The 72,089-nt window shown below is 40.0% G+C and overlaps 4 protein-coding genes across 8 annotated transcripts; all 4 read left to right on the top strand.

Moving 5' to 3' along the window:
• The first annotated feature begins 27,717 nt into the window (after positions 1-27,717).
• Positions 27,718-32,342, top strand: LOC115682062 (transcription factor bHLH106-like). Of its 2 annotated transcripts, XM_056319541.1 has the most exons (3): positions 27,719-28,548; positions 31,643-31,787; positions 31,852-31,978. In XM_056319541.1, exons 1-3 carry the CDS (start codon positions 28,246-28,248, stop codon positions 31,875-31,877), a joined length of 474 nt encoding a protein of 157 aa, XP_056175516.1. In that variant the 5' UTR covers positions 27,719-28,245; the 3' UTR covers positions 31,878-31,978. The 2 variants fall into 2 exon arrangements, with proteins under 2 accessions (XP_030462058.1, XP_056175516.1); XM_030606198.2 differs by having other exon boundaries at positions 27,718-28,548; positions 31,643-32,342.
• A 12,342-nt stretch (positions 32,343-44,684) lies between these two features.
• Positions 44,685-48,244, top strand: LOC115682039 (U-box domain-containing protein 7). The gene is made up of 2 exons (XM_030606168.2): positions 44,685-45,278; positions 47,211-48,244. The coding sequence occupies exons 1-2, from the start codon at positions 44,791-44,793 to the stop codon at positions 48,067-48,069; spliced, it is 1,347 nt and encodes a 448-aa protein (XP_030462028.1). The 5' UTR covers positions 44,685-44,790; the 3' UTR covers positions 48,070-48,244.
• A 6,139-nt stretch (positions 48,245-54,383) lies between these two features.
• On the top strand, positions 54,384-63,226 carry LOC115682120 (uncharacterized protein YNL011C). 4 transcript variants are annotated; one of them, XM_056319698.1, is made up of 14 exons: positions 54,384-54,863; positions 54,962-55,078; positions 55,626-55,758; positions 56,209-56,305; positions 56,690-56,733; positions 57,529-57,685; positions 58,958-59,029; positions 59,138-59,221; positions 59,951-60,052; positions 60,472-60,519; positions 60,957-61,082; positions 62,059-62,151; positions 62,357-62,562; positions 62,701-62,747. In XM_056319698.1, the coding sequence occupies exons 1-13, from the start codon at positions 54,668-54,670 to the stop codon at positions 62,357-62,359; spliced, it is 1,272 nt and encodes a 423-aa protein (XP_056175673.1). In that variant the 5' UTR covers positions 54,384-54,667; the 3' UTR covers positions 62,360-62,562; positions 62,701-62,747. The 4 variants fall into 4 exon arrangements, with proteins under 4 accessions (XP_056175673.1, XP_056175674.1, XP_056175672.1 ...); XM_056319697.1 differs by lacking the exon at positions 62,357-62,562 and adding an exon at positions 63,013-63,226 and having other exon boundaries at positions 54,389-54,863; positions 62,701-62,889; XM_056319696.1 differs by lacking the exon at positions 62,357-62,562 and adding an exon at positions 62,978-63,226 and having other exon boundaries at positions 54,389-54,863; positions 62,701-62,889.
• Positions 63,227-68,891: 5,665 nt separating this feature from the next.
• LOC115682136 (zingipain-2-like) lies at positions 68,892-70,198 on the top strand. The gene is made up of 2 exons (XM_030606279.2): positions 68,892-69,363; positions 69,595-70,198. Exons 1-2 carry the CDS (start codon positions 68,931-68,933, stop codon positions 70,179-70,181), a joined length of 1,020 nt encoding a protein of 339 aa, XP_030462139.1. The 5' UTR covers positions 68,892-68,930; the 3' UTR covers positions 70,182-70,198.
• The last annotated feature ends 1,891 nt before the right edge of the window (positions 70,199-72,089 follow it).

Below are 72,089 nucleotides of genomic sequence, written 5' to 3'. Positions count from 1 at the left end.
TTTTTGACTGTTAGTGTGGATCTTGAAAACTATATAAGAAGATCGACATACATTGAAGATATATGAATAACGAGAATTTACATTATTGAGAAAGCGCTTTATTCTCTCTTTTTATTGAGTGAGCAGTTTATTATTACTGAGAGTGACTCACTGATTGTAATCTTTATTTAGAAGTGTATAAGTGTTGTAGTAATGCGTGAAAATTAGTAGTGTGATTTACTAGCTTTGGGTAAAAGTAGCATGAGCTACACTATAACCGCTCAAAGGATTACTAGTGGAATACAACCTATTAGTGGTTGTTAGTCTGGAAGAGTGGAAATAAGCTTAATCTAAGTCGAACTATTATAAAGATCTAAGTGTGACTCTTGTATCTCTCTTTATTTGTTTCCATATTTTTTGGATAGAAGCATACTACACACGAAATCATCAGCTTACTCTTGTATATATAAAATTATTCTTGCATAAATACTTGATTATAAAAATTTTGCAACATCTATCAAGTTTTGCTTTGTAACCTATTTATCCCACATCTAAGTTCTATCATTAGCGATAACAATTGGTATCAAAGCTAGGTTGCTCATTTACTTTGAAGTGTTCTATTTCAATAGCATAAAGATCAACCATGGCTAGTCATATTAGTGCAGCAGTCTATGAAGGACAATCAATTTCGAATTGCAGTTTCTAGAAATGCAAGATGAAAGCATTTATCAGGTCAGCAGATCCAGCAACATGGAATGTCGTCGAAAATGACATTCGTATCACTCCAACAGCCAGAACTCGATCTTCCTTAGCATGCTCTGGCACTGGTGAAATAAAAGGAGAAACAAGAGCAATGTAAGCGACATTATCAACCGAGGAATTGACCAGAAGAGAACCTTACAACGCTAAAACTCTTTACTCTCTTTATTGTGCTTTATCACCTTCAAAATTTAATTGTATCTCTATATGTACTTCAGCCAAATAAATTTGGGACAAACTAAAAGTGATTTTCGAAGGGATTGACAAAGTCAGAAAAACAAATATTAATATACTTCTGGGAAAATATGAAACTTTCAAAATGAAGTATGATGAGACTATCACAGAAATAAACACGAGGTATACCGAGATAGTAAATGGTCTTGCCTATCAAGGAAAGACATTTACCAATGCTGAGGATGTAAACAAGATTCTTATAGCACTTCCTATGGAGTGGAATTATATGAAGACTTTCATTTGAGAAACACTAAGGATTATACCTTTCTCTGTGGATGAACTCAGGGGAACTTTAATGGCCATGAAGCTGACCGATTGATGAAGGGGAGCAGAAAGGTAAGAAATCAATTGCATTTAAAGCTAACACTTATGATGAAGATAATAACATCAGAGGAGAATGGTGACAATGAAGAGATGGCAATGCTATAAAAGAGATTCCAAAATATCGTTAAGAAGAGAAGAAATCTTAAGGGAAGGAAGCAAACAAATTAATCAAATGAAAGGAACTTCTCCAAGAACATAGAAGACTTCAACAGTAAGGATATAATATGTTTAGAGTGCTGGAACATGGACACATTAAACCAGAACGTCCTTTACTCGAGAAATTAAAGAAGAAATTTGAGAAAAAGAAGAAAGCACTCAAGGCAGAAACTTGGAGTGATTCAGAAAGTGAGTCCAGTGACGAGGAGATTAATTATACAAGCAAATATCTATTTAATGGCAAATATTCAAACCGAGAATGATGAGGTATTTTACTCGGATCCTAATCTTGATGATGAAGATGCATATTATGAATTGGGTGAGGAACATGAAAATGCTTTAAAGAAGATCTCTAAATTGATAAAGGATGTCTCTAGATTTAAACAGCAAAATATCATTCAAGATGAAAGGATCATTGAGTTGGAAAAGAAAATTTCCTTTGACAAGGAAGAAAAAGATACTCTGCAAAAGGAAATTGACTCGTATAAGGAAGATATTTCAAAAATTTACAAGAAATTCTCTCTTCAGTCGAAAACATTGGAGCATGTTCTTTCCATACAAATCCCATATTACAGCAAAACTGGTCTTGGATTAAAAAAGGCAAGTGACATCATGATTTTCCAAAGGTTAAGGAAAGATTAAGGCGTAGACCTTCGAATCAGATTTATAAAAATCATTTTGGTAAGCAATTTGTTAGACTGGTTGGTTGTCAATATTTTAATTGCTCAAACTGTGGTGATCCTAATCATTATAAGCAGGAATGTCCAATTGATTTGAAGAAATTAAAACAATCAACTGGAGATTAGATGCCTCCTCTAATAGGAAAGGACTCAAGCTTGTCTTGATACCAAATCTTGACACCTGAATTTCACCGAAGAGTGCATCATGCATCTTCCAAAGAAAATTATTTCGAGAATCAAGTTTGCCGGTAATGATGAGAATTTGACCACTATAAGCATGATAGTTCATTAAGAGCTAGGTTTTGATCCGTGTAAACTATCCATGCATCTTGTGAAGATTAGCGAATGACTTCGCCAGCAATGGTGCAATTCGACCCCTAATCGACAACATCGACATTACATCATCCTGCGTCTATTTTTTCCTCTGTATTTCCTCTACACTTTTAATCTAGGGACATTATAGTATTAGAATCTCGGGCCTGACGGCTAAAATTTTGGTCAACAGCAACTCTAGAGAGTCTCAACCGTCCCAGTTCACCCTTGGTCTCAACCTCCTCTCTAGCAATTTTGACATGTCTTTCCTTGATCGATTGAAGGCTCAAACGAGCTCACAAAATTGCAAACCAGATGTCACGACGAGTGTATTCGAGTTTACTTTTCAATGATATATGGCCTGTGCATTAGTTCTAAGCGTAACTTCCAAGTTTTCCCTTTTTCCAAGCCGATGTCGGTTGATCCTACACCGGGCCCCCAGACAAAAACCGGTAATGTATAAGCCTTCAAAAGTGGACTTCCCAAAGTCCGTTAAATTTTTGTGCAATCTATGAAGGTGTGTCGAATTTCAGCCATCAAAATTTCAGCCCGATTGAACGAACAAGGAGCGCATAGTCGCCATTTCCACACAACTGCGCAATCTGCCTCTACTCTCCCCGAGATGAGCAAATCTTCCCGCCACTCCTCATCTCATAGGCGCCCACTTATCCACTCTTTTTCCCACATAATTACCCTCCTTAGACCTCTAACTATCAAGTCCCAAATGAACTATAAAGATTAACCTAAGCATTGAATGGCAATTAGAGAGGAACTGAACTGACTAGAAGACCAAACTTAGTGGAGTGGTTAGGCTTGATTGAGCTGGAAAATCTGCTCTTGGGGGGAAGTGGAGATCAACAAAGACCGGGAAGTGAGGCATTAGACTTGGGTGATGGAGGCTTGGTTGAGGACAATTGAAGTGACAAAAGGGAGAGGGAAAGCAGCTCTCACAAGCGGGAAAATCTTGAGCCAAACTCGCTCATAAGAACGCTGGTGGACGGGAGTTTTAGGTCTTCTTGGCCATTCTCTCCTCTACAAAATCCTCTAGAGCTTCAAGGTGAAGATTAGAGAGGAAAAGTGAGAGAAAATTAGGCACAAAAATTAGGTAAGTCTAGCTGAGCTAGAGAGGGGACTGTGGGCATGAGTTTGAACACCTCTCTTGGCCATTCTTATCTCTCTCCCTTGAGAACAAGAGGCCATATCAGTTCCCTTGCCATCTCCTTACGACCTCACTCAAGGTAGGAACCACTTGTCTATTTTCTTCGACTTGCCAAGGACACCATGCTAGTCCACCTTGCCCTAGCGAGTGGCGCGAGCCCGATGCCTCGATCTCTAGGTTTGCCAAGTCGGTTATGGCATTCTTGCACCCCATTATTTTTGTGTTTCGATTACGTGTGTCCATATATGTCTAGTATGTCTAGCATGTTAATGGGTCGACTTAGAGCCTATCTTAGTAATAGTAGTGTATATTTTGCCGTATCACACCATGGGAGCCATTCTAGTTATTTTTGTTGCCGTTCGGGTTCTTTTGAGCCAAAGACAAGCACCGAGAACCTGCTGTCCAGCGCCTTTAAAGCATTGTACAGAGGACTCTGGGTCCCATCATGGCCCATTTGAAGATCCTGGATGGCTCTGGACATTCCTTTTGCTTGTAAGGTTACCCGGATCAATTCTGGGCTCTTTCAGGCCTATTTAGAGGCCCAATGAGCGCTCAAAGCCTGCTGTACAACAGCGTGAGCATGCTGGATGGCGGGTCTCGGGCTCTCATTTGACTCTAATAATGGTCCCGGGTGGTCCCACGACGCCTGTTTTACCTTACCGCAAGTATCGATGTTGGAATCGCAAGTTTAGGTGTCATTATACTTTGATTAGTGTAATCGTGGTCTATTTGTGGTTAATCATGCTATTTATTATGATCTTAGTGTTAAGTTTAGTCAGCATTAGTATAGGAGAAAAAGTTGCATGGAAAGCATGTAAATAGAAAAGTACAAAAGATAGCATTTTAGGAGATGTCGAGCAAGTTTAGTGTTCAGTTATAATTTTAAGTAGGGAAAATGACACAAGCAGTTCCTAAACTTTGATCCAATATGCAATGTGGTCCCAAAACTTTTAATTTGTTCAATGTAATCCCTGAACTTTAAACCAATATGCAATGTGGTTCTTGAACTTTTAATTTGTTCAATGCGATTCCTGAACTTTTGGTAAATGTTCAATTTAGTCTCTAAACTGTATGAAAATGTTCAATGTAGTCATTTCATTAATTCAAGTTCAAGGACTATGTGAACATTTTCATACAGTTCAGGGACTATATTGAATATGTACCAAAAGTCCAAAAATCATATTAAACAAATTAAAAGTTCAAGGATCAAATTGAACATTAGGCTAAAGTTCTTAGACTACATTGAACAAATTAAAAGCTCGGAGACCAAATATTGGGTCAAAGTTCTGGGACTGTTTGTGTTATTATCCCTTTTAAGTAATGTTTTGAGTTTATGTTTAATTTCGTATAGTTCTAGTCTAATGTATGGTGTAGATGTTAGATCATGTCATCTTGAGCAATTAAAAGAGAGAAAAGTTGGTAAAGAGAAATGATAGAAAAGAGTAGTTAGCGTGGCGTTTAGTTTAGAATTGCAACTAGAGATAGGGATAATTCGTTGATTAAAATTTCATTGATATTACTTAGCCGGTCGTTCATTTTGTCCGGTTCATGGTCGTGCATGTTATCTGATTTTGAAATATAGACACGCTTAGTTCTGGATACCACTTAGAAGGGTCTTGTCCCAAGGCGTAATAACAAGGCAATGTTTATTCTTTGCCTGACACCGTATCGAGATTTACTTTTCTCACACTTTACGTTTTGTCTTCCTTATTTACATGCTTATCTTCATTTGGTGTGTTGTTTATGCTATACGCTTGATATATACCCATTTTTGCAAGCAACCGTGGATGATCACTTAGTGGAATGTACCTAGGAGCTTAAAATTTGACAAGACCACTTGAATCACGTTTTCAATAAACAAAGCGAGTTTAAGTACCGAAAAGGTGTTAATTAGACAATCAGCAGAACCAAGTCCCCGTTCCTAGTATATCCAGTTCATTGAAAGTGAAACTCGTGGCCCCTAACTGGCCTAGAATAGGTTAGTAGAGGCTCCAAAATGGAAAAAACATGTTAATCATAATGAACCGAGTCAACATAATGTCACGCATTGGTAGGGTCTGGGAAAATTCATGCCGAATGTAGCACAACCTAAGAGACTTTGGCCACTCTCACTTGGCAAGCCATCCCCTTGTCGAGCGCTCAATCCCTACATCTCGCTTGGGGAGGGTCGTGAAACCAAAGAAAAAAATAAGTTCCTTGTTGCAGGAAAAAATGAGAAAGAATAAGTAGTATCTGGATAGTGGACGTTCGAAACATAGAACCTGGAGATTCAACCAAGTCCATTAATCTCACAAGATTCAATGAAGAAAATTTCACGTTTAGAGGAAATGGAAAAGAAAAGATCATTGGCAAAGGAACTATTAAATTGAAAAATCTTGCTACTAATGATGTTTCGTTAATTAAAGGACTAAATTACAACATGATTAGCATAAGTAAATTATGTGACAAAGTATTAAGTTTTGAAGAAGACAAATCCAATGTTAGTAAGCAATGACAAGTCGCAATTTTCACTAGAAGAAGACATGGTAGTATCTATTACCTAGAAGTTGAATCAGACTATCAAATGTCTTGTTTCTATCAAAGATGATAGCATATTATGACATAGAAAATTGGATCATATGAATATGAAACAAATATCTAAGCTGTCTTCAAAAGATCTCGTCCGAGGTGAGGACTACCCAAACAGAAATATGAATAGAGCAATATATGCAATGCATGTTCTCTGGAAACAGATAAGAAGTTCATTCAAATTCATAAATTTTGTTTCCATTAACCGAGTCTTGCAGCTCTCACACAAGGACCTATTCAGATCTACTAAAAACCTAAGTCTAGGGAGAAAATATTGGGTACCTCTTGTGATTCCACCGTGCAAAAATCCCAGCTCTGAGGACGCGACACGTGTCCTAGGGGACCCACCATATTAGATACTAGTCCCACTCCCGTTGTCTCTCTCCTCTTTCCTCTGTTTCTCATCTTCTTCACCGTTTCTTGCCCCTTTTGTTCTCTCTTTCTGCAACTCTCGGTCAACCTCCGTCTACCTCTCATCTTCTCCGACGACCTCCTGGCTTCCCACAACGGCGCTCCCAACGATAGCTGCTGCAACGGCGACTTCATGGACGCCGCCTCATTCGCCACCTCCTGGGTCCAAGAACATGCCCAAGCCCCCGTTGTCATCACCCGCGACCTCGAGCCCTCCCACGTCCCCTGCATCCTCGAGGTCCCTTGCGGCTCCGATGTCGTCGCCTCCCTCCAAAGCTTCCAAATCGAGCGAACCCTCGCCCAGACAACGAGGGTCTGGCCCTCGTCAAATGCCGCAAGGGTAACCCTCACCCTAGCGATGAGAGTCGAGCCCTAGTCGAATCGGGGAAAGAGAGGGCCGCGACACCCTTGCTTGTGGCCAGTCGCCGACCATGGCCGTGTACCGGCCACAGGCCAAAGGCCGCGAGGGCGACCCTCGCCGAATCGGGGAAAGCGACCCTCGCCTGAGGCCGGCGAGGGCTGGGACACCCTCGCTTGTGGCCGGTCGCCGGTCATGGCCGTTCACCAGCCATGGCCGTGTACCGGCCACAGGCCAAAGCGAAAGAAACGAAAAACAAATGTGCAGAAAGCGAGCGGCGTCGGGAAGCAGGGGAGAGAGGAGAGAGAGGGAGGGAGGGAGGTAGAGATTTGACGGGTGGGCCTACAAGCGACACGTGTCGCGCGATAAATGGACTAGTATTTTACTGACATAGAATCACAAGAGGTACCCAATATTTTCTCCTAGTCTAGGTGGCAAGAAATGTCGTTTATTAATTGGGATTACTATTCCAGATTTACTTAGGTTTATTTTCTAGCTCACAAGAGCGAAGCATTTGAAACATTTTGTAAAATTTACAAAAAGGATTCAATATGAAAAAGGTTCTGCAATTTTTTCTGAGAAAACTGATCGGGGGAGTTTGAAAATCAAGATTTTTCAGAATTTTACAATGAAAATGGATTGGGACATAATTTTTGGCTCTGTATACTCCACAGAAAAATAGTATGGTTGAAAGGAAAAATAGATCTCTATAGAATATCTCAAGAACGCTGCTACATATTGCTGGACAGAGGCTGTTGCAACATTGTGTTATATTATTAACCGAGTTTTCCTAAGACTTTTGTTGGAGAAGACTCCCTATAAGTTTTTTAAAAATTTGAAATCCAAATATTTCCTATTTCCGTGTTTTTTGTAGCAAGTGCTTTATTCTCAAAAATCTAAATGACAATGCTAGTAAGTTTTGTATAACGTCAGTTGAAGGTATCTTTCTTGAATGTTCTACTTTTAGTAAAGCATATAGAGTATTTAACATGAATTCACAAGAAGTAGAGGAATCTATATATGTCAGGTTTGAAGAAAGTTCACATCCTACACAAGTTGTTGATGAGGATGAGAATAATCCATAAGTAAGAGCACATGCTTTTACCAGCCGGAACGTATCAACTAAAGAATAAGGATGGAACCATCACGAGTTACCAAGATATTGGAGATACAAGTCAAGTCACCCTCAAGAACAATTTATTGGAAATGTAAATGAATGGATTGAGACGAGATCATCATTGAAAGCACTTATTAATACGTTAGCATTGATCTCTGAGATAAAACCAAAAGGATGAAAATTGGATGGAAGATACGCAAGAAGAACTGCCTCGGTTCAAGGTAAATGAAGTCTGGAAGCTTGTTCGAAGACCGGAAGATCATCCAATCGTTAGAACGAAGTGGATATTTCGAAACAAACTCGACAACAAAGGTAAAATCATTTGTAACTAAGGCAAGTTAGTAGTAAAAGGTTAGTCTCAAGAGGAAGGTATAGACTATGATGAAACTTATGCTCCCGTGCCTTGATTAAAAAAAAGCAATCAAATTACTACTTGCTTATGCTTGTTACTATAATTTCAAACTATATCAAATGGATGTAAAAAGTGCATTTTTGAATGGGTATATCAAAGAAAGATTGTATGTAGAGTAGCCTCAAAGTTTTGAAGACCTTGAAAGAAGCGACCATGTATATCAATTGAGAGGCTCAACACCTTTCTAATCGAGAAGGGATTCAAAAAAGGTAAAGTCGACACAACATAATTTCTTTGAAAGGAAGGTAATGATATTTTGTTTATTCAAATTTATGTGAATGATATTATTTTTGAATTGTCTAACGAACATATGTGCAAGGAATTTGCTAAAGCCATGGAAAGTGAATTTGAAATGAGCATGATGGGTGAATTAAATTTCTTTTTGGGATAACAAGCGAAACAAACTGCAAGTGGCACATTTATATTTCAAGAGAAGTATGCCAAAGAATTGGTCAAGAAATTTGATATGGAAAATTGCAATTAAACCGTAACTCCTACATCCCCATCCACCAAATTTGATTCCATAAATGCAGATGTTCTCTTATCTCGGAATTGAACAGATACAAGGAAAACTCTATCGCTACTAATAGGATCAGAAGTATGAAGTAAAAGACTAAAGATGACTGGAAGACCTTGATAAAGGTGAACATATCAAGGAACGGGAAGTTCATGAGGAATTGGAAGTATTGTGACAAGGTGAACACTTCATATGGTTGTATTCGTACATCGGAAGATAAAGTGCATGGCAGCGTGCAAGCCGACTAATGGCGGGAAGCCTTGACAGAATCACGAACCTGAGAATAATGTGCGTATGATAATTGCCCCGTGTCCTGAAGAACTAGAAGAAAAAGTCTAAATCTTAAGGAATGTTAACAGTCCACCTCCGGCCTAGAATTCTGGAGACATATACCGAAACAAATTTAATCCAATTGTTAAGAAGGATTATTTCCTAATATGAGCAGGACTATTCATGGAAACCACCACTATCACTAGGAAGATTTGATTGTACGGGCAATCAGATCTTCATGTGACTCTGGAACTTATTCAACGGCTAAATTGATTATCTAAAGATTTTCTAACCGTTGGTGTGGATCTTGAAGAATATATAAGAAAATCAACCTACGCTGAAGAAATATAAATCACGAGAAAATTTTGCAATATTTAGAAAGCTTTTTTCTCTATTGTTATTGAGCGAACAGTTCACTATTACTGAGAGTGGCTCACTAATTGTAATATCTGTTTAGAAGTGTACAAGTATTGTAGTTGTGCAAGAAAATTGGTAGCATGATCTAATAGGTTAGGGTAGAAGTAGCACGAGCTACATTGTAACATCTAAAAGGATTACTAGTGGAATTCAGCTTGTTAGTGGCTATTATTTTGGTTTGATCTAAGCCAAACCACTATAGAGATTTGTGTGCAGCTCTTCTCTCTTTCTTTGTTTCCATATTGCACTAAACATCATCAGCTTACTTTCTCAAATATTAAATTGTTCCTAAAAACTATATTTGATTTTGATAATTCTGCAAAATCGTTTAGGAATGAGCACGAGAACCAGATTGAACCAACCGGTTCTAGGAGGTTCTTACAGGAATCAGTCCGGTTTGTTCCTAAAATTTGGAACATATGATAATCAGTCCAGTTCCCGATTACAAGTGTGGAATTCAAAAACAAACTTGAAAGTGGACCAAGTAGACTATGAAGTCTTGATTTTGTCTTGCTTAGTCAAAGAAAAATCTGAGCATTCGAATACCTTGAAGATGGACAAGAAGCAAGCGACGCACACAAGGGAACATCAACGGACATGCTTGACCGCTCTTTCCAATTACGTATACGAAGGGCTCTCAAATTCGGCAAAACACTCGGGTCACTTTTCAGTTTATGGTACATATTTTAAGGCCAAGTTGTTGGGTGTCCACTGAAGTTTCCCTTCACCAGTGAGGGCTTGTAGGCCCTTGCCCAGATCTAGTAAAGGGCTGCAGCCCTTGCCAGCAGACCTGGAGAGGTTTGCCGATCATTGCCAAGGCCACGGCACCCGCCGCTCTTTCAAAGAAGATGAACGGTGAGGAAAAGGACAAGAAAGAAAAATAAAATAAAATAAAAGATGAAAATAATTATAAAATTTGGCAAAACAATGTTGCTTTGAACGAGGTGTGACATTCCGAAATTTCGCTCATTTGGGATTTATGAAATGAATTATTTTATTAATGTACTTGTGGCTAGTTCTCTCCCGGAACTGATCATTCCTGGGATACTAACCATTAGGGAAAGGCTAACTGGGGATTTAAATTCGTACGACTGAAGAAAATTCGATCGTGGATTGACTTTCGACCATGAAATCATCGAGGTGATATTTTGAGCCACTGTTGGCCGATCTAAGGATAGCTAGGGGTCAGTTCACCACTATCATAGTAATGGATCGCGGGTGATTCCGCCGGACCACGAAATGACTTGATGAATTATCCTGAACCTGTACCGAACGATCGTACCCCTCGGATCTAGTAATTGATTCTCGCGATTTTATTAACAACCGAAGTCGTTACGGTCTGAATAAATTGCACGTGACTCTATTTAGTATCAGTCACGGGTCGTACAGGCGAATTTCCCAAAAGCCACCCGTTAGTCTGAGAAACGCTCGAGTTACGTTATGAATATATAATTGGAATATTGAGTAGAGACCAAACCGAACGTCAGAAAATTCGGAAAGTCACGGCAGGACCTTTGGACGACGTTGTAATTGGAACGTGCAACTCTAGATTTCTTCGGATTTTTTAGAAAAGTTCGATTTCGACGAGAAACGGAGAAAGTGACCATTTTACCCTTGGAATTTATTAAAGGGTTAGTTTTAAAGGGCAAGGGCATTTTGGTAATTTTGCCCTAAAAGTTGGAAAAGACAATTTTGCCCTTGGACTTTTTGAGAAATTACAAGATTGTCCTTGGATATTTTTGGTAAGATTCGATCTGGGTCGTCGGATTCAAGATAAGATCGAATCTGGACCGTCGGATGAAAAGATTAGACGAGGGCGTTTTGGTAATTTGCCAAATGGGTCAAAATTTCACTATTTAGGTCCAATGACCCTTTCTCTCTCCTCTCTCTCTCTCTCTCTCTCTCTCTCTCGGTTCTTTTTCCCCCACCGTGAGCCCCCTCCGATCTCCCCCTCTCTCTCCCGCCCGGACCACCGATCGCCGGTCACGCTCGCCGTCCACCGCCGCGCCGCCGCCGTACGCCGGCCGCCGTACCATCGCCACCATCCCCACCGTTCCTCTCCTTCTCTCCCTCTTGCTTGCATGACCGTGGGTCACGGCCAAAGGAGGCCGCCACCACACGCCGTCGCCGTCGCTGCCGCTCACCGCCAATCCGAGCCGCACTGTCGCCGCCGTTCCCGATCAAGTGCCGCCGCTTTCCGTTCTAGCCCCGTGAGTCTAGAACTAGGTAAGTCGCGCTCTAAAACCCATTTAGGACGTTGGGTATCGACGGATGATTGTTTGGGCGGAATCGGGTTTATATAGGCGCGGGTTTATGCGATTGTAGATGCGGAAATGTTAGGCGGGCCTTGAGATTGAATTATTGGGAATTTTGGTGGAAAGATTTAAGACTGAAGTGGGCTGTGATGGGCCGATCGGGACGCGAATTGGATTTTTAGAACCGGTAATTAATGGCGAGAAAGTGTCGTGAAGGACCGGAATTGATTTGACGCCATTTGGTTGGAGAAAAATGGCAAATGGTGTGTTTAATGCGTGTTTGAACTATGACTGGGTTGTGGTAATAAAATTGAGTGCATGGCTGTGTTATGAAATGATTGAAATATGTCTATTGGGTGCACGCTTGGGCCAGATTAATTTAATTATTAAAATTGGCCATGTCAAATGCTGAGTGAGCATGTATTATGTGTGAATTGATGCGTGCACGGGTCACGTGTGATTGGCCAGTTGAGTGTGGTAAATGCTTGTTGAGCATGTGCATAAATGAAAAGTGGATGTGATGTGACACGAGTTCGTGGAAATTGTGCCGTCCTGAGGCGTGTACATTTACGCGGGACGATGCCCAGTATTACCGGAAGACTGCCAGCCTGAGGCGTGTACTTCAACGCTGGTTGCGCAGTAGGTGATAGGTGTTGAGCCTGAGGCGTGTACGTTTACGCGGACAAGAAACATGGCCTGAGGCGTGTACGTTTACGCGGGCCCGGAAGTGTTGTAAAAAGTTAGTCGCAGTGTACCTGAGGCGTGTACTTCAACGCGAGTCACTGGCGAGTGGTATGGAAAGGAATGTGATGAGGCAAGCGGGAATGCGTGAAACATGAATTAAGCATGCATGTGTTTGCATATGATGTGGTGTGACTAACGTGCAGGTAGCACGCGTGATAGGCCCAAGTAAGATCGATTGATGTGCCTGCTATGTGATGATAGTATGTGCGTGATTGTGTTTTGTGTGATTGTCTGGAGGTACGTGATAACCTAAGTGGGGTTTAGGGGTGAACTTGCTGAGAAGTGTTCTCATGGTTGTCTCAACCAATATTTTCAGAACCCCGACCTGAGCCATGAACCCACCGCCACCGCCACCAGAACGTTTTGGGCTACCAGTGCACACCGAAAATGAAGTTACAGAGTTTCCGACGGGTGATGGAATGACCTGGATTAAGTATACCACGACCGTTTTCGTAGAAGTATGATTACCTCTTTGGGAGACCCACGTTTATACTGCCTGGTTCTTCCGGGATGCAGACGGGGCTGAGTTCGGGCCCGTTAGAGGTTTTGATGTTTCGTTTGATCTAGTTGGGGATTGGGACCCGACTGCCGTACCCCCGATTGATAGAGAGCTGACCAGTACAGAGGTTAGCTTAGCGCAATCTGGGATGCATTCAACACCCGCCGCACAAGGATCTTCAGAGGCTGAGCATGAACCTGAGCCTGAAGCATCGCAAGCTGAGGATGACCCGATGGACATAGACTTAGAACCAATCCCCGAAGAGGAACCAGAGGAAGAGGAACCAGAGGAGGAGGAACCAGAAGAGGTGGAGCCCGAGGTAGAGCCTGATGACGAGTCTGAGGAGTCGGAAGAACCTGTAGGAGACCCGGAGTATATACTCCCGTTTGAGGAATACATGAATCCCAATTACGTGCCTGAGATTAATTTCTTTGATTTTCTAGCTGAGGAGTACCAGAATGCTATTCCAGCTGAGTCGGGTGACATTGATCATCCGATTGTGATTGAGGCGGAGCCGGAGTCTTCGGAGGAGCAAACGGATCAGGGGAGTTCAGACTCCGGTGATGATGAGTCAGATTCTGAATGGACGCCGAGTAAGGGGCGTAGAGACTAGTGTTGGGGGTTCAGAATCGTAGATTTTAGGAAAGTACCATTTTTGAGGTCTGGATGCCAGGTTACCGATCTTTTTGTATATCGGTAGTTTGTAATACGGTGTGCAAGGGTTTATGGTGGCTGTAAATTACGGTGGTTGTAAGTGCTGTGAATGTTGTATAAGGTTGTTAATGAAAATGTCAATGTATATTCTCCCTGGCGTTTCCCCAGTTTATATTGTCCGGGTTAATTGTGTTTTCCGTAGTGCGTTATATCTCTGACAATTGTATTTGAGATCGGCGATAATTCCTGGGATGTCACATAAATCGACCAGTGACGGATGTCGCGAGCTCGATAAGGTTCGGGGCGTGACACAAGGTCAGATGCATCAAATCGTCAATGTGCCATGTAGGATAGCTAGTTCTAACCAGACAATCACTTTTGTGATTTACGGTCTAAATTGGCCTAATGGACTATATTGGAAAATCATTAAAAGGTTTAGTATTAAATTGACCAAATTAAAAAATTTAGGACTGAATTGGCAACCGCACTATAATTTAGGATTTTTTAGTCAATTTTCTTTGCACTATTGCCATTTTGATGTACGATATGTTCCATCATATTTTGTGTGTTCGTAATCTCTCCATTTAATAACTTTGAATTGGCAATATTTGTTTTGGTGTTAGTGATAAGCTGGTGTCAAAGTCAATTTTTGCGTATCACTACTAACCCACCTCCTTGGTGATCTTAGGGCGCACTCCCCTTAGACTATTCCCAACAAGATTTGAATCTAGAACAACAATGAAAGGAACAACTTTTTTTGCTATCTAAATCAATACCTTATTGGCGAAAATGGGTGTGAGAAATCAAATTTAAGACATTTTGCTCACATGCCAAGTCACGAAACATGAGTGAAATATGAATATGCATGGTACTCACTTAAGAAGTAGTAAATGGATAAACTAATGTATATAGATGTATGAGATAAACCTAGACTAGCGAAAGACTAAGGATATAATCACTACAAAATAAGGGAAAAGATTGCAAACGAGGCAAAGATTCCGTGCAATTCTAACTAATTACTTTAATAGGCTCTTCAAGAAGCATGAAGTGTTAAGTTGATTCTTACTCGATGCAACCAATTTGTGCCGGATAGCAAGAAAGTTAATTCCTTACGCATTCCCTGATCTCGATACGAATGGTCTGCCTTTAACCAAATGGAAAAGATTGATTTTGTGAACCTATAAAAGCTTTACGAAGTAGCTTCCAAATTGCCACCTCAAAATGGTTTTCAGAAGGTTGAAAGTCCAAAGCGCAATAATTTATAATAAATTCGTGCCTTTGACACATTGGGGGATAGTAATAGATAAAATCATCTTAGGCAAATGTTTTCTACGATTTAAAAGATGTACCTTGAATAAGATTGAATATATATCTAGAAGTAAGAAAATAATAGATATGAATAAGTTTGTATTGTTATCGGTTCTGTCAAATATGTTCGGTATTTTATAGCAACTTATCATTGAAACATAATATACGCTATTAGCAAGATGACCGGATAAACTTTAACATAATTTTTTTCTTTGATCTTTTCAACGGAACTTTTCAAAGATGTGAGACATCGTCCAAAAAGTTCGAGACGCTAATTATTTATATTGATAATCTATTTATTAGATGTAGTTGGCTAATAACCTACTTTCACGAGTACTTGATGAGCTTGAAAATAGATAGACGACTAGAAAGACATCAAATTAATATAAGATCAACATATGTAACTTCGATATCAATACAGATACGATGATATACGCTGTGTTAATTTCTTATGAAGAGTGAACTATTCGTGTACATCATATAAATACTGAATTAAGTGCACTGTGATGTAAATCCAAACATATTTTTTTTTTGTCGAGAACAAGTTGCATTCTTACATGAAGCACCGTAATATTTCGTCATGGGAAAACATGTGTCCATTTTATTAACAATTTAATAAGCACTTCCTTGACATTTGGATGCATACCAAAAGGTTATAATGGGTTCTGTCTGATGTGGAACAACGTCCTCCTCTTCTTGCCCCATCACTTTTCGTCTTTATTATCATTTTTGAATTGTACCATGCATCAAGATTGGTATGTCAAATTTTAACAATTTCCATTTCTGATTTACTCTTTCGCTTTCACTATCCTTTTATACTATTTTCAGTTAACCCTTCTCTAAGCAAGATTTTTAGGTAGCCTAGCTAATTTTTTTTTTTTTCAGGTGCATGGAATAATAATGCAAAATCTAAGTAAAAATCATCCTAAAACTGAACATTGGAATTATAATTTACAACTTTAGTATTTGAATTCACACACAAATATATATAACAACATAACTATTCCAGTAATTTCATACATATATGCTCATTAATCAAACTTTAAAAGGAAGATATCGGTGTTACTAGAGTTTACTTCTATTGGAATTTTTTTTTTTTGGTCTGTACTTCTATTGGAATTTAAAGGCTGCATTTTAATCATTTAAACAGTACTTTTTTTTAATATTTTAGTTTCATCCAATATGCATGACCGAAAAATATGCACTTCTTCACCCTCGACTCAAGCTTACCACCATTCACACGAGCATACGTAGGACATCCGAATACTCGTAAACAGAAATAATCAATAGATTTTCCTGAACATACTTCCTAGGGAGTCTTCCACTCGATAGCAAATGATAGGGATCAATTAACCAGATTATAAGTCATGTTTACTCTTTCGGACCAAAATTACTTGTCTAGTCCTACATGTGAAAGCATGCACTGAGCTTTCTCAAATAATGTTTTGTTCTTATTTTTGCGACACCATTTTGCTGCGGTGTCATGGGCAATATACAGTGTCTCACAATCCCTTTCTTCTAGCAAAACTCAATAATATCGTTTCCACATAACTCCAGCCCGTTAGCGATTTTAAGGCACTTGATATGTTTACATGATTACTTCTTAATTAGTACTTCTTAAACCTATCAAACACCTCCATTTTGTGCCTCGGAAAGTATATCCATAATTTGCTTAGATAATCGTCGATGAATGTCAGCATATGTCAAGCATCTCCTTTCGAAGGAATAGCAAACAGGCCCATTTAAATATATGTAATCAACAGGTTGCTAGATCAAATGAATAGCTGTATAGAATTTAAGTAGGCGTTGCTTCCAAAGATGCAGTGCTCACACAAGTCCAACTTCCCTATCTTCTAACCCTTCAACAATCCCCTCTCACTCGGCATCATTATACCTTCTCCAACTCATGTGCCTGAACCATAATTGAGTCAAGTTTAAGACATCATGGGATGAAACTACAACAGCTCTTGTCACGGTCACTCCATTAGATGAGAGTTCAGATTATTCTCCTTCATTTTATTATCATGGTACCTCGAGAGATCTTCCACACTTTACCTTCAACTATGTATTTCGACCCAATATGATTGAGTGCCCCCGGAAAATAAGGTTCTTCTTGAGCTTTGGGACATGCCTCATGTGTGTCAATGTGCGCCCTACCCCGTCGTGCATTCGAATCAGAATTGTCCATAATCCCACAACCTATAGGTTGCATTATTCCATGTCAGAAATCTACCACCATCTTCAATCTGATAAATACTAAACCAATTACTATGAAGCATCATATGATAAAAACACCCTGAATCTAGCACCCGTTTGTATCTTGACGAACCAATAGTTACACAAAAGACGGTCTCTAAATCACCGATGCTTTCCTTGGCAACGTTTGCGCATTCACTTGTGACATTCTGCCTATCACCTCTATTTATCAGTTTCGGATAATCTCTCCTCACATGCCCCTCCTCGTTACACTCAAACCAATTCACATGACCCTTACACTTTCTATGTCGTGACTCAACCTACTTTTACCTCTACTATGAGATCGCCATTGTTCATCTCTTCCTCGAATTATTGGGAAAAGTGTCAAAAAAGTCCTAAACATTTTGCATTGGTGCCAATTTAGTCCTAAACCTTTTGCATTTGTGCAAATTCAGTCATAAACCTTTTGCATTGATGCCAATTTAGTCCTAAACCCTTTTTTTGTGCCAATTCAATCCTAAACCTTTTGCATTGTTGCCAATTGAGTCCTAAATCTTTTGCATTGGTGCCAATTCAGTCCTTCGACATGTGAATAGCTCTTAGCCGAAAGGTCTGAATTGGCACCAATGCAAAAGGTTTAGAATTGAATTGACACAAATGCAAAAGGTTTAGGCCAATTCTTTAGGACTGAATTGGCACAAATGCAAAAGGTTTAGAACTGATTTGGCACCAAAAAAAGGTTTAGGACTAAATTGGCACAAATGCAAAAGGTTTAGGACTGAATTAGCACCAAAAAAAGGTTTCGGACTAAAATGGCACCAATGCAAAAGGTTTTGGACTTTTTTGACACTTTTCTCTCGAATTATTAGACCCCGCATTACATCCTACACCAGACCATTATCTTACAACTTCCTCTGCCACTTTCTAGAGAACAAAGCATATCTTACTTCTTCTAAGGTAATCATAGCTTGCCCCTATAACTGTTAATCAGCAAAGTGATTCCATGAATTTGTAGAAAGCCAACACATCTTGCCATGTTTTCCATCATTTAGGGCTCCTTCGGCTTTCTCCAAATCCATCATAAGTTTGTTAAACTCATCTAATTGAGTTTGAATAGAAGTACCTTTAGCAAGTTGGAATTGAAACATCATCCTCAAAATGCATAGGCAGTTATTTGAACCTTATTTAACAGGTTTTATAGGATTATACTCTTTATCTCTCCATTAACTCATCCTTATTGGCCTATTTCATTGTTTCCAGAAACTTCGCCTTGCCATCCAAAGCCGAATCTTGGATTGTTAATAGCAACACACATCTTAATACTTCATAACCCAAATTGTTCCTCCCATTAATCTTATCAATTTTTACTTTTGCTATAGATATAATTACAACAATAGAATTTCAAGATAATGATTAGACAAGCAAAGCCCTAAATTAAATCCAATAAGTTCTAAACTTAGCTCTAATACCAATTTTCGTAAATGCGGAAGCTAAAGGAATTTGTAATTAAATCAACACAAGACAATAAAATCACTAGAGAAATCAACGAGAAACAATAAAGAACATAATAAATTTGTGTGGTTAGTCTAAGCGTCAGTTCCTTTTCCGTGAGGAGAGCTAATAGCAAAGAACCTACTAAACAATCGAATAATTAAAGAGTTATAATTGCTCATATGCTTAAGTATTTCCTAATCCCAATCCTAAATTATACCGAAAACCACGGTATCTAGCCTCACGTGGAACATCACAGCCACTTTTCCTGAAGTCACGACACACGTACAAGACAAACAGCACTCAATTCACATCAACTAACCCCAGACAAACGAGTTTTCTAAATATTTGGTTTGACTGGCTGCAATAGGAAGGTCATGACCCACAATAATAAGGAAACACACAAACTCAATATAAAGAAAGTGAGCCCAAATCAGCGAGCTTGGCCTAACGTGAAGGAAACTTCCTCTTCCATACTTCTCTAAATATTTGGTTTGACTTCCTGCAATAGGAAGCTTATTACTGGTTTTATATTTATCATGGACCGAGAATAACAACAACCATCTGAATCTCCTAATTAACATCGAATCAAGTGTTCATTCAGCTGCTCAAATTCAAAACATAATTTAACGATATTGAACATATACCTAAGTTTTACCTTTGGAAACTACTTTACAATTTCACACCAATTATTCATGTGTACTTATTCACGATATTTCATTTTGATTACAAAAAAGTCCATATCCAAACCCTAAATTCTCGTGCCCACCCAAAAAAGGGCCCAATTCCAAAAAAAACCCTCAACTTTACACTTTGTCCCAAATATACCCTGAACTTTTTTTTATCTCAAGAAAAATCACAAACTTTTATCTAAGTCCCAAATCTGCCCTCCCGTTAAAAATCCGTCCAAATCCATCAGGAAAAAAAAAAAAAAAAAAAACAGAACCAAGACGGCAGGCGCGGTGGCCAAGCCTCCGCCGGTGGCCGCCGCCACGCCTTCGGGAAGGAGCGGCGGCCCACGCCCGGGCCTTCCCGAGGCCGGCGACCCTCGCCGGCCTCGGGCGAGCCGCCGGCGAGGCGCGTAGCCCCCGATCTCGGGCGAGGTCGCGCCTCCCCGATCCGAGGCTACGCGCCGCTCGCCGGCGGCTCGCCCGGGCGGCGAGGGTCGCCGCCTTCGAGAAGGCCCAGCGAGGCCGGCGAGGGTCGCCCGGCCCCGGGCGAGCCGCCGGCGAGGCGCATGACCCTCGATCTCGAGGCGAGGTTGCGCCTCCCCGGACGGGGCTGCGCGCCTACGGCGGCTCTCCCGGGGCCGGCGACGCCGCCTCGCCCGGGCCTTTTCGAAGGCGCGAGGGAGGGTCGCCGACCCGGGCGAGCCGCCGGCGCAGGGCGCGCGGCTGGCCCCGATCCTGGGAGCGCGACCTCGCCCTGAGATCGGGGCTGCGCGCCTCGCCCGGGCCGGCGAGGGTCGCCGGCCTTCGGATGGCCCAGCGTGGGCCGCCGCTCCTTCCCGAAGGCTGTGGCGGCGGCCACCGGCGGAGGCTTGGCCACCGCCGCAGCTGCCGGTGCCGGTTCTCTGTTTTTTTTTTTTTTTTTTTTTTTTTTTTTCTGACGGATTTGGACGGATTTTTAACGGGAGGGCAGATTTGGGACTTAGATAAAAGTTTGTGGTTTTTCTTGAGACAAAAAAAAGTTCAGGGTATATTTGGGACAAAGTATAAAGTTGAGGGTTTTTTTTGGAATTGGGCCCCCAAAAAAGTCCGTATCCAAGACCTAACCAATCACCCTAGTAAGATGTTAAAATAAGTTTGCAAGGGGACTGTTTGGTCTTTTCAATGTGGGGTTTTGATTAGAGTACATAAATGGTATTTGCAAGAGTAGAGATATTTAAATTGTTCATTGGATGAAAACTAAGGTATATCTTTTATTTTTCATTTTCTTGATTTGTTTAGTTTTGTCTTGCTCCGTTTCTTCTTCTTTAAGTTGTTCATTTAACTTCTTGTTACTTGTACCAGTCCAAATCTGGGTACTATGAGATAGGATATAGAAATGTATGATTTTGTCCGATACTCTTCCAAACGAAAGATTCAATATAAGGAATCCGAGAAGATTTATTATGCTATTCTTTCCTATCCATTTTACTATTCTTGTGACCAAACTCTGCCTTGGAGTTTGTAAGAGAACAATAGCTGAACAAAACACAACAAAACAAAATTAGTTCGCCATTTCTTAATTTTCTTCCGACATAACTTCTAAAGAAATCAATTGTGTCTCTCTCTGCGTACATTATTGACTTGGAAGCCCACATTTCTGGACCACATGACTCAAACTTCATTGGCATTTGGCCAGCTATCTTCCATCTAACCAAGGCTCCATTACGAAAAGGTTAAGTCCTTCGCCATTAACCCAAGTTCCTCTAGCACGTTTATCTCACTCCACTTTAACTAAATGATTCACACTACTAGAAAAATATGGACTTTTTACACGTGCTATTGGCGGGAAAATCTCGTCAAGATTATGTAAATTCAGCATCATGTTGACAATTTAAACTTTTAGATTAACTGGTCTCGATTTTATCATACAGTAGAATATTTTTGTAGGAAGATGAATAGTTATTTTGACTAAACGATGCATACGTGTCACTGGGTTTTGATTTTTTCCGAATATTAAATACATCAAAACTAAATTTTTTTAGTATGACACATCTTTAATAATATTTACATACTTTTCGGTCTGCTGGTCTTCTCTTTAAGATAAGCACAATCTCCAATCTCTTGCTAAATAATGTCGGCTGAGAACTTATCAATAATAATATTAATTAGCTAAAAAAATCACATGATGATGGCGTGGGACAGGTTCATTAGTAGGAAATTTCCATGACTCTACTATCTATAAGCCACCCTTACACATAAAGAATTTTTTTTATAGATAACTCTTTTATTGAGAAAATGCCACGTGGGAGTAATTTTTCCTAGGGAATTGATAATTCTCTATTTTTTTTAATCTTTTTCCGGGTTAAATGAAAATGAAAAAAGAACACTAATTAACAAAGGAAAAAAATTACTTGGAAAGTTGCAAGTTTCATTATCAAATAATTGTTTCGATCGAGCGGCAATCGCAATCGGATGAGTGTACCTACTGTAAAGACGGTTCAATGAATTCTAACCATAAACCACTAAGACTAAAGGCAATTACTAATCCTATAGGTGACATCATTACCTATATCATCGTTTAATTAAGGTCTAATACTATATTCCAGTCGATAATCACTTAACCAATAAATAATACACTATGATATTGGATCCCAGCGACTACGAAGCTTCCAGGAAGCTTCTCACCTTACATTTTTTATTAGGTCAATTTTTAGAGAGATTATTTAGATTCTTTGATTGTACGGTATCATTTCGTCACCCGAATTGATTATTATTTTGTCAAAAAAAAAAACTTATAAAACTTAATACGTAGTGATCGGCTTTAGTAGACGGGAATGTCATGTTTAAAATGTGTTTATGACTTTCTCATGATTTGCTGAGTGATTGGCAAGGTCATACTAGGACGGTACTTATAGACCTTGCAAGATAATGACTTAACAACAAGGACGGATCTAACGCGAACTTCATATGTGAAAAACTTAACCCTTTTTGAAAAATCATAGGCAAAATTTCTCATGTTGGCCTCCCAAAGGATATGATATCGCTTTCCTCCTTATTTGAGAAAATAGTATTTTAGCATGGTGGAAGTATACATCATGTATTCTAATGGTACGAGTTTAACCGGTTCATCTTGTGGGGTGTTTTAAATATCTCTAGATAGTCGGATTTCCCCTTTTATGTCCCTGGATTATAGAAAGAAAAAAGTTACAATTTGATAGATTTTGATATGTAGGTGATTACAAGAAGTTCTCTTGATAAGTAAAGTGAAGATAAGAGAGGACAATGTGTAATTAGATTTATTGGCAGTATTTGCAAGAATGCATTGCTACCAACATGATATCGTCCCCTCTAGCCGCAGCTCGTCTGCTTGCACACAGCTTTACAATGCATTGTGCTAGTTCCAATTTGCGCAAGAGTCATCTATTGGAATAGCATGTCACATGTACATGAGCAATGTGGTACTAGAAATTTATTTGACTATCAATAACCAACATCCCTTTCGCAGACTGACATATCTAAACCAACGTAAGCAACTCACAGGAGAACGGAAGCGACTCACGTGAGCCCATCATGCCAACATGTGAAACTCTAGCTTGATCGCAGCTCACTCGTGCCGGCATGACTTCAAAGCCCGCCGTCTAGTTGAGATTTCGCAAGACTTATCTACCAATACAACAACTCATACATGGCGATATGAGTTCAAAGAGATCTGACACCTAACGCACCTAAATGAAAATTCATTACCTAATTAGGTCATCACTTAATAGTATATAATATTTGAGTCTTCAACCGTATATTCATGGTATACATTCAGGGGCACATACATCTACGCCTACATACGTATATCCATGGCTGGAATTTGACAAGTGGAGGAGTGGTAATTGGACTAGCGTTTGACAAAACATGCATTTTTTAAATGAAGTTTATTATCCTCATTTTCCATTAATAGTTGAATATGGATATTGATAATCCCATTTAAAAGAACCCTCAATTGTCCACATCCCAACGTTGCTTTATGCAGAAAGATACGACCACTTCAAAAATAAAGAAGATGACAGTGCAAGACTTTCTATCGGCACCTCAAAGTAATTCTTATCTATTCTTTATTGGGCGTCCGTTTGTCCAACTAAACTTTTCTGTTTTTTGTTTGGTTATAAAGCAGATATATGGTCTTTAAATAATATACTTTCAGAAGATAAAAACACCATAAGTATCATAACTTTTTTACATGACTCATTTGAATGCCATAAGTTTTTTTTCGATTACCTGAATGCAATGATTTCTAAAAAACATTCACTTAAGTGTCATAACTTTCAATCAATCATTTGAGTACCATAACTTTTAAAAAGAGTTCATTCAATTGTTGGATATCCAACACGGCATGACACTTATAGTGAACGTTTTTAAAAAATTATGGCACTCAAGTAATTAATTGAAAAGTTATATAACATTCAATTGATTGGAAAAACAAAATTATGGCACTCAAGTGAGCACGATAGAAAATTTATGAAACTCAAGTGATCGAAAAAAAAGTTATAGCACTCAAATAAGCGTCGTATGAAAGTTATGACACTTATAGTATACTTTTATCTACTTTCAAGTATATTAAACATTGAATAAAATTATCACGTAACAAATTTTACGATTCGTGTTAATTTTGATGTAGTATTGATCGTGATCAAGATTTAAATTGACTGTTTGTGAGGACTACTATATCTAGTGAGGATTAATTAGATACTTAAAGATTTTGATGAATACCACATTATTAAAAAGTATTTCGGGCAGTTTGTTTAATACATAGTTGGAATCTTGGTCAATACTCTCCTAAATTGATCAATGAAATCGATTGGCACTCGTAAAAGAGAAGTGATGGGAAGTGATGGGAACATAGCGTTGTCCTCTACTATTTCTTGTCATGTAGTTGATCAACTCAAAGAAAACTTTGTTGATAGCAAAATCAAGCCAAGGCGGCCAGGATTTCTAGTTCATAAACTAGAGGTCTTCCATTCAAATTCCAACAATTGCTTATAAGCTACACTGTACTAGAGTAGCATGTGCCTGTACTTAACCGGTACATGGGATGGACCTTCAGAAAATCGGATCTCCATGCCGGTGCTCCAAGATTATCAAGAAGAAAAGACTTCCGCTTCGATGAAGAGGTTTCAATTAAAAAGATTTTTCCGGGTGAAAAAGGGCTTTCCTTGGCCTTGTCTTTGCTGGAAAAAACCTTTGGAGTCCGAAGCATCTTGTATTCCACAACCAACAAAAAAATGTCGCTTGGTTGAGTGATCTAAATCTATGAATAAATCTGTTACTTATTTTAATAGAGATGTCATTCAACAAGTAATTAAGAGATTTTTGTGTGGCACACACACCGGTAATGTTAAGCCATCAAATATGGTGAACATCATACTCTACCAGCTTAATTTCTCCACGCAACAGGTAGTGATTCCATAATTTTTTTTACTTTAATATTTTATGTTGAGGATATGGCTGTGGTGGAAATCGAGGTGGCAATGATGGCGGCGGAGGTGCTAAGTGGTAGTAGGTGGAGGAGATAGACCGGCGGTGTCAGACTGTTGTTACGTTTGAAATGATAGTGGGACGGTAGAGATGGTGGCGGGCGGTGGTGAACAGTGATCGCAACAGTAACTGTTATAACAATTCATAGACATTTTTTCCGTAATTTGTAACGAGAGTTAATATCATGAAAAATTTAAAAGCGTTACGTTTATAATAAATTTATTTTAAATTAGTTTTTTAATCATAAAAAACTTCAAATTGATACATATATAATAAATATATCTTAAATTAATTTTTTAACCATAAAAAATCTCAATTAGTACGTTTATGACAAATTATCATCCGTTAGTTTTCATTAAATTAGATTAATACAACGAAAAATTATAAACTAATACATCTATGATAAACAGAGGGTAAAACCTCAAATCGATACTCTTGTCAACTATCACGTGTTATTCAACTCGGCAATTTAACAGTAAAATTTAATATAAACTAATAGAGGGTAAGTTTGTTACAAATGTACTAGTTTTATGATTTTTTATGATATTACCCCTTGTAACAATGGGATAGTAATGGGTTAGAGACCGGTAAAAGGATAGGCTAAACCCTGGTTGTACCGACTTTAAACAAAGCACTATTTTGCAATTACTTCTACTTGGTTGCCACAACTCAAAATGTCAAACATGAAGCAAATGTATTTATACCACAAATATTTGAAAAATAAGCATCATAGTTGACCAAAATAATTGCCTCATTTGCAAAAAGAACAACAATTCTTGATATGCAAGTGGGAGTAGTATTAGAAAAATAACATATCAAAAAAATTGGTGTGGTGAGGAGCAATTTATAATCTTAGTTAACTTATAATTCATTTACTTAAGTTTTTTTTTTATCGAAGGTGGGTTCAACTAGAGATTTTGACGTATTCGGATTTAAGCTCTCTTTTGACGATCTCTCCAAAAGAAGGTATTAGGTCTTTCCTCTGTGCTTCTAACAAGTAATATCAAAGCCAATGGTTGATTGGTCAACCCTCCAATCTGTTCTAATGTTTGGTAATTATCTCGAGGAAGGAATCTCATGATCAATGCGGTCCCAATTACAATACCCATTATTAGGCCATAGACTAGGGATAAAGGTGGGCATTGTTGTTATTGTGGTCCTTACATGCAACAATGTGGAGATTCAAGTTGAAACATCTTGATGTAGACCAATAGTTGAATTTAGAGGGAGCAAACCTAATATTGAGCTAACAAGTGAGGAAGAAATTATTAAGATGCACGTGTAAGTTGTGTTAAAACAGTCCCATATCAGATAATTGATGTGAGGTTAAACAAGTAATAATTCTAGTTGGCCCATAACTCATTAATTCAACCATCTGAGTAAAACTAGTTCAATTGGATATATTGATGGGCTCAACTCAAACTTGGGTTCTCCCTTGTTGACATCCCCTAGTGAAGGTATAGAGTCTTTGCTGCACATTCCCAATATCTAATTAATATACATGCATATGGTGAAAAACCCTATCTACACATTCCGGTATTGGATTGATAATGCATATGAGGAGTAATCGCTTCGAACTCTATAGATTGTGCACTAATTAACCATGCCAAATGCCATATTTGGATATAGCTTATCCCACCGGCCATGCTGGATAAATGCTTACACGTGAGGTGTCACGTGACTGAAACTCATGTGAGCTTTACCTAGTATATATTGCGGATTTATATGAAAAGTATAAATTAAATATTGCATTTTTTCGCAAGATACTAAATAATTGTTTTTGCGATCCATTGTCGTTACATCGTAATGGATGATGACATTTCTATCAACTTTTGCCCAAAAAAAAAAACTTAGACATCAAATGTTTGCCAAAAATAAAAAGGAATTATTTCCACGAAAGTGGACACAAAAATATATGGAATTGAAAGATGATTTTGAAGATATGGCCTCTAACTCTGTAAATAAAGAGCAACAAATGGAGAAGAGAGGAGAAATCATTTTACTTTTAAGAAAATCCTACACAAATACCTCAATCGCCTTTTATACGTAAGTTGATGGCAAAAGGTGAAGGGCAATAGGTGAAAATTCCGACAAAAAGAGGAGAACTATCAAGAGAGAGGAATTTACCTTCTTACCTTATACTTTCACTTTCACTTTTATTTAAGGTACTCAAAATATTGCATGTATTTATATTATGATTCCATGAATATTACAATTTTATGTCTCATGTTTTCTTTTCATCGGAGGATTAAGTTACAAGGTTTAAGTGAATATTTATTTTGTTCAATTTTTTCGCGTATTATTTGTGTTGCAAAAATTCAGGTCAACAACAGCATTTAGAATGACAAAACAAATACAATCTTAAACCCATGCAACGCACAAACATCATGCTAGTGTCAAAAACGATGGGCACCCCCCACGAGTGCTATCGAAATACACAAGTTGTCTCATAATTCACGTGTCGTGATTGCACCTCCACCATATCACCTAAAAGGTGAACTTACAAATTATTTGCATCACATGTATTTCATTTCCTACAAGGCAAAGAAGATATTGGGAAGAATTAACAACATAAGAAGATCCCTACCCTAGAAAATGCCAAAGCCGCTAATTAAAGACCTTTTCAAATTTGTTTTGGACTCTTTTGGTTCAATCGATCCCTCCACACAAAAGCTCTCGTTAAAACGCCAGATTCAACTCTTGCTCTCTCCTTATATATATGAACTTTATGTCCTCTCATCTCACAAACTCAGTTTTGCAAAAAGCAAAAAAAAGCTCCCAAACTCGTTTTGTCCCACTTTGTGCTCGAAACCCTCGTCGGAATCCCAAAGAAACAGCCAAGAGTTTCAGAGAAATCAAGAAGACGACTTCGCAGCTTTCTAAACGCCATACCCACTTCCCAAGAACCAAGACTTTGAACCTTCTCGATTGAAACGATGGAATTCAAGGTCATAAAGAAGAAAATGTGGATCTTTTCTCCCTGAAAATCTCCCCCTCTCTCTCTCTCCTCTCTCTCTCTCTCTCGAACCCATTTCTTGATCCTTGTCTTGTCTCGTGATGGAAGTTATGACCATAATTGCAATATCACTGACCGGGACCATCAGCAACCGACACAACTTCCCCCTCCAAACACTCTCCTTCTGGTTTGCCCCCACCACCCGCCCGCCTGGCGCTTCCTTGTTCGACTCCTGAAGAAAGTTCCGAGTCTTTCTATTGTCGTTGTTTTCATTTAGGAAATAGGAAAGTTTCTATATGACTCCTTACACTAGCTATTATGAACGGGGTTTATTTGGGTCGGACCCGCATCAAATGTTCGACCCGCTTTTGCGGGCTAAAGCGTCGGCGCCGACAGTGGCCACGCCGCAGTCGTTGGTGTTGGATGGTGAGAAGAGCGAGCTTGTGATCAAGGCTCCGAACAGAGCGGTGAAGAAGAATGTTTCGGAGGAGAAGGCGTTGGCCGCATTGAGGAATCACAGTGAGGCCGAGAGGCGGAGGAGAGAGAGGATCAATTCGCATCTCGCCACTCTCCGCGGCTTAGTGCCCAGCGATGAAAAGGTAATTGATTTCATTTTTTTTTTCGCTTTCGTTCGTGTTACAATCCAAAGATTCTTGTGTAGTGGAGTTTGGGAGAGGGTGGGACCTTTTGTTCGATTTCTTTTCTAAATTTAGGAGGGTAAAAAAGAGACGATCTCCAACCTTATAACATAGAGAAATGTGGAATTCGTCTTTCAAGAATTTGTGACTAACAATATGCTGATATTCTCGTAACGGCAAAAAAACTGTTCTACTGGCAAAACCCTTATAACATTTCATCTTGAAATGGCATAGGTGAAGGAGATAACTTTGTGTATAATAGTCATTTAGTAGAACTTACAATAGTATTGGCTTATGACATATAGTCTCGAAATGGCACATGTGAAGGAGATAATTTTGCATATGATAGTCGTTTAGTAGAGCTTACAATAGTATCGGCTATTGAAAAAGGGTCCTCACTTTTACAAGGTGTGTGATGAGCGTTCAACAATTATAACAATTTACATCAGTTGAATTTTAGGAAATTGTCTCACCCAATTTGAAGATATTTGAAATATGTATACACCACACACACAAATTACAGTACAATACAACCAGGTTACAACTATAGTTATATATCATACGAAGTCTATGTGTCGTCACATAGATTGACAATAGACTGAACATTCTAATTAATTCATACTATATCTTAATCTGGTCGATGCTGTGTGTGTGCAAAGGCCATGATGGTCTCCCCAACTTGCATTCTTACATCCCAACACTGCCTCGCAATCATTTTGTGGTTGTGCTCCACCGGTTAAGAGATGATTCCTTTGTTTTGATCCATTACATGACATGGAAAATCTTTTAGACAAAAATTGCTATTGAGATTCTGGGCAGAGGCTTGCGATGCTTAAGTTGGTAAAGTAATGCCCCTAGGCGGAATATTTATGGATCAAGCTCTTATTTTCATACTTGTCATTCCTTAACTTAACTCTGACTATATTTGATAGAACAAAGAAAGGTTTCTTGAAATTTGGGTTGGAATGATATTAGATATCATTGCGTTCAAATGAAAGGTTGGAACAACCCTAAAAAGGGCTTAGATACATAAAATGAGCATTTGGAGAAATTTGACTCAGTAGCAACACGTTCGATTGTCATTTATCATACGCAATATGGGGGAAACCCAAGCAAGAAAGCTAAGCATTTGGTGCTTTCCTTGACATGTGCGTAGTTTCCCACCTAAGCTTGGGTTTGACTTTCTCAAGTTGATCGAACGAAATAATAGTTCATGCCATGGCATGATGACACCAAGTGACCAAATCGAAAGTGTTTTTCTACTCTGTCTTGAACAGTTGACCCTACTTTTCCATTCCAATAATACATTTTCTTAGAAGGAATTTGCAAGTCGTGTCCGCGAAAGCCCACCCTCTTCGATGCATCGTAGAGCTCGAAATAGTCAAACCTTATTTCATCAAAATCTCAAATTTCCTTTTCTTCTAAATTTAGGAAAGATTGGTTGTCTCCCAATTTTGTGCATATCTAGGGAAAGGCGCACTCAGAACTTCCTAGAATTAGGTGCGTCTATTCCTGATCTAGGCTCACATTTTCGTGCACAAATTGTCACATCGTGAACAGCATCCACATTGATTCGTGTGAGTAAAGTCAATAAATCAATATTATAGTCAATCGTGGAGGCCAAGTTGTGCAGACATAGATGTAATTGGAATGTTACCAGGGACGGCATGGTTTGGGGCGGCCTAAATGGCCAAAGAGTTCATAGATTAGCTCTCATAGATTCCTAGTTACATGTAGATATTGAAAAGTCAAATGCCAATTTCAGTGACATATGTTGCGCAGAAATCTTGCCCGTGACATAGACATTCACGAGAGAGACTGATAATGTAGTTAACCAAAGAAGACAACAAATTTGTTTGAATCACGTATCCGAGTTTTAGCTCGCATCTATTATCTTCACAAAGTTAGTTTGATATCTTGTAAACTAAAATTCTAAAAAGGGTTTCCCTGTTGTCGAAGAAAAGTTAATTTTTGTCACCCCTTTTATAAATAGTTTTGCATAAGTTGAGGGAAGGAATGTAAATATTAAGTTATTGAGTAATGTCGGACGCATTAAAATCGATATAAAAAATTATGCGAAACTATTTATAAACGTACAAGTTTTTTAGTTTATAGAAGTGGGGCACCTAGATCATTTTGGTGATTTTTACGAGGAGGGAGATTCTCTGGAGTTATGGGGTAAAAGGACGTAGTCCAATTATTTTAAAAATGCAGGAGTTCGCCTAAAAACCTACACCTAAGATTCCTGTGTATGCGTGCGTGAAAGATAACATTGTAACCATAGAGGTTGCAACCACCGCATAAATGATTGCGCAATCTCAAGTGACCCCGGTTCGGGGTTGGCCGAGGATAAAACCTCGAATCCGAGGTCGTGGCTTTGGTAACGCCGGCTTTGGGGAGAAAGAGAGGGAGGGAGGGAGAGGTGGCAAGGGAGATGGAGAGGGGCAGGCGATGCGAGCAGTGATGTCAGGTGGCTCGAACCGGGGTCGGTGGTGACCGCGGTGGGGCGATGACAGCACAAAGTAGAGTTGTGTGCAGTGTAGTGGAGTCGAGGGAAAACAAAGGTAAAATAAACAAGAAAGAAAGGGGGAAAAGGGAAGAAAAGCAAATGGTAGAACAAAACTTGGCTGCCAAAAGTTCTATCATGTCCTTCTTGAGACCACCTCAATTCCTATTGATTTGCTCCCTGGACCAACTTCTCTACTGTCACTCGTTAGTGCCCTTTCTAGGTTTCACTTTGATGATCAACTCGACTCAGTAATTTCTGCAGGGTGGCCCTGCCAGAAATCGACGTCACAACCCTCATTTGTGTCTGGAGTTGAATGGTGACAATGTTCAAGAAGCATTAACACTTTCCCGATTAGGTAGTTCACTCGTAGTAGCCTTTGGAAAAAATGTGGCATCAAAGGAAGAAGAATCCCCTAACCAAAAATATATACATAGAAATCGACTTTCCTCATTCTAATTCATGTTCCCTATAATCTTTCGTCAGGTTCTAATGGATTGGTAATTGAAATGAGATCTATGTTAACTTTAGACATGTACATATTGCTAGATGGACAAAGCCACATTGCTTGCTCATGTGATCGAGGAGGTGAAAGAGCTGAAGAAGACAGCACTAGAGGCAAGTAAAGGCCTTCTCGTGCCGATGGACGCCGACGAAGTCAAAGTGGAGCCGCTCGATGAAGCCGCCGGAAATGGTACGTTTTCTTTCAAGGCATCTATCTGTTGCGAATATCGACCCGAGCTGCTTTCTGATCTCAGGCAGGCTATCAATGCCCTCCGCCTAAAGATTGTGAAGGCCAAGATATCGACTCTCGAAAGCCGCTTGAGGAACGATTTCATCTTCTCGAGCGGCAAAGAGGAGTTTAGTTACGACTCGAGTGTGCAACGACAGCTTCTCGCGAGCTCGATTCGGCAGGCTCTCTGTAATGTCCTGGCTAAAACTTCTATCTCGACTGAGTACTCGCCAAGAACGACACTCCCAAGTAAACGGCGAAGAGTCTCTTCCGTCGATTCCTCGAGCTCATCATTGTGAGGGATTGGATTATGAAATCGGCGACAGAGACTATTGTAGATAGCGTGTCACGACGTACTTATATACGTCCTAATAAGTGTCTGTGTACGTAGTTGAGATTAATCCTTTCAGGAATATTGAACGTTCGATATGTAAAAGCTGACGACGAAATTGTACGAGACTTGTGCTAGGGTTTTCTGTACGCCTTGATGTATAATAATAAGTGTGTTGAATAAAAGGGAGGAAACTAAGTCCTGCCGTGAATTTGTCGTGCATGGTCAATTGTCATACAGGGCAGAGAATATTGAGAAATCATTGTTCTACCGAAAACTAGAAAGCAACTTATTGAGTATTTATTATGTTTTAAGAAATTTATCAGAATATTTAAATATTAAATCATACATTCACCTAACAATCCAATTCAAAAGGTTAAACCTGTAGCTGGAGGAATGCAACATATATGTAAAAGTATATAAACCCTCTCACGTCCAAACGGAATTAAGAACGGCACGTTGAATTTGATTAACAAGGGGTTGCACACGCAACATAAACCAGGTAGAACCTAGCTCAGTATCATGTCAAATTTTGTAGGACCACTATAAGCCGTTTTCATAGTTTAATCTGTTAAATGAATGGGTGATTTAATATTTATATATTTTAGAAAAATCATTGTTTGTGCTCATTATTTTTTGTTTCCAAATTCAGTGCCACCGTTAGGTAATTGGCATTTGTTTCGCTTAATTTTTTTTGTGAAAGAATAAAGATTGATTAATGAGTCGGTTATTTATGGTTGCAGAAGCATCCTCTATTTAATGGAATGTCATCAATAATGCAGTTAAATATCTTAGAAACGAAAAAAAAAATTTCCATAAGCAATCGATGCATTTTTAAATGAATAATGTCGAAAAATTCCACTAGCAATTGATAGAAACAAAAAAGCGTAGTTTTCTTCTTAAAAGTGCACGATGATACGCTGTATCCCTGTTGACGCATGAACAGTTTTGCCGCTTAATCATGGTCAAAGGACATAACGAGGAAACATCCTCATAACACACGTTTACCACTAGACTTTCTTTAGTAGATTTGATGGCAAGAACTCAGAAATTTTGACCGCAGTAATAACTCCTGTTTTTAATCCACTTCGGGAGTTCATTCTTTATACCACTTTCTTTTGCAGCTGAGAGGGTGCTCTACGGGTCTCATGGCCCGGTTTCGGGTCCGTAGCATTTTATGTTGTAGGGTTGCAGAACCGAACGAGTTACAACTGGGCTTGAAACCGCTCATGCTCCCTCCTCTGTCTCTAAAACTGCTCTTGCTTGTGGAAGTGCATAAATTGGTGGACATGTACCTGTTGCCTATGCTGCTGGTGACTCGACCTTTTATGGTTCAGGGAGGAGGCATAATGCAGCCGATCTGCTCAATGCTACAAATCCAGTGAATATTCGAGTTGCAGTGTATGCAGCGTGGAAAGAGTACTATTGGCATCTACTTTGCAGTCTTCGAGGTCTAGGCTATCTGATGGATGGTTTACCAGGGTAAGATAGAAGGGTATCACCACATTGTGGTGCGGGAACATTGGCCTCCTTGTTATGGTTCCTTCACTCGAGCTAACTGCATGGGATATTGCATTTTCACTACTAGAAGACCAGTCATTATATAGTAGAGACAACACTTCCTCCTCTACCCCTAGTGGAACTCCCTTTAGAGGATGCTCCTCTTTGAATCATGACTCTAGACATAATTCATGACATTTCAAAGCCACATAGGTAAAATCATGGAACATGTAACGTTTGTTCATGTACTTTAACCCTCTTTCACGTGGAAATCAAAATGGACGATGACGAGAGAATTGGCTTTTGGAGAGATAAAAGTGTAAGGTACAAGATAATTAGAATCCGCTAATAATGTGATAACAAAACAAATCCATCGGGCGATAGATTGTTGAGGAAAAGGCTTTTGTGTTTTAGGCAGACGACAGGCATTCGATTTAGTGTAAGCCACAAAGGGCAAACAACATCGTGTGAAGGTTATCCACCTGAATTGTCAGGTCGTGTGTTCGCACATTCCCTTCTCTTTGTTGACTTGTGGTAAAAGTTGATACTGATCATGAAATCTCATTATTTTGTGCCATATCATCCATCGTTGTCGATTGCCACCACTATAGTCATAGTTGAACTAGCCCGTGATGATACATCAAACCTAGGACGCTAAAAAATACACAGCAACACCAACCCTCAACCATGGTCTTTTCCGTTAGGTCAAACATTGATGGCAATCTTCATCCAACGTCCATGGTGATGGCTACGATTCCTTCCTTGAGATATCTACGAAACAATGATACACATGGGAAGCACCAATCAAAAATCCATGCTAATATTCGTTTTTGAGGATGCCCCACTCTAGGGAGAGAGCATAGGGAGTTTAACCTCAAATTTGATAACATTTTCAGTTAGCCCCACCTCACTCAAAAGTTAAGTCATTGAGTCATGAGCCAACTAATATTATCAAACTGCTCTATCCATGTTCAATTGTTGATTTGATTCTTTGTTCCTAGCATGCTCACATGAGCATCTCTCAACATTTCTTTTTTTAATCAATGCGAGTTTTCATATTTCATTTTTTGTTGTGTGATTGGTTTACTATTAAAGAACAAGTCCAAGTAAAGATATCTCTCTATAACATGAGATGACAATTGTTGCGAAAATCAAGGGACCAAAAACAAAATAAGAAAATAAATTGGATATCATATTTATGTGATTCGGTAGATGTAATCTACTTTACAGGCAGAGCAACATATGATTTAACTATAGATCTTGCCATATAAAAATTATAACCACACTAAAGTCACTCAAATACTTTTAGTGTTTCTCGACCCCCAATTACACTAAATAACTCGCAATATTTAGCCTGCACAATTTCTCGGGAAACAATATGTCAGTCTCACAAAAAAAAAAGTACACAATTTTACCACAAGTTTCACTGCTACAACACCGATTCTTCTTTGGATGTAATTCACGAGTAAGCCGACCGTGGATGCTGCACCAATGGCATCTGCTCGTGAGAACTTTAAGTCCAACCTCAACTTCAATGGCAAATCAAGGGTTAAAGACCAATCCCATACACACATTATTTATAAATTTAGGAAAATTGTAGGTGTGGAATTCCTTGCCCGACTCAAATATTTGATTCCTACTTCAAGTAAGAAACTTTGGCCATTTGCTTTCCAAGATCGGACGCCGAAAAACTTCACTTTCATGTAATCGGACTTCTACACAATTCAATCCAAGCTGGATTTTGTTAAATGGACTCAATTCGAGACATAATTCTAATAACAATTATAAATATTTTAGCAATGTTGGGTTCACTTATTAATCTGTTTTATTTCACCTTGTTAATTTTGTCGCTTTTAGAAGTCAAGTCTACCACTTAAATCCTCTGGTGACCTTCTTCAAAAGTAGGATGATGACACTTTTCGCCATCTTATTTAGAGCCCACCAAAGGCAAACATGTGATTGCTCAGCACACCCCTGTTGACATCCCAAACGCCTTTTTGTTCATTCTTCACCAATGACACGAAGGCAAAGTGCACTTGACAAAACATCACGAGGCCTCTTTGGATGCATCACGAGAATGTAAAATTTGGTTCCTCAAGCAGTTGTAGTCTCGAAAACTATCATTGTGGGCGTGCAGTGGTAGAATTTGGATAACTTTTTCTTCCAAGTCTTGCACAAAATTGACGTTAATATGGCCAATAATTAGTCGATTGGGATCCTAATAAGATTGATTTATCCTTTCGCTATGTAGGTACAAAAACAAAGGGCGAGGAGAAAAACCGGTCATTTCGTGGTTTAAGTAAGTAATTGGGACTTCGATGCAAATTATCTATGCTAACCGGATCGACTCATCTGTATCTTTTAACATTTTGTTGGGTCCAATTACTGAATGGCATCATGGCTACGAAGCTAGAAAAGACGAGCCATAAGTTCAAGACTAGGAAAAAGGCACTACAAGTGCCATAACTTTCATACATAGTTCACTTGAATGCCGTAACTTTTCAATTGATCATTTCGATGTCATAACTACAAAAAAAAAACCACCATAAGTGTCGAAAATCCGACGTGGCATGGCATTTGTAGTGAAAGTTTTCTAAAAGTAATGACACTCAAATAATCTTTTGAAAAGTTATGACATTCAAGTGAACGTTTTTTAAAAATCATGCCACTCAAGTGATTGATTGAAAAGTTATGGTATTCAAAATCATGCCACCAGGATTGTGGGATTATAATAGCTGTAAACATTTCATTTGAATAGATAAAGTTCCTTGTAAAAGCGACATGTGACGAGAAAAATTCAATTGTGCAAATTCTAGAACCCCAACAAAAGTAAATTATGGTCGGTTGACCCCATTTGAGAGGGAAAGATCAAAATAATTAAGCAAGCACATTCAACATTTCATGCCTGTGACTAATGGAAGGCCCGTGACTAAAAATTCTTTTGTGGTACACTTCATGAGAGCACCAAGAAAACCACGTTTCCGGATTGAACACTTCTCCGTTTCATCCACCAATACCAGATGGCCAATCCAAGCAGTTGCTTATTTTAGCAGACTATTCACACGTGGAGCAATTGTCCCCAAGTGGGTTCGAAGGAAAAAATGGGTAGTGCAATTCGACATGGCTTTCCCTAGCATCCGTCAAATGACACCACCAAAAGCGAACCCACCAATACTTCTTGAGTCAAAAGGAGATATTGATAAGGACATAGGTCAATTTGGGTGATTAATTCGCTACACATGGTGCACCCATTTGTACATAATTTCGTATGTGACTTGATCATACATAGTCCAATCGACTGTTGTATTGATAGATAAATCTCGAAAAACCTCAAACTATCACGACACGTTTTAAAACTTTGAGAATGTGTAATAGAGCAGTGGCCATAACCGATGACAAAGGTGTGTTGATTACACTGACTTTGCACAGGTGGAAATGCTTATAGATCGTATCTTGATACTAAACTGCATGTGTATCGCTATCATAATCTTTTCGGCTAGAACTTACTTTTTCACATTGACCATGTTGCTCAATCTATTACAATGGTGAGATAAACGGAGAAGTAAGTAACAAATAGAAACAAGACACAAGGACTTACGTGTTTTGGTTCGAAAATGAAATCTATATTTATGGGGAGAGTGGCAACGATGAATTTACTAATGGAAAATTGGAGATTACAAGCTCGAATAAAAAACTCTCGTACCCAAATCTAGACATGAGCATGAGACGTGAGGAATCCGTGTCCGTAGGGCGCTGGCCAAATCGTACCTGCAAAAAAGCCCATGGGGCATTAGGCGGGGCACGGGGTGGAGCAAGAGGCGAGGCGAGGACTGTCTTAGCCCTACCCTACCCCTGAAATCCGCCCTATTTGTATTCTTTCAAAAATTATTTTCACAATATAAAGACATGAAAAAACTATAAGGACAGCCTCTTCTCCTTACGAGCCTTGCCTTTATGGGAGATACAAGCTTCAAAGTTCCTCTATATAATCAATGTGGGGCAACTGTTCACTTTGTCCCGCATTGCATCTTCACTTTGTCCCGCATTGACTATTGTGAAGTTTAAGCTTGTTTGATTCTACCCATGAGTTCATCCTTTTCAAAGCACCCACCCATGAGTTCCTTTATTTTTAGATATATCACACATTATAGTACTATTAAAAATGCCAACTTTTTTTCCTTAAAATATAGGGCGGTGGCCGGAGAGGCCCTATCACGTCAAGGAGACCACTCTCGCCCTCGCCACACCCCGCATGGGATGCATGGTAATGGCGGGGCAAGTTTTTAGCCAATGGGGATCGTCATCCCACCTTCACCCCGTGCCCTTCCCTACCCAAGTCATGGATTACATCCAATCGATCCTCACTTAGTGTTTCACTCGATCTTTCAATTGTTTTCCTCCCGAAACCTTAGAGAGAAGATATTGTAATATTAACATGGAGAATGACGGGATCTTATAATTTAAGTTAATGTGAAATTACCAAAAAAATAAACGAGGGACGATAAAGGACACCAAAGATTTACGTGTCAATACCTACATCCATGAGAGAGTCAACAGTAAATAATTTACTAATAATAAGAGAATTAAAGTTACAATTGCTCACACGTTCGAGCATTTTTCATTCCTAAATTACATCTAAATTCAAAGTATTTATAAATAAATAACTTAATAGGATATAATGCTCCTTGTTCGTGGCACACCTTAGTGCGGCTCAGTGTGCGTCTGCACTGTGCGACAGCTTCTTTCGCTGAAGGAACCTACTGGCGGCTGCTCGATTTGTGTCAGCAAAAAACAAAAAAATTTCTTTTTTTGTGTGCCCTTTTAATGGAGTCAACAAAACCAACTTTGAGTGGGACGCACCCAATTTTCTTCTCCCTTGTGTGCAGCTACTGCAGGGTAGAAAGTAAAAAACAAAACCCTTGCTTTCTTCACTTTCCTGTTTTTCTTTGACTTGGCCCCACACATAAATATAATATATATAAAATGTGCCCTTATTCTGTCCTGCAGTGGAAAAAAAAGAGCTATTAATCATAATCCAAAAAGAAAATGCACAGAGACTCAAATTTAAGGCATAATTTAACTTAAGTCGATGTTTGTAGCAAATCATAGTACTTATCATCCATGCTGCTCTTCCAACGCCCTGACGGACACTTACTCTCCACATATGCCAATCGAGCTCAAGCTTTGCTTGAACTTTGCCAAAAGAACAAGGTTAGTCATCATATTTATGGAGTTCTCCGCTATAGCGATCTTTTTCACAATGACTTTACCCTGTGTTAAGACATCTCGGATGAAGTGGTATCTAATGTCAATATGTTTCGTTCGCTCGTTATAAACCAGATTATATGCTAAATATATCATACCTTGGTTATCACAGTGTATATCAAGACTTTTCTGATCAAACCAAAGGTCCAAGAGCAAACCTCTTAGCCATATCGCCTCATTTGCTATAAAAGTCAGTGTCATGTACTCTGATTAGTTGAAGACAAGGCAACGAGGTCTTGTAAGGATGTCTTCCAATTCACTGCACTGCTTGCTAGCATAAATAAATATCCTACCAAAGATTTGCACTCATCCAAGTCACCGGCGTAATCCGAATCCACATATCTTATGGTCTCACTACGGTCTCACTACCATTACCGTCCCTTAGATACATTATACCAATGTCTGATGTCCCTTTTAAATATATGAGGATCCATTTCACAGTTTCCCAATAAGCTTTAATAAGATGCTTCATGTAACGGCTAATGATGCTCATTGCTTATATTCATACATAATACTACCCATTATACTAGAATAAGGAACGCATGACATATGCTTCTCCTCCTCCTCAGTTCGCGGTGATAATTTATCAGAAAGTTTAAAGTGCTTCGCTAAAGGTGTACTTACAGATTTTGTTGATTATATATTAAAACGTGCCATAATCTTCTTAATATATGTCTTTTGGAACAGACGTAAAACTCATGCAGTCCTATCATACAAAATCTCAATACCCAATATTTTCTTTGCAGCACCTAAATCTCTAACCTCTTCAGCACTCAACTGCCTCTTCGGCACATCAATATTAGACATATTCTTAGTTGCTATCAACATATGATCAACATATGATAATAGATAAATCAAACATCCATCATTCAATCTCCTAAAGTAAACATAGTTATCCATCTGACTTTTCAATTAGTCCTGATTAGCCATAAAAGCATTAAAATGCTTATGCCTATGAGATTGTTTTAGCCCATATAAATATTCCTTCAATAAACAAATGTGGTCTTCCTTACCCGGAATAGCAAATTCCTTTGACTACCTCATGTAAATCCGTTCCTCCAACTCTCCATGAAGAATTGTCATTTTACATCTAGCTACTCTAACTCGAGATATTGTGCAGCAACTAAGGCAAGTAATATATGAATAGAAATTTGTCTTACCATAAGAGCAAACACATCATTGTTGTAAATGCCCTCCTACTATGTATACCCATTCGGAACAAGTCTCGCCTTATACCTCGCCGTCTCGACACCAGGAATGCCTTCCTTCTGTTTTTAGGCCTACTAGCTTCCAACAATCTTTTGGCTCTTGAGTACTTTGACCGGCTCCCATGTCTAATTTCAATGGAATGATTCCATCTCTTTGCTCACAGCCTTTAGGCATTGCGACGACTCAGAACTAGCTATTGCCTCAGAGTAAGACGGAGGCTCATATGTCTCCACCATGTCACCTATAGTCAATGCATAAGCAATATCTATATAACTATAATGTACCAGTGGTTTAATTAACCCTTCTCTGTCTGCCTGCAACTATAGTGTACTGTGGCTATGCTTGTTGTTCAATATCACCGACTTGAAGATGAGGCAGACAGAAGTATGCACTTCTTTCCGAATAGTTGTAATCTAGAGTAATCAACAGTTTTCCCCGACCATACTTCTTCATGAGTCTTTCACTTTACAGTAGATAATGGAGATTGATTAACCAAGTAACATGCCATGTTCACTACTTCGATCCAAAATTCATTGCCTAATCCTACATGTAAAAGCATGCACCGAGCTCGCTCAAGTAAAATTATGTTCTTATGTTCTACTTGCCATTTTGCTGTGGTGTCCCGAGTATTGTGCGGTGTCTCACTATCCCTTATCTCTCGTAGAACTCAGTAAAATATTTACCACATAACTCCATGTCATATTAATTTTCAGGCACTTGATTTGTTTATTTGACTGATTCTAAATCAATGCCTTAAATTTCTTAAACCGATGGAACACATCAGATTTGTGTGCTTCAGAAAGTATACCCATACCTTCCTCAAGTAGTCGTGGATAAATATCAGCATATATCGGGCACCTTCTTTTGAAGGAACTAGAGATGGGCCCTAGACATCTGAACGAATATAGCCAACCGGTTACTTGGTTGAATGAAAATGTGTAGTATATTTGATTCAGTGCTGCTTCCCGAAGATGCAGTGCTCACACAAGTCCAACTTCCCTGTCTTTTGACCCTTCAATAACCCCTCTTACTCGGTATCGTCATACCTGCCTCACTCATGTGCTCTAATCGCACATGCCATAACTGAGTCAAGTCAGAGTTTGACTGACTTGATGAAATTGTAGCAGTCACAGTCTCTCTCGGTAGATGATAGGGATAACATGCTTTCTTCCCTTTCATCACTATCATAGCACCGCGAGAGATCTTCAACACTTCACCTTGAACGGTGTACTTACACCTGATGCCATCAAGTGTCCAAGAGAAATAATATTTTTCTGGAGTTCCGATACATGCCTCACATCTGTCAATGTGTGTACCACCCCATCGTGCATCCGAATATGAACTATCCATATCCACACAAACTTGTAGGCTATATTATTCCCCGTCAGAACTCTACCACCATCTGCAGTTTGGTAAGTAGTAAATCAGTTCCTATGAGGCGTCATATGATAAGAACTCTTCAAATCTAGCACTCATTCGTCTCCTTATGAACTAGTAGTTACTCAAAAGATAGTCTTTGCATTACTAGTCCTCTCCTTAGCAACGTTTGCTGCATTGCTTGTGGCATTCTGCTTATAACCTTTATTCCTCAACTTCGGACAATCTCTCCTTATATGCCTCTCCTCGTGACACTTGAAGTACTTCATGCGTTCCTTAGACTTTTTATGACGTGACTTTGACTTGCTTTTATCTCTACTGCTACTGGACCCTCGATGTTGGTCTCTACCTTGATTCAATAGCCCTGCGCTACATTCTACGTTTCTCGCAACTTTCTCTGCCACTCTTTAAAGAATAAAACGGATTTTACCTCTTTCGAGGTAATCGTAGTACACCTTAATAGTAGTGAATTAGTAAAGTGCTCCCACAACTCTTGTAAAGAAGCTAACAACATCATGCCCTATTCTTCATCATCAAGAATTTTACCAACGTTCTTTAAATCCATCATGAGTTTAATAAACTCATCTAGGTGAGACTAATCGACGTACCTTTAGTACATCGAAACGGAAACATCCTCTTCAACATGTGTAAGCGATTATTTAAATCCTTTGTCACGTTGAGGATATGAAGCTTTGCTCACAATGCCATGGAATCCTTCTCTCAATCATCTCTATTTACACTTCACCCGATAGATTCAATAAAATTATATTTTTTGCTTTCCTCATTAGCACGTCCTTTTTGGCATCTCTCATTGTTTCGGGCGACTCATCCTTAACCTCCAACGCTTCAACCACACCTTGAGTTGTTTATAATGCCTCCATCTTGATGCTTAATAACCCAAAGTTATTCCTTCCATTAAACTTTTCACTTTTTACTTTCGCTCCAAACATAATTGCAATAACAGATTTTCAGAAAATAATCAGCCCAATTGACTATCGCTTTGGATGGCAATGTGATGCCAAAAGACTAGTTTTGACAAGCAAAACTCATTTTCTATGTCTAAAGGTGATTTGTGCCATGTGTATCAATGGCGAAAGATTGTTCAACTCTCTATCATTCCTAGGTCAAACTTAATGATTTCTTGAAAATGAGGGCCAAATTTGAGATGTCTAGAAAAAAAATTCTAGAGATTAGTCATACATTAAATCATGTTTGTAAATATTTTTAAACTTAAAATTATTGTGGTGTGAGGCATGTGGGGGTGGGGAAATTTGCATACCCTCTAGGGATGTGGATAGAGCACACTAATATGACTCCCGTGGGGCATGAGGCGTGGATGGGGTATGTCTTATAAACTCCGTCTTTAGACCTATCCTTGACTTCGGGTTTTGATCCTTGCTCGAGCTGTTGACCCAAATTTGAGACATACTCGATAATTGATGATGAAATGTTAGTTCATGTACACCAATTATCAACATTGTGCAGATCAATTTCTATGTTCTAATGTTGTTAGTGTTACTAGCTGTTAAATGACTTTCAAAAAGTAGATGTTGTGTTTTTTTTCTCAGAAAAATTGTTCAAATAGTCTTGACCCTATTTTATGGATGCCAATGCAGTCCTAAACTTTCCAATTTCGCTAATTTAGTTCTAAACATCTGCACGAAATTTCTATATAGTCCTTCTGGCCAATTTTTATAAAAAATCACTGACGTGGCACGTGGTGGCAATGACTAGACCATCACGTCAGCGATTTCCAGCGAAAATTGACTAGAAATACTTTATTAGAATTTCGTGCAAAAGTATTTGACTAAATTAGCAAAATTGAAAATTTTAAGACTGAGTAGACATTCGTACAATAGGTTAAGGATTAAGTAATTTCTTTTTCTCCTTTATTTATATATTTTCTTTGCAAAGCGTGTATAGATCTAGCGAATGGAGAATAGGCAGATATTTGTCCTGGAGGCTCGAGACATTGACTTCTTAAGAAAGCAATTAGGTCGGCAGCTCACGGATAACTCCAACGCTGCCATGGTGTGTTATTATCAGAAGTTTGGCACAAAAAACCTAATGCCTGGTATAAGACAAGGATCTACATTTTCTTTTGGGTCCAGGGACAAGGGTCAACGTTGAAACTTTTGTTTGTTTTTCTTTTAAAGGTTTGCAATGTTCGAAATGAGAAAGATGTGCTACTTCATTGGACCTCTTCCAGAAGCAAAATTTTCTATTTGTTTTTCCTCTTGGGCAACTAGAACATTTACTTCAACCATCGAAAAGTTGACTTCCATGGTCCATTCCAATGAGCTCTAGAGTTTAGATCTTATTAAATGTGCCTCACGGTCCTCTCCCTTACTGATTCACAAGTCAAAACAATGCTTGTTGAAGCCGCCAAAGACTTTCTCTGGGTACTTCTTTAAGCCACAAGTGCCATGTTGCCAAGAAAACCTGGCTGTTACTGGGAATTTTGTAGGCCCGGAATCGAAATAATCCAATTTAGAAAAGGCCAAGAATAGATAAATGAGAGGAGGAAGTTGCACCGATAGCTCGTGTTAGGTACCACCCTATGGTGGTGAAGATAGTGGAGTGCTAACCAATTAGGACCATCTGAGATTGCAGGCACTTCCTTGGGCTCACGACAACCGTCTTTGTGTCACCCTTTTTGGTTCAAATGGTGTCCATATTGCATGAGGACAAAACATCATGTATTCTCATATGTAATACTCAGCGATATTATGGCGATTACGTCTATCTGCGTGATTGATGTATGTTTTAGTAGCTAAATAGAAAGGCATACAGTTGTAAATGTACGGCCATTTTCACTAATTCATATTATGAGATTTAGAATGTTCGTGATCAAATATGCTGTTAATAAGTATGGTAAGATATTTCTTTAACAAAATCCTGATGTTAACGGCTGAATGCACCGACGATGGAAATGAAAGTCGGGTTGTCAATACACACATGCCAATCATTTAACACGATCAATTCAAAAAGATTTTTTTTCCCTTGTAATTACATCTGTGTCTCCAAATGGAAGTGAAGCATCCGAAAATTATTCTGCTGTGTTGAATGATTGGTGACAGCCCAGTGAGGTTAAGGGGGGCATCACTGTTCTGCTGCATGTGCTCTCTCTGCTCCCTCTTCTTTATTCATTTTGCTCTCCAATTCTCCTGCTCCATGCTTCCCTCTCTCTCTGTCTCTGTCTCTCTCTCTTTCTCTAGAAGAAAGTTTCATATACAGCTACAAGCTCAGCAACAGTTTCCATCTCTCTCTCTCTCTCTCTCCATGTCTTTCTCTGTTTCTTTACCTCCACAAACACCAAGAACTCTACCAGATCCTCCTCTTTCTTCTTCTTCTTCTTCTTGGTTTCGGTCGAACATGAAGCTCCGATTATTCGCTCGCCTGAGGCGGCTCCTACGCACCAAAACCGCTGGGAAGTCGCCGAAGCAATCCAGCCTCTTCGGCGTCTCGGCGAGCCGCCGTGGAATCCACAACGACGGCGATGTCGATCGCGGAGGGAGCTCCGCGGCGAGGGAAGACGGTCCGGTGGCGTTGCAGAGAGCGGTCAAGAGGGTCCACTTCGGGAGCGCGGAGGAGCGACGGGCCGCGGCCGCAGAGATCGCGAGGTTGGCGAGGGAGGACGCGAGGGCGAAGAAGCTGATGGCGGAGCTCGGGGTCGTACAGGCTCTGGTGGCCATGGTTGGAGTAAAAGGAGATGGTGCGCGACGAGGAGCGGTTCGAGCTCTCATCGAGCTTGCTGACGGAAATCACACGTAAGCAATTTCTCTTATCATATTCATGTTTTTTTTTTCCTTTTCATAACTAATTTTTCATTTTTCTTGAGCAATAAAATTTAGATAAACGAGTATTAACGAAATTCGGTATAAGCCAAATTCTACGAACAATCAATAGGATATTTACAATAAATTTTTTGTGTACTACTTATTGTAAATAAATTCTTTATAAATTGTTGCTCTTCTTATTTTTTTTTAAGTGGTGACATTAGAGCTGTAATGGAAATTTGTGGTAATAATCATTTATTGATAAATGAGCGAGGTGATCGAGTATCATATAGGTTAGTTCTACTAATGATTTGGGTAAATAGAGTCGCTCACGTGTAAGAAACACACGAAAGTTCCTATAATTTGAGATTACTCGATCGGGTTTGTCTGCCGGTACAATTTCCGGCGATTAGTACGTAATACCCCAACCCCGTTTTACGTAGATTAAGTTTCCACTAAGAGTATTCAGAGTAACTACACAATGTGTCGATCATTTTTCGGTGGGTATTGACTTATGAATCACTCGATACGGCCTCTTCCCACCATTGTGCGGCTTGAGATGTCAACAAGTAATAATGAGAAACAGATGGAGGGATATTACTTTTTATTAGGGGCACTAATGAAAGAAAATCTGTCATAGCATGATCTCACACCTCACTTAACAACTATTGTTAGGTACAAATTTCAGAGGGTCATAGACTTGCTTAGTCTAATTTAGCACTTTGGATGAATAGGTGGTGGGGCCGAGATTGGTTGAACTAACTCCTAATCCTACTGAAAATCAGGATCATTAGTTGGGATCCCATTTAAATTAACTGCTAATTAGGCTCTAGCATAAGAAAAATTACATACATAATCCTTATAATGTGACCATATTTTGCTTAATTTGCTTACTTTACTTAGGGAAAATGAAAATTTTGTGACATTTCAACCCACAAAAAGGAAGAGACATTTGAAATGATTTGGGTTTGAGTGGAGCCACATCAGAACCGTCACTCTTTGACTTTCGAGGATGAATTAAGTTGTTGATTTCACGTGGCGGTCGTTGGTCTTCTCAGGATAGGGTCTGCGAATTTTTTACTTTTGAGCCAATATACGCATCATCTAATTGCCTATTTTCACAATTGATTTAGGGAATATCATTGAAAATCTTAGGTTGCCTGATAAAAGATTAGGCAAAATAAGTTCGAGCAGCATAGATCTCAAATTTTAATTTTTGAGGAGTCGCCCTTCGATTGAAAAGGCCCACGAGATCCGTTGACCCGTCACTGGCATGTCGCGCTGGGTTCCATGATGAGGGCAGGTACAATAGAAGGTGTATCATAGTGATTAAGAAATATAAGAGACATGATGTCTGAGAAAGCCATAAACTATTGCTCTTGAGATTCAGTGCAAATTATGATCTTTGTACCATTTGAAAATTCCCATGTGTTGACCTATCTCCCTGTCTATAGATCTTAACCTGAGATTCTCGTTGACTTTACAGGCATTGTTTTTTTATGTTAATTGTCCGAGTTTGGCCCACCGCTTGATGTTCAGATGGGAAACAGATCATCTCTGTTTTGTAGACGAACTAGGCTGAGTTTCATTTCACTGAGCTGTCTTTAATGCATTGTCGCGAGTGTACATGACTAGCTTAGTAATGACTCCAAAGATGAGATCCAGAGACATATCTCGAGGCCTATCTAACGTGAAAAAACTGTATTATATACCGAATTGAAAGTATAATACCTGAAATACGAAAGGCGATTTACAGAAAGATGTTATTGATTCGTGTTGAGTGGTTGAATAAGATCCACTTTTGATCATCGGATTAGTTGCTTTAATTTATATTTTGTTTGATTGGTTCGCTTTGTGATGATCTTTGTTTTGGGCAACTAGCCTCATCCCATGATTTTGACTCCCCAATTGGCTTTTGCTCAGGAACAAGGCTCTCATGGTGGAAGCAGGAATCTTTCTGACACTGCCAAGCAACAAGGACATGGTGGACGAACAGACAAGACATGAATTCGCAGAACTGCTCTTGTCACTATCGTCCCTAAAGAACACCCACTTGCCTCCTCTGGAGTCGTCCCAGATGATACCCTTCACACTGTCCACTCTTGAATCGTCCGGCTCGAGACATGAGACCAAAGAGTCGTGCCTGGGGGCCCTGTACAACCTATCCGCGGTCCTAGAGAACGCATCGAAGCTGGCCTCGAACGGCGTGGCGGAATCGCTCTTGAGGCTGCCGTCGACGTCGAAGGGCCTGGCGGAGAAGGCCCTGGCCACGCTGGCGAACCTCGTGGTCACTTCCCTGGGGAAAAAGGCCCTTGAAGATAGCCCGATGGTGCCGGATAACTTGATCGAAGTCCTCATATGGGAAGACCAACCCAAGTGCCAAGAGATCTCGGCCCACATCCTAATGATCTTGGCTTACCAGAGCGCAGCTCAAAGATCGAAGATGGCGAAAGCAGGGATCGTCCCGGTCCTTCTCGAGGTGGCCCTGCTAGGGAGCACGCTGGCCCAGAAGAGGGCCTTGAAAATGCTCCAGTGGTTTAAAGACGAGCGACAGATGAAGATGGGCCCGCATTCGGGGCCGCAGATGGGGAGGGTCCCGATGGGCTCGCCGGTGCATTACCGGGAGGCCCAAGAAGGGAAGAAGGTGATGCGGAGGCTCGTGAAGGAGAGTCTTCACAAGAACATGGAGATGATCACAAGGAGAGCCGGTGCTGCCCCAAGTTGTTCTTCAGGGCTTAAAACCTTGGTCATTAGCACAAGCTCCAAGAGCTTACCCTATTGAAGGATCTTGAATAAGCAAAGAAGCCCCAAAAAGAACGGAAAAAGGAGACTTCATTTCTTGAATCTTGTGCAGTGCCTAGTGAAAGATGTATATCATAACGAAAATGGATGTCATATGTCCAAAATTCATGATGATTTTGTTTTTGTTGCTTAGAATTGATTCTTGATATTGGTTTTGATGACAAAGTAGGCCTCAATGCTCGAGCACGGTTGGTTTGAATACTAACACTAAGAACTGGTGAGGGGTCTAGCCATACACCACCATACGGTAGCGGCCCATAGGTCGCGTTTACCGCTAACCCTTGGGGTATCGATGTAACTTTTTTTCCATGATGACCTCGTCCTCGTTACAAGTTATGAAACTCACTCTTTTGTTTGTTATATTCTCCCATGCTTGAACAGAGAAAAGTAGTGATAAATGTATAGAATGAAAGGGAAATATTGTAAGCGACAAGTTATTGAGTCATATGGTAAAAAAGTTTACTTCTCCCTCTTTATGGTATTGGGTTCAAGCCTTGCTACGGGCATTTCAGGAGTAAAATTTTGAATGCACTAGACTGATGTGTGGAAGTGTGCTCCCATAAGATCCTTTGAGAAGGTGGATTAGTCGAGACACGCGAAAGTTGGTTCGAACTCCCACCTAATCGCGATGCATTTTGTGAGAAAAAGAGGGAAGAGAAAGAAATTTTATTATTTGTGCATTCATGTAGAGTGTGAAGGGACGTATCGAGAACCGAAACAGAACGATCACGCAGAAAACAGAGAAAATAGACGATGCACGAATTTACCCAGGTTCACCCTTTGATTAGGGCTACGTCCTGCAAAGAGATTTCACTATGTTTTCGGTTTACAGCCACTCAACATGTTACAATGATAAGAAAAACGAGCAAAATATATATATACCCCAAACGGACCCAAAACCTAAACCTATATGAAATCTCTTAATCTCGCACTATACGGGCCAGCCCAAACCCGTTGAGGTTTCGGGGGCGCTGCCCCCGAGCCCCCGCCCGCTCACCGGCGAGCGGGGCAGCCGTCCGCTCACCGGCGAGCGGGGCAGCCGTCCGCTAACCGGTTAGCGGAACCCCGTGGGGCGCGCCCGAACCCCGCCCGTCCGACCGGCAATGGGCACCCGTGTCGGGCGCCGCCTCGAACCCTCGCATTCCGCACGCATGGGTCACATGTCGTCGGACAACACTTCAGTTTCCCTAAGCTCACGTGGGCGTACCCGGTGTGAGAAACAAGGATCCCCGAAGTATTCGCCAACTCCAACATTCTCCCACTTGGTGGATACTTCGTGCAAATGAGGGCATTTCCAATATCATTCTTCTTCAATCCAATCGCAGTAGAGCACCATTCAAACTTCGCACCTGTGACGGCTTTAGTAAGGAAGTCAGAACTATTTTCTACCGTGTCGACCTTTACAAGCCGAACCTCTTTCTTCTCTACTTTTTCTCGGATGAAATGATATTGTATATCAATGTGCTTTGTGCGTGAGTGAAATGCTGGATTCTTAGCTAAATAAATAGCCACTTGATTATCACATCTCACCTCTATGGCACCTTGCTCAAAACCGAGCTCCAAGCACAACCGCCGTAACCATACGGCCTCTTTTCCAAAGATGAGTAAGAGCCATATACTCAGCCTCAGTAGAAGAAAGCGCTACCACGCTTTGCCTCCTGCTCATCCAACTCAATGCAGCACCAAACAATGTGAAAACATATCCGCTAGTGGACCGTCTACTATCAATATCTCCACCCCAATCAGCATCTACATGGCCTACGATATCAAACATGTTTCCATTCCCTGTACCTTCAAAACATAAAAAAAAATTCAAAGTTCCACGAAGATACCTGAAAACTCTTTTGATCGCATTCCAGTGTTCTCTACCTGGGTTAGACATGTATCGACTCAAGACTCCCACTGCTTGGGCTATATCCGGACGCGTGCACACCATAGCATACATCAAGCTACCCACTGCACTCGCGTATGGAATTCGGGCCATCTCTTCAGCTTCTTCATCCGTTTTTGGACATTGTTCCGCAGATAGCTTGGTCCCTAAAGGTATAGGGGTACCAACAGGCTTGCAGTCTATCATATTGAATTTCTTCAATATTTCTTTTATGTATTTCTCCTGCCCTAGCCACAGCTTCCGTTTCTCACGGTCCCTCCTAATCTGCATGCCCAAAATAAAATTTGCAGGCCCCAAGTCTTTCATTTCAAACTTTTTGGCCAGCAAACTCTTCACAGAATTCACCATCTTCACATTATTCCCGATCAACAACATATCATCCACATATAGCGTGAGAATGACAAACTGATCGCCCGTTCTCTTCACATAAACGCAATGGTCAGAATTTGAACGCACAAAATTAAGCTGGAGCATGTACGTGTCAAACTTCTGGTACCACATCCTTGGTGACTGCTTCAGCCCATATAAAGACTTTTTCAATTTGCACACCAAATTCTCCTTTCCTCTTACTTCAAAGCCTTCTGGTTGCCTCATATATATCTCCTCCTCCAAGTTCCCATGAAGGAATGCCGTCTTTACATCCATCTGTTCTACCTCAAGATCATATGCAGCTGCTATAGACAGAACAAACCGTATCGAGGTCAACTTCGCCACGGGAGAGAAAATCTCGTCATAGTCAACTCCCTCAATCTGAGAGTACCCCTTGGCTACAAGCCTAGCCTTGTACTTCTCTACAGTCCCATCCGGTTTCAGCTTTCGCTTGAACACCCATTTACACCCAATTGCCTTTCTATCCTTAGGCAATTTACACAAGCTCCATGTTTCATTTTTATCAAGCGACTGCATCTCATCTATCATTGCGAGCTCCCACTGATTCGCATCATCCATAGATCTCGCCTCTTTTACAGAACTAGGATCATCTCCGGTAATGCTCAAAGCATGAAACGTACTTAAAGCACTAAGTGAGTATCGAAGTGGTACCTTTCTTTCCCGCGTCGATCTCCTGAGAGCCGGCATGCTATCTGTATCCAGGTCTTCATCTGAATCTGCATCCTCGACTTCATTAACCGAGTCCCCTTGCTCCGATTCAGAATCAGACTCTACTAGCGTGCCTTGTGGAACCATCTCCACAGTTTCAGTTTTAGGACTTTCTTCGAGCACTACCACTTTCTTGGGCTCATCACCTTTCTGTGTGCCAACCTGGGGTTGTGATTCACGAAAGACAAAATCCTTGCTGTATACAATGGTCTTTGATTCTGGATTCCACAGCTTATAGCCCTTGACCCCTTCCTTGTATCCGACAAATATGTTCTTCTCAGACTTGTTGTCAAGCTTGCCCCGCTTCTCCTTGGGTACATGAACATATGCGTCACACCCGAACACCCGAACATGGGACAGATTCGGCTTCTTCCCAAACACTGCCTCATATGGTGTACGATCCTTCACCGATGAGGTCGGTGACCAGGTTCTTCAAATAACCGGGCCGTGGCTACGCCTTACGCCCAAAATTCGTCCCCCAAACACCGCCTAACTCGAGATGCATCTTGCCTTTTCTATGAGTGACCGATTTAATCTTTCGGCTACCCCATTCTGTTGAGGCGTATATGGAGTCGTCTTCTGCCTTGCAATACCATTATCCACACAAAATTGCTCGAACTTATCCGAACAGAATTCACCTCCGTTATCTGTACGAAGGACCTTGATTTTCCTGCCCAATTGGTTTTCAACCAAAACCTTAAATTCTCGAAATTTCTCGAATACATCTGATTTACTTTTAATAAAATAAATCCAACTATATCTCGAAAAATCATCTATGAATGATACATAGTACCTAGATCCTCCAATAGATGGAGTCGGAGTAGGTCCAAAGACATCGCTGTGAATCAGCTCGAGAACCTCAGTTGCTCTTGTACCAGTGTGTTGGAAGCTAACTCGGTTCTGTTTTCCATGGAGACAGTGTTCACAGAACCCGAAACCCATAGAGCATTTTGGAATTCCTTCTACCATCTGACTTGACGCTAAGGTAGACAGTCCCTTTTCACCGATATGCCCTAACCTCTGATGCCACAACATGGACGTATCATGTCCATCTTCCTTGGCCTCTTCAGAAACGAACCCGCTACCAACAGTCACTGTTTCCCCGAGCAGCTTGTATAATGTCCCGTAACGGACTCCTCGTGCAATCACAATAGAACCTCGAGTCATCTTGCACGAATCCTTATCACAGCTAAAAATAACCCCCGAATCAGCCATCGTACCGACTGATAACAAATTTCTACTCATCAAGGGTATGTGCATCACGTCTGGAATAGTCTTCACCGTGCCATTACTCATCCTCAGCTTCACCCTGCCACGCCCGACAATTTGAACTGCAGTATCATCTCCGAGCATGACATCCCCACCATTATATTGCTCATATTCACAAAACCAGTGTCTATGAGGCGTCATGTGATATGAAGCACCGGTATCGATCAACCATATATCCTTGTCTGACTGCGCCATACACGCAGCAGCCAAATACATATCTCCCGCATCGACCTCCTTTTTACCCGAGGATGATTCAGCTTCTTTCTTAAAAAGCGGCTTGTTTTTACGTCCCGCTTCACATGGCCCCACTCTTGACATTTCCAAGACTGTACCCTCCTCTCCCTACTCTTCGATCGCCCACGAGATTTGGATCCGGATCCTCTCGGATTCAGAGTCTTCTCTGCTGGCCTTCCCTTAGCCGCCAATGCCTCTTTACCGGAATTTCCCGATCCCTTTCTTCGTGTCTCCTCCGATAACAAAGCAGAACACACACTTTCATACGATAATTCCTTATCCCCACCACCGATCACCACAATCAGGTTATCCCATGAATCCGGCGAAGGAACGGAGCAGTGTTATTGCCTTATCATCATCCCGGAACTTAACACCGATTGATACGAGTTGACTAATCAATGTGTTAAAGTTATACGAGATGTGCGTAAAACGAGTCGCCCTCATGCATCCGAAGATTATACAGCCTTTTTCCTCAAAAACAACTTTATTAACCAACGACTTACTTTGATACAACTCCGGTTTCGCCATAGGTCCCCGGCCGTAGGTTCCCCATCACGTTTGTCGAATCGAGTCTGCGAGACAAAGCCGAATCAAACCCTTTGCTCTCCGATCAATCCGATTCCAGTCTTCAATCTCCTTTGGATCTGCCGGTTTGGAAGTTGAATCCGTTTCCTTCACCGCTTCCTTGCCTATCACGACACCAGGTTGCGCAGCAACAGGCCTTTCCGTTTCGATTGCCGACCAAAGATCTCGATCACAGAGAAGATCCTCCATCTTCATCTTCCACAGATCAAACCGCGTTCCGTCGAATTTTTCTATCTCAATTCGTGATCCTCCTGACATCTCGAATAAACCCTAATTCCTCGAACAACTCCGGCTCTGATACCAATTGAAGGGACGTATCGAGAACCGAAACAGAACGATCACGCAGAAAACAGAGAAAATAGACGATGCACGAATTTACCCAGGTTCACCCTTTGATTAGGGCTACGTCCTGCAAAGAGATTTCACTATGTTTTCGGTTTACAGCCACTCAACACGTTATAATGATAAGAAAAACGAGCAAAATATATATAGGCCCCAAACGGGCCCAAAACCTAAACCTATATGAAATCTCTTAATCTCGCACTATACGGGCCACCCCAAACCCGTTGAGAACAGGGGCGCCGCCCCGGAGCCCCGCCCACCACCGGCGAGCTGGAAATGCCGTGCACGACCTGGCCAATGGAACCCCGTCGGGGCGCGCGCCTGAACCCCGCCCGTGGACCGGGATCGGCAGCCGGGCACCCGTGCCTGGGGGCGCCCTCGAACCCCGCATTCCGCACGCATGGGTCACATGTCGTCGGACAACACTTCAGTTTCCCTAAGCTCACGTGGGCGTACCCGGTGTGAGAAACAAGGGTCCCCGAAGTATTTGCCAACTCCAACAGAGTGGCTTCTATTTTTCGTTTTTAATTTTTTTTGTAAATTTGCCCAAGAAATCTCGAACTGGCCTATCCAACCTAAGAATAACACGGGTTGAAGGTGACGGGCTTATCAAATATATGCATACGAAATTCGGTGCATGTGAGCTCACTTCATTTCAGTATAAACTTCATATGAGATCCGCATGATCCGATAGTTGAGATGAAGCGGGCTCAAATGTTCCGAACGCATATAAGAATAGCACGGGTTGAAGGTGACGGGCTTGTCAAATATATGCATATGAAATTCGGTGCATGTGAGCTCACTTCGTTTCAATATAAACTTCATGTGAGATCCGCATGATCCGATAGTTAAGATGAAGCGGGCTCAAATGTTCCGAACGCATACAATACCGACTTCTCCGGTGGCCACCTCTGAGCGGGCCCGAGAACAGCCTCCACGCCAGTCCGCCAGGAAGGACGCCACGCGGGCACCGCCGGCACCGACGTGGACGGTCAGGATTCCAGCGTCGGATCACGAGTCAGCAGGAGGCTCTCTTTCGCCCGAAAAGGAAGCTCACGTTTTTCACGGGCAATCCATTTCGACTCGAAGAAATTTTTCGACTTTTTTTTTTCCGGTGGTGGTTGTGGTGGTGGTGGTGGTGCGTCGCAGCTCCACAAGGATGGCGGACTGCTGCTTGGGTCCCTCGCTCTGTAACAACAAGCTCCTCCATTGGCCCACCACCCACTTCGCTCCTCCTCCTCCTCCTCCTTCGTCCTCGAGATCTCTCTGGGTGTCCATGGCATCCCCACGCTCGCAGCATTCCACTCCTGCCCCCGAGCCCCGCCCCACCCGGCCTTCCCTGCTCGTGTTCTCAGGTCTCGCTTCCTCTCCTGGCGTTCAGCGGTCCGCCCGTTGTCGTGGGTGCTGCTGCTCGATTCGGGCTTTATGTCTTTTGTTGTTGTCGCTGTTGCAGGTGGCACTGCGTTCAACGGCGTGGTCGAGGAGCTCAAGAGGCTGACGACTCGGGTCGCTCACGTTCTCCCTGTTTCCGACGATGGGGGCAGTACGGCCGAGATCGTTCGCGTTCTGGGTAACTCCGCTTCTCGAATGAATTTTGCCGTCGTTTCGGTTTGGTAGTGTGAGCCTGCGGGTTGCTGCTGTTCAATCTGTTCTGGGTTGTGGGGATTAGATGGGTGTCTCTCGGGGAGAGAGGAAATTGAGAAAGTGAGAAGGCAGAACGACACAATTGGTGTCGGCTATGAGGCTATTGCCCCCAAGATACGATGGAAAGTCACTCTGAACAGGCACCGATGATTGCTGAAGTTAATTGTAGTCAGGCAAACGACAGTCATGACTCTTCATTATACGAATTTGTAAAACACCTGTTCAAAACTCTAGCCGAAGTGCCTAGTCAAGATGAATAATGGGATATGTCCATTTAAGGCTCTTAGGCCTATTACTGAGTCCACACACTAAAGGGATACTCTTTATTGTGCACCCACTTATAAAGACTTCATCTTTCTATCATCTTTCCAATGTTGGGACTTGTTCTAATTGCTTTTAACATTACAGCTTACAGTAACAGAAATTTTGTTGGTAAATTTATGGAATGAGAGTTTATGTGAAAATCAATGTAGGTGGGCCGGCTGTGGGAGACATAAGGTCAAGGTGTCTGAGATTGTCAGATCAGAGTACTTCGGAGGCACTTTCTGTCCGAAGATTACTGGGTCATCGGTTGCCACTTGATCCAAAGCGAGCCAAGTCAGAATGGTAGTGCACTTGTCTCAGTGGTGCTTCGTGTTTAGTGTGCTTGGTTGTGAATATTTTTGCATTTTGATGACTGATTAAGCCCTTTCTCTGGCCAAAGCTTTAACTATCCAATTGAATAGTTTTGGCTGCTGAAGTTAACCAACACAGTTTTCCACCTGCTGCCTCAGGTAGATAGGCATGTAAAACGTCATAAATGGTTGTTTCTAATTGCCAATAGTATCCAAGCTTTGCTTCACTGTGCTGTGGATCCTGGTCATTAGGCTCATCATATAAGCTGCTGAAAGATTGCAGTTTGCACAGTTATGCATATGAAAGCTGTGTTTTTTTTTTTTCAATTGTCTATTAAGTATTTCATTGTGTAGTATAGACTGCTTAAATGAATCTTCAGATCTTGTTAGGTCTTACTATCTTGGGGGTGCTAGTGAGATTTATGGATCGGGAATTTGGCAGGTATGATGTTGTCGAAGGAGATCATTCTTTGTGGGATGGTGTTTCAAGACCTTATCGGGAAACGATTAGAGCTTTTCTAGTTTACTTTCAGAATGAGGTATGTTTATTCGGAGTAGTTGTGACTATGCGTCAACCCTTGCCTCTTGGTTCTGTCAATTATTGGACACCTTCCACTCAAATTCTGAACTTTTAGTCTGTATAAGTTATTCATTTAATCAATATGTTCTTATAATAGCTATGCGAATTGTTTCGTCTAATATATGTCAACAAACTCAACTCTGATTATAGACTGCCATTATATCGTGGATGTTGTCATTGTTGTATAATGCTGCACTGTGCCACCTATATCTTTGTGATTCTTCTGACTGCTACCGTTTCTCTATATACCTGTCAGTGCATTTGTTTTCTTGAATTTTAAGTGCCTTTTGATCTTCTTCAGCGGATGTATGGCTCAAAAGTGGTACATGTTTTGTTAATACAGATCCTTCGGCGTCCTAATGAATCATTTTGTTTTAGCAATGGCAGGTAACTGTTGATATTGTCCCACTGTCTATTGTGATTGCCGTTTGACTTTTTTTGAGGATACTACAGTAGACCATATCTTTGATGAGTACTTTCTAGACATTGTTGCTGATAAATTTTACAGATGTCTATGCCAACAGTAGGTATCTAGGCAAGATCATGCGGAAACTTTCTTTTTTGTGTGATGCATTGTGAGGTGAATAATGAACTTACATTTCAAGGGGTTTTCGTGCTTGAAAGACTGAAATACTTGCGGATAGCAGTTTTATCGGGGAAAGCTTTTGTGACGAATTATTATTAGCAGTTATATAGAAAATCTGACTGAAAGAGTATCACTTGAGATAATGCCATAGGAAAAATGAGCGTTTGGGAGAAATATTGGAGCCACTGCTTAGATTTACCCATGTCGTTGAATTAACCCTTTCCTGAACTTCTAAGATCAGTCTTCACTGTGTTTGAAGTTGTGAGAGCAGTTTTAAGGTTGTCCTATTAGTACCTCTCGAGTTGTTTGTCTTCACTGCTGGAGGATAGGTTTCTTACTCGACATGATATGAGATTGATCTGATGTGGTAACTATAAAACCATTGCATTACTTTTGTAGTTGTCTGAAACTAACACCTATTGCAAACACATCAAATCTGCTTTTCCATGTTGTTACTTTGCATAAATGTTTTTCTGGTACATGAAAGTTTGGCTTTCTTTTTTTATTTGGTTGAACAAAGGAAACTTTGGCATACCTATTCATCAATATCAATAATCCATGATCTTCTAGATTTACTGACTCTTTAATTCCTGCAGCATTGGGAATTTTTTCTTTGCAGGAGCTCGCATATTTTTTCAGTCTTTAGATGCTGCAATTTTCTTGTTTTCACGAGTCTCAGAGATTCCATCAGAAAGCTTAGTTCTTCCAGTGATTTCTACCAATGACAGGCTCACCCTGGGATGTGAATTATTGGTATCAGTTTCTATCTCACAACTGATGTTGTTGACCTTTGTTTGAAAATGGTTTCTTTACTCTTAATTACCTTTTGACATGATTACATGTCCAAATTAATGCTGTCTATTGGTCTGTATAAGTTATTGTCTATTATAAGATATTTGCTTTGAGATACATTGGCATTAATTTCTTGTTTCCCATTTTTGACTCTAGACTTGACACATGACTTGTTGCCAGATCTTACGTTTGGACCTTCTTCTGGTATGCGGATGCTTAATTTCCGGAAAGAAATAGAGTTGATATTTTCCCTGACATTTGTTTGTTGGCGTCATATCCTAGTTGGATAGCGCACTCTAGTTTGAGATTGTACCATCTTTCACTGGCTCTGTCGAAAATTGTCATTGATGTTTGCTCTACAATTGCGAAGAAAAGAACAATTTCTTCTTCATCTTCTTCTTAAGAAAAGAACAATTTTCCAGGGACAAAGCTTGATTTCTTCTTCTTTCTTCTCACATCATGGTGATATTTGTGCAACAACAACCCAAGGCTCATCCCATAAACTGGAGCAGTTAAATAATTCCTTTCATGCCATTGGCCCGACTCTGTATGAACTATCAAACCTTATGCAAACTCTAAGTGCTCCTTATCTTTTCTTGTTGTCTTCTATCATGTCTTTTTACGTCTTTTTTTCGCTGCTTTCGACTTGACTCTCCCATGACCAAAAAAAAAAAAGAAATTTCACTCTCCATGACATCTTCTCGATAAAGCATCCAAATGTCTTCATTTAAACATGACCACCAGCCCACCTCGAAATACATTCTTTTCATTCATATCAAGGACACATAAGCTTCTCTGAAAAAAAAATGGACACACAGGCTGGCTCATTAAAATTATAACTTATCTTCTCAATATACTTATTTAATAACATTCCTTTTTCTTTGATTTTAGTGACACAATAAGTTAATCACTTAATTGATCACGCAATGATGAATTCTGTTGCTAGAGACCTTCCCATAAAGAAGCCAGAAGTTTTGAGAACAAGGGGATGGACTAAAAACTACATTTGCTTTGTAGTTGTGCCCATATTTCAAGTAAACATGTGGATGGTTAGCATGAATATTTCTTTGTTTTATTTTAGAAGTCAAGTTTGTGCATATAATTCTTCTATTCCCAAGGTTTACTTTCACCAACTGATAGTGAGGATCATCCCATCCTTAAAGGAAGCAAAGTTTGATTATTGTGCCAGACGGTACCATGTTATACATTGATTACTTTTCATGTTGCATGTAGGATGGTACTGTCATTCGCGGTCAGAATGAAATTTCTCATCCAACCACAGGGACAATGGAACCTGTCAAGAAGGTATGTATAAAAGTGTAACTGTGGAAATATTCTCATTCAATCATTTATTTCTGCTAGTTTCACATAACAACCAGTAAATGGATTATGCTGCTTTTTGCTTGTGCATAGGAATGCTCTTCGTCTCTTGCACTTCCTTCAAGAATAAAACGAGTATTTTACTTGTCAAGAGAAGGCACAAATTCTTTGCATGAGGTAAGCACAAGCAACATTATTTGTTGTTTCACATGACATGAGATAAATGACGCTTTGATTGGTTTTTACCCGTAAAGAATACTTGTGTTGTCATTCTTGAATTGGTCTTCAAAACTAGATGTTTTTACTTTGGTCGTGAAGCTTCATCATCTCGAGTGCTTATTATTAAGTTTCTTCCTTCCTCTCCAAATTTGGTAATGGAAATGTGATCGAAACCATCTGAATAGTTTATACTTGCCATTATTTTATCAGCGTCTTTTGTATTTTCTCTCTTGAAATCCTCTTGAAGTAAGGAAAAGGTGGAGCAAGGCAATCAAGAGAAATGTAATTAACATGAATAATTTTTAATGCATGGTTATAGCAATACGAGCTCTTTCTTATGTAATAAATGCTTTCTTCGTCCTTTTCACATTTATCTGGCCCAGTACAATAATTTTAGTGTACTGCTTGCTTCAATTTAGGTTGCTGGAGGATATGCATGATAATAACATTTCTCTTACTTTTACAGTTTTGTGCTCCTAGATCAAGCACAGCTTTTTCTGGCTAGTTTTTTGGTCTTCCTGCATGAGAAACACCTTATGTTTGTAAAAATATTTTTTTTTCTCTTTACCTGCGAAAGGAATCCTAGTTCAACATTCCTTTTATGCTTTAACAGAATGAATTTTAAGTGAGTTTTTTATACCCATTTCATTATTTCATCTGGAACTTACAATGATTTAGTGATGATAGGTTTACCCCTCGGCAAATCCAGCTGTTCTGGACCAGCTGAGATCTGTTGATTGCATTGTTTATGCCATGGGATCTCTTTTCACATCAATTTGTCCTTCACTGGTAAGAATAGTGTGGCTTTGTATCTAATGAACGCTCGTCATGTTCTGGTTTTGTGAACTAGTTAATCCATAATAATCTCGACTCAACTATATTTAATACATTGGAGATTTTGTCTCTTTACTGGATATCAATGTTGTTTCCTTCCTGGACTAAGTTTTAGTTGCTGCGTGAGTGTCGATCTATTAGGACCTTTTTATTTTCTTGGAAATGTATGACCCCACAGCTTTTGCATCTTTTAATCCTGCATGATGGATATACTTTTAATTAGTGAGCTTTTGGCTATAGTTAACCTTTTGCAGCTCATGCGTCTACTTAGTAGCAATAATTTTCCTACAATGTCCTAGCAGACATTCAATGTTTAGAAACACAGTTTTTATTTCTATTTTTTGGTTGAAATTAGACCACTCTTTCTTTTCCAGGTACTATTAGGGATTGGAGAGATTATTTCTTCCCGGACATGTCCCAAGGTATCTTTCTGTCAGTTTAACTTAGTGATCTTTGTGAAAAAGAGGAATAAGGTTACAAGTGCAGCAGAAGCTCAGCTGTTGACTTGTAGCATTAGATACTGGTATGCTTGTTTAATTCTTTAGTTTAATTTAGCAAATTACCACGATAAGCTATTTGTCCTAAATTAGATGTCATTATTACTATGGTGAATGATTTCTTATTAAGCAACGTGACAATACAGTTGGAGGTGCTTGATCGTCCAGTGAAACAGGGTGCCCGAGACAAGTTGTCAGATTCACTGATGGAAATTTTTCAGCATATTTGATATACCAGATTTAATGAATATTCCAAGCACATCTATCATTTCTTTTGTTGTTAAGACACTCATTTACATTCACATGTCTGGAAAATACCTTTTCCGCTTCTTCTTAGCAGATTGTTTATTATCTGGATCTAGGTGCTACTAATGAATGGTTCCTATGATCGAGAGACAAGTGGCTTTTCTGCTTCATGCTTTGTAACTGCCATTACGGATGCCCTAAATCGGACTTACGGGAATTCCAATAATTCTCTTGAAAATCTTGTAAGTTGCATGATCCAATTACATCTTAAATTCTGTATCTAGGGTACCATAACAACTGTGGATGTGATCATACAACTCTGCCATCTTAATGCAATGTGCAGAAACAGATAGCATATTTAATTTTTTCTGGAGGTACTTCCACATTTTGAATTTAAAGATAACAATAATCCTCCCCAGCTTGCTTTATCTAGTTTTTGTACTGAAATTGAATTGTCAGTGTTTTTGCACTTTGTCTATCCGATGCTCTTGCTGCACAGACAGACCATTACATCATTTCATATTGATATTAAGGAATGCACCTTCAGTGTATATTTCTTAATCTGTTCATTTGGCCAAACGTGATTTCATTGTCTTTACTGTTTCTCTCCTCTTATCAATCAGGACTGATCTTAACTTGCAATAGACCACTTTACTTGGCTTCTAACCACTAGATACGACACATGGTTCAAGGAGCTGGAAGCCTCCTGCTTTTTTTTAAACAATACTGAAATCGTTTGTCTTAGGCTTTGTTTGGAAAGGGTGGGGAAAGAAAAACAGGAAAGGAAATTTTAAAATTTTAAAATTTTCCTCTCTTTTACTCTGACAAATTTTTCAATTTGTTCTCCACTTTCCACCTACAATTTCATCCCCTCTACTTTCTCCACCTTCCCAAACATGGCATTAGTGTCTCTGTATGATGCTGTCCTCTGATGTTGTTCATCCAAAGCTGCTTAAAATAGTTCTTGCTACTATCAATTTCGAATCGTAATAGATAAGTGCGATTATTCTAGCTGAAGTATAAGTTAGTGTGCTTTTCTGAGGATATTTTATATGAGTCACACATTTATTTTGTAAAATCTATCATGGCCACACTATAGGTATCCTTTTCAAGTATTTACCCCATGGGATAAGATTAAAATCATGTGGATGGAGAGCTAGATTACAATGATGATGCAGGGAGTAATTAAACTGTTTTTCAACTTGTCATATCTTGCAGCCGAGTCAGTACATTAATACACTTTTCGTGCCAAAAGACGGTGCAATTCCAGTGGACATTGAAAACTTGGCTGCTCATGGTATTTTAAAAGTGGTACGTATGTGGGTCTGTCAAGTCTTTTTCCATGTTTAGCATTTTAATTTGTTCATCAAACAAAAACACTCAATTGAACCTATATTTGGTCATACTTTCTGTCTGGTAGATCGGTTATCTTAATATGACACGCCTGGAATTTCTAGCAAATTTGACCATTTCATTCGTCTAATATTTGCTTTATCGACCTTTGTTGACTATACAGTGATTCAGTATATATTGGTGGGATACTGGTGATTTGGTTTCATAAAGCTACTGATCCAAATTTGAAAGAGATATGGCAGAACCATCTGACTGCCTTCTTTTGCCCCCAACTTTACCATCTTGCATGGGATACTATGTCAAAGCACCTTCTTCATGAGTCTCATGATCCATGCCTCATCCACTGTTAGACCGTCCTCGAAGCCCCATGTGATGTCCTCTTCTCATTTGTGTTTCTCGTGTTGAGGACAGCCAGTATAACCAAAGACCCGAGCAGGGATCTAATAGGCTTTGTATTGCTCCTAACTCTATCGGACTTCTTGTTCATATGTTGTATAATCTTTGCAGGTAGTTGTTGATTCCATACATGATCCAAAGGTTGGTGTTGTCTATGACCCGAAATCATTGATTCAGGCTCTTGCCAATTTGATGGGTGGATAATGAGCAGGATCGCGGCAAGGGGTTAGCTCAAGTTCATCATCTTTATAGTGTTTACTCCTTTTCATTGCCAAGTATGAGACGGGTCCGCTTTATGAGGTAGGAGAACTAATTCAAGTGGAATTTTGAATGTTTTTTCTGTGTTATTTATCGATGCTTTCCAAGCTGAAAAACTGTGTATCCGCAGGCGGCTGCTTCCCTTGTTTGTTGGTTTGAACTCAGATGTCAATACTTGGATGATAAAGGGAAATATGTGACCAGAACATCAGGTAGTCACAATTTCAGAAATATCACCAGACGAGATTGCAGACGGAGATGAGAATTTATGTATTCTTTTGCTTGTGCTGTATTATCTCGAATAGTGGCTAATTTGTTTTTCATAGACATTTATCTTTTTGCTCTTCAGTGAAAAAAAAAAGAACAAGGGCTTCACCCAGCGATGGGAGTCATTACGTTTATAACGGGGCCATTCTTATAACGAAGATAGTGATTTAAGCAACTAACTCTTTTTTATCTGTAGTTGTTTTATCAGCAGAGACAAAATATAAATTCTAGCCAAAGTGGGTTGGCTCGGCTGTTAAGGACCAAACACCCTGCACATTATGTTTAGGTTCGATTCCCGCTGCTAGCAGTCTCCTTTGGTAGTTGATTTGTAAATTCACGATTAGACCTTCTAGGCCTGTGGTATTCCCTGCCGTTGGTATGGGTAACCTCCCATTCTCCTAAACTTTCGTCTTAACGGATAAACATAAGTTCTATTTCTAGCTGAAACCAGACTCATCTGGTTGGTTTCCTCGGCATTATTGTAGCAAATACAATCTCGAAGGCGGCTGTCCTGTTAAATATTTGCACATCGATATGATCATAACTGTCCAAAAGATTGAACTTTGAGTGAAATTTTAAGCTTTGTACTGCGATTACCATTTGATGAACTTGTGCACAGCGATTTGTACGTATTTATCATTCAGAGAAAGAAAGAAAAGCACGACGCCATCACTTTTGGATTTTGTTTTAACTCCCATTTGTGGGTCGAATGATTAATGCTGTTGATAAATGATGTAGCAATTGCATATTGGCGTAACAAGTTAACTTTTTAATGCACAATTCTCACTTAATCTTGACTCAATTAAAGAACCAACCGTCTTACTTAGAAATAACTTATGGTAAAATTTCTGGACACGGTCCAACAATTTCCTTACTTCTTTATTAAAATTTATACTTGACTAATTGTCGCAACCTACCCTCGAGGGGCTGCCCTCGGGACATAAGTTTAAAGGTGTTGCTTGAAAGACTATCCGAATGATTAATCAAAAAGACGGCTCGAACACATCATCTTTTGTTCATCCAATCGGTCCATCAATTAATAGCACATGCTTTCCCAAGCTCATATCTCGCGTGACATTGGGATTTCCATTTTAAGTTCTTAACAACCTAAGTAATTCTATGACTCACCACTAACCTATTGGGATCAACTAGAAACTAATCGTGACGTAGGAGTGTCATCTCGGTTCCTATGCAACTAGAGATTCTAGGGCCAGGGATTTGTTTATGCTAACATTTCTATTAGCACCATTTTGGTACTGCTAACTTAAAAGTGTGTTAACTAAGTGGCCATGCACTCTTGATTATCATTTATGATCCTAAGGTATCAAAGTCGCTAAGTGATCATGCAAATGTATTTGTAGGTTTTCATTATGATCCTAAGCTAATCCTAACCTATTCTATGAAAGCGATAAACATCCAATTTATTGAAAGACAGTGTGATAAATAAACATCCAAATATGGAAAGCAGCTAGGTAACGGTACAAAAAGTATGCTAGTCAAGCAAATGATATACATGGCCTTGTTATAAGCCTCAAACAAATAACTTGTATAGTTGTATGTACAAGAAGACAGCCGATTTCATCAGTGAAAATTTTCTTATACATATAAAGCTTGTTCCTTGACTCCATCGAGATGAAACTACTTTTGATCTTCAAATATGTACAGGTGAATTTCAGTAATATTTTAAATTTTCAAGAAACGACGATCTCGTTAAGGCTATAAATACACTCTAAACTAATGATTTAATTTCAAAATTTCTTTCATTTCTCTTCTCTGCAATTAGGAGAAATTTCATTGATAAGAGACTAACATATAGGAATCTCAGTCCAGAAGGAGTTTTTCCATTGTGCTAAATCGATCTAAGGAAAATCTAATAGTCAGGCGATTGAAAAAGCTTGTTTCTTATTCTATCTCAATTACAACGTAATCAAACTCTTCGCAACATAAATTTTTCAAAGATGGATTAAACGGTGTGAATCGGAAAGGGTGTGCCAGCTCCCAAGAGCAGAGTATGAAACGGATTTTGATGAATCGACCTTAATGACAAGAAAGGTAACTAGCTTAAAGGAACGGTGCCAGAATTCTAGGAAACTAGTTACTTTTAACAAAAACCTCAGATGTTACTAATCTCTCTGCAAATGATTGATTTCTTATTCTCTTACAACCTAAGCATAGATAAACATAAGCAAGTTTCCTGAGGGACAAAGGGGCCTGATTTCAGAGCCTAGATCAAGTAATGCAAAGAACAAACTCCCAAATGATAATTGCAGAATCAGATAAGGGTCATTGCAGATATAAGGACACATTCCACCGATGCCCACCTGATTTCTAATAGACATAAGATAAGATGCGATGAAATTCGATTAAAATGAATAAACTAATAATAAATCTTTGAGGCACAACGGATGTAATGGACTTATTGATTACCCTCAATATGTATCTATAAACCTAAGTTCAAGAACATACTGTCCTTGATTGGAGAGTCACAATACTATAATCCTAAGTTTCAGGAATAAACTAAATCAAATACAAAACATTTTGCAGAGTACCAAGAAAGTATAAGTTATTCATGTTGAGAACAGAGATGTACAGTCATGGCCAAATTAAGCTTGGGACAAAGCCGCTTTGTACTGAGGTGCTACTTGACTCAACATCTCTAACTATTAATCTGAAAGTTAGGGGTGATTAGGTTCAGCATGGGTCGCTTCTCACCTTGATACCGGACCAAGCAGGATCGGTTCCTAGTTTGTGGAATCGGGAACCAGCCTACCCGGTCCCGTTCCAGGGCTGAACCCGACCGACCGCTTTGGTTCAGTTCCAAGGTCGGTCTCTGGTTTCTTTTATTGTTTACAAGTGGAGTTTTTCCGACATTAAAAGAAAAAAAAAATTTACTAATTATGATGTGCTGCAGGATAAGAAATAAAACAAAATTGAAATCTTGGTCGGTCCGACCGGTCCCATCAATCCGGTTCCTTATGTGGGGGAACCGGACTGGTCTCCCTAGGAACCATGCGAAATTGGCCGGTTTAGTCCGGTCCAGTCTGGTTCCAGGTTGTACCGGGATTGATGCACACCCCTATTAGAAGTGAACTTTTTCATTCTTTTTTTATCATATGTTTTTCTTTGGTGTTTTGGCGAAATTGTCATCCATTTTTTTGTTATTCACTTTAAAGCTCTTATGTGTTGAGGTGTGATTCATACTTCCCTTCGACAAGAAGGCACGAGGTTCTGCACCATCAACAAGTGCAATGAGTCAGTTATAGGTTAATGGAAATTAAATGTAGATTCTCATATTAAGGGAAAGAGAAGATAAAAAAAAAGGAAGTCAAAATTCCAACAAAACCCAATCCACTTAAAGTGAAACAAGCGTACGTCATCAAGTACAAGCATTCAAACCCTCCGTCATATATAATATAAGCTAATACTAAATAATAGATATGAGGAAATAAATAAATGACTAACACTAATTGCAAAACCTCCAGCACCATTAATGCATAAAAATCCCTTTATGTTTTTTTTTTTTTGGTAACCGAAGATCCGCTACCATTCTCTGGGGACGAGCCCGCATAGGTAATCGGGGCGCCTATACCTCGGGGAGACTAGCCTAGTAACCCACTTGCCGGGCCCCTACTTAAATTACGGAATCGAGCGGGATTCGAACCCGAGCCTCTCGAGGGAAGGAAAGCGCTCACCAACTCGGCCATGCGCAGATGGGTAAAATCCCCTTATGTTTTTTTTTTTTTTTTTTTTTTGGTAACTCAGGGAACCCCCGCACGGCCGACAGCCGGGAGTAAACCCGGGGCGACACGTGCTAGCCACCACACACGTGCCACCGGTTAAGTCATCTTGCGGCGCCCGGGATTCGAACACTCAACCTTTTGCGAGAGGAAGAGTGCGCGCTCCAAAGTGCGCCACACCGTGCGGGTGGTTGTAAAATCCCCTTATGTTTATATAGGTTAATGCCAAGAACACTGAATTATAGGGAAATTAAATGGCAAACTATGTAGACGAAATCCAAATGGAAAGAGATCACTTCCAAAGGAAAAGCTTCAGGTGAAAGTTTGACAGAGTTTTCACATATCTGGACCGCCTTCGCTTCGTGTTCCATGTCTTTCTAATGCTTGAATTCCCTCCAACAGTTACTAGAATTCACGTGCCTTCTTCATTAAGTGCTCTCAAGCTCCGTTGATTTCCTCCATTTCCCACGATCTTAGCAGCTTCCATGCTATGAAACATGTCCTATATTTTCGTCATTAGTTATTTTTAGTCCACTTACTCTTCTCTGTGACCAAATGATAAGCCAGATTGTACCGACTGTATTTGACTTGATTTTTATTATTTAGGATGGAATAAACTCCAACTGGTATGACTATATTTCGCACAAAAAAAGTTGATTTAACTTGATGAGTTTCCAGTGGGATGGCCCGATAGCATTGCCATTGGAGGCTGTGGAGGTGGCGTGGTGATGAGAGCAATGGTGGGTTGTGCATTTGTGTGGTGACCATGGAAACCGAGAGTGGCAAAGAAGTAGTGCTTTACTTCTATAAGGATGAGGATGATGGATTAATAAGGTATTCCACTTCTGATCGTGCTATATTTCACTAGCAAAATTTGTCCATTCACTAGTAATCCCATGCGAGTCAAATTGACATTTATTCTCTCCGGATGATGATATGCAGACATGAAAGTAGTGCTTCTTCTTGGTACAAGTATGACATCTATGACGAAAGTTCCATTAGTGATGGCTTTGATGAGGTATTCCACTTTTGATTTTTGCTATGTTTTCACTAGCAAATATGTCCATTCACTAAGAATGCAGAGCGAGTCTGATTAACATTTGTCTTTATGATGATAATAGTACTTCTTGGTGGTATAAGAGTGGGCCATAATACCAATTCGAAAAGCTGATTCGAAGTATTATTGCGCGGCCAAGTTGGGAAACCCATTCAATCAACTATCCATCTACATATTTCCGACTCGTTTATGATGATTCTTTGCTAACTTCGGATTATCTTAACTAGTTAGGGTTGCAAGGTTTTGTTCGAGGAGGGCAGTTCCTATAATTGATCCGAAATATTATTAAGAGAACTTCCTCTTGAGCTTTTTGAGCATCGTTGTGATTGTGAGTTGTCATCTTGCCAGTTCTTCAATTGCTGTAATCGTTATCATCGCCGGCGACGTCCATACCAATCCTACAAAACCTGGAAGTCATCCATGCAGATATGTTCTTCTAGAAAGGCCAACCTGTCATGTCATCTCCAATGTGAAATGAAAATATGATAAGGTTTCATGGGCACCCACGAAGCAATTGCCGGACATTGTTCCACGGAATAGAACATCAAACGTGGGACAAGCAACATAAGAAAAACAGAAGAAAGGGGTCCATTTAATCAAATTCAGAAAGAGAAGGTCCATGTAATGCTGTTGGAAACGAGACAAAATAAGGACCTCTGAAGTCTAAACTGGCAAGCATCGATGCTTTCACCAACAAGATGGCCCGAAAGAAAACTGAACTGCAGACAATGGTATATACGTAATGTCAAGTCTCCACTAAGTTCTTGGAAACATGGTGAAAATAGTAAACTAATCTCATGCTTCCCATCGCCAATCTGGACCATATTCCAGCATTCGATTTGTAATCTTCTGCGGGTCAACCCACGGTTTGGGGTCGACCTTCCCTCCAACACAAATCCATATTATGCCACAACTAAAGAAACTTCGTCTATATATACCCCAACTTCTCTTTTCTTCATCATCATACAAAGCCTAGGGAAATAGTTAACCGCAGTTAACCTTCTGTAATTGGTGTTGAAGCAATGGCTTTATCACTTGCAGGAAAATTCTCTCTTTGCTTGGTACTAATGTTGGCTTCACGGCCTTTGCATGCAGCGTCTCGTAATTTACCTGAAGCTTCCATTCAGCAGAAGCATGAGCAATGGATGGCTGAGCATGGACGCGTTTACGCAGACAGTGAAGAGAAGGTCAAGCGTCTAGAGATTTTTGCAGACAATTTGCGGTTCATTGAAGACTTCAACCGCGCGGGGAATCACACTTTCGAGCTGGGCTTGAACGCGTACTCGGACCGAACCAGTGAGGAATTCCTTCAATTTAGTACTGGATTGTTGTTGCCATCGACTCCCCGCCAAAAAAAGACGTCGTTCATGTATGAAAACATTACCCACATCCCCGATAGCATGGATTGGGTGGCAAAAGGAGCCGTAAATGCTATAAAAAACCAAGGTCGATGTGGTAAGAGTTAAAAAAACCTAACTTTTTGTACTTCCATCATATGCATGCGTACCCTTTTCTTATACTTGTCACGACTCAAATTTAGTGATGAAAATATTATGTTAGGAAGTAATAGAATCATATTACTGGGGTATGTATAGAATAAACTCGAATATCATCTGTAAATTTTTAGCCTTGAATCATTATTTTTCCTGCTCAAATTGCATTACGGCACTGTTGACGGATGTGCAGGCTCTTGTTGGGCTTTCTCGGCGGTAGCGGCAATAGAATCGATTACCCAGATCAAGACTGGCAAGTTACTGGAACTATCGGAGCAACAATTGGTAGACTGTACTACAGGAAACTATGGTTGCGCCGGGGGTTGGATGGACACCGCCTTCGACTACATTATACAAAATGGAGGCATCACTTCTGAAACTAACTATCCCTACAATGCATCGGACGGAATATGCCATGCTCCCACGGCATCCTCGAGCGTGGCCAAACTTGTGGGTTATGAGGATGTCCCTGCCAACAATGAGGGGGAGATCTTGAAGGCTGTGGCGATGCAACCAGTCTCAGTTGCCCTTGACGGCAGTGGGCGGGAATTCCAGTTGTACTCGAGCGGTGTTTTCAATGGGAACTGCGGCACCGCAATGTCCCACGCTGTCGCTATTGTAGGCTATGGGACAGCTGAGGATGGAACCAAATATTGGAAGATCAGGAACTCATGGGGCAAGACGTGGGGTGAAGCTGGCTACATGAAGATTCAAAGAGATTTTGCTCAACCAGAAGGATTATGTGGACTTGCCATGCATGCTTCTTATCCTGTTGTCTAATTAACAATCGATTAGGATATGCCAGTGTTGAATTGATGCGTTAATATCACGCATATGCAATGACTGTTGGGTCCTCCAGAGATTGGGATTATATGATAAAGTTATCTATCATGGAAATTTCTAAATTTATCCGTTGTTATCCATTCCAAAAGTTTAAGCCTATTTTTCAGGCCATTGACGTTGAGTTCTGGGGAGAGTTTTGATTGGCAGAACCTGATGGAAGTTTGAACAAGATTATGCTATTTTTTATTAGCAGAATCACCACAGTAATGAAATGAAACGCTTAGACAAAAACCTCATTCACGTAACGGACACTGGTGTAATTAGATGATTTAATTGCCGGTCTTTTACAAGGTCGACTTTCGGCGAATCTGTCCTATGTCTACACTTGCCATACGCGAACCGATCACTTCATCAGATATACTTAGTGGAAATTGTGGGTCTCAATGAAGAGAATTGCAATCAATGATATGCATAACCATAGTACCTATTACATTTTGCCTCTTGTAAATGATCAAAACAACAATCAAGGGCTTTTCCCCCTAGCCAAAGACTTCCTCGAACTGTTCCCTTTTGTTAAGCACAGAGATCTTTCTGAGCTCTCACCACCAGGCGATAGACGGCAGTGCGATCAGGAATTTCGTTGACACTCAAGTTGCGTTAGCAAAGGGAACTGTGGGATCGAGATGATCCACGCGGTCGTGATAGTAGGCCGAGGGACGGCTGACAATGGCACCAAATAATGGAAGATCAGGAACTTGTGGGGGAGACATGGGGTCGAAGATGGCAACGTTGAGGATTCAAAGAGATTTTGCTCAACCAGAAGGACTATGTGGATTTGCCATTTACCCTTCTTATCCTGTTGTCTAATTGACTATTGATTAGGACCTATTAGTGCTGAATTCATGAGCTACTATCGCGCTAATGCAATGACAATCGATCATTGAAGTTTATTCAAAGTTCTTTTTAAATGCTACTAGTCGAATTGCACAGACATTACACTTGCATTGCACGGGGTTCTAATTTGTTTTATTGAAGTACTGCCTAAAAGTATTAATAAGAGAAATACATGGTGATGGTTTTTCTATGAAATAATCACTCAATCTCACAAAGAATTAAATAAATTTTATCATACAACCGTGCAACACGAAAGAATTACTTCAGGATGTAAATCATGAGCAATAACACTTTGCGTGTCTTGCATGTCGGTGCCTCACACAACTCATATAACGCTTACAAGACACACAAAATAACAAAACCCGAAGAATACTATTTATAAGAGCAAACGTGACACCCCCGTCAAACTGACTCCAACATGTAAACTAGTTTCTGTGTTCACTCTTGCATCTTATAGTTATGATTGGTCAACTAATCCAATTTGGACTTTCCTTAATGTCCGATCCAAGATTGTTTGCATCATACACCCCGGACTTCATATACTGTAATTTTGGTTTAATTTTTTTTTATAGGTTCAAACTCAGGATATAATTTTAATGATAAAAAAAGAATGATAATCAATCAATTAGGAGAGAATAAAAGTGCAATCAATGACAATCGAAACAAGACAAAATAAGGACCCGAAACAAGACAAAGTAAGGACCCTTACATCAATAAGTGCCACTAGTAAAATAATAATAATATTATGAAAATGTACACTTACTTTGACCAAGGCCTTCAAATTTCCGAAAATTTCTTAAACAATAGTCATGTGGATTGTTCTTGTTGAAATCCCAATTGCTGATGAGACTTGAAACTTCATTGTCTTGAGGGATAATTACACAAATAGTTCTTAAACTTTGGTCCAATGTTCAGTGCCGTTCCTGAAATTTCAATTAGTTCAATTGTGGCCCTGGAACTTTAACTCAATGTGTAAGGTAATCCTTCAACTTTTAATTTGTTCAATATGGC

Source organism: Syzygium oleosum, unplaced genomic scaffold, assembly GCF_021117445.2.
Source record: "Syzygium oleosum isolate NSW1041296 unplaced genomic scaffold, Sole_v2.1 Sole_v2.18, whole genome shotgun sequence".
Taxonomy (NCBI): domain Eukaryota; kingdom Viridiplantae; phylum Streptophyta; class Magnoliopsida; order Myrtales; family Myrtaceae; genus Syzygium; species Syzygium oleosum.
Note: the sequence above shows the minus strand (reverse complement) of the source record. Positions and strands in the feature narration are given on the sequence as shown.

What these genes read in the sequence shown, in the direction of transcription:
- LOC115682120 (XM_056319697.1), top strand. Translation starts at nt 54,668, where the DNA reads ATGGCGGACTGCTGCTTGGGTCCCTCGCTCTGTAACAACAAGCTCCTC. An exon ending in GCACAAATTCTTTGCATGAG is followed by an intron (nt 59,222 to 59,950) that starts GTAAGCACAAGC and finishes TAGTGATGATAG; the next exon opens with GTTTACCCCTCGGCAAATCC. An exon ending in CATCAATTTGTCCTTCACTG is followed by an intron (nt 60,053 to 60,471) that starts GTAAGAATAGTG and finishes TTTCTTTTCCAG; the next exon opens with GTACTATTAGGGATTGGAGA.
- LOC115682062 (XM_030606198.2), top strand. Translation starts at nt 28,246, where the DNA reads ATGACTCCTTACACTAGCTATTATGAACGGGGTTTATTTGGGTCGGAC. An exon ending in TAGTGCCCAGCGATGAAAAG is followed by an intron (nt 28,549 to 31,642) that starts GTAATTGATTTC and finishes ACATATTGCTAG; the next exon opens with ATGGACAAAGCCACATTGCT.
- LOC115682136 (XM_030606279.2), top strand. Translation starts at nt 68,931, where the DNA reads ATGGCTTTATCACTTGCAGGAAAATTCTCTCTTTGCTTGGTACTAATG. An exon ending in AAAAAACCAAGGTCGATGTG is followed by an intron (nt 69,364 to 69,594) that starts GTAAGAGTTAAA and finishes ACGGATGTGCAG; the next exon opens with GCTCTTGTTGGGCTTTCTCG.
- LOC115682039 (XM_030606168.2), top strand. Translation starts at nt 44,791, where the DNA reads ATGTCTTTCTCTGTTTCTTTACCTCCACAAACACCAAGAACTCTACCA. An exon ending in CTTGCTGACGGAAATCACAC is followed by an intron (nt 45,279 to 47,210) that starts GTAAGCAATTTC and finishes GCTTTTGCTCAG; the next exon opens with GAACAAGGCTCTCATGGTGG.